At 44.1% G+C, this 57419-nt stretch overlaps 5 non-coding genes across 5 annotated transcripts; all 5 read left to right on the top strand.

Moving 5' to 3' along the window:
• The first annotated feature begins 20519 nt into the window (after positions 1 to 20519).
• On the top strand, positions 20520 to 20592 carry trnaa-agc (transfer RNA alanine (anticodon AGC)). Its single transcript has one exon. It is a non-coding gene; the product is annotated as a tRNA-Ala (tRNA).
• Positions 20593 to 37907: 17315 nt separating this feature from the next.
• trnav-aac (transfer RNA valine (anticodon AAC)) lies at positions 37908 to 37980 on the top strand. The gene has a single exon. It is a non-coding gene; the product is annotated as a tRNA-Val (tRNA).
• Positions 37981 to 44870: 6890 nt separating this feature from the next.
• Positions 44871 to 44943, top strand: trnav-cac (transfer RNA valine (anticodon CAC)). Its single transcript has one exon. It is a non-coding gene; the product is annotated as a tRNA-Val (tRNA).
• Positions 44944 to 48352: 3409 nt separating this feature from the next.
• On the top strand, positions 48353 to 48425 carry trnav-cac (transfer RNA valine (anticodon CAC)). Its single transcript has one exon. It is a non-coding gene; the product is annotated as a tRNA-Val (tRNA).
• Positions 48426 to 51834: 3409 nt separating this feature from the next.
• On the top strand, positions 51835 to 51907 carry trnav-cac (transfer RNA valine (anticodon CAC)). Its single transcript has one exon. It is a non-coding gene; the product is annotated as a tRNA-Val (tRNA).
• Positions 51908 to 57419: the final 5512 nt, after the last annotated feature.

Below are 57419 nucleotides of genomic sequence, written 5' to 3'. Positions count from 1 at the left end.
AAATACAAAGCTTTTTCCTTGGTGACATGCTTGCTTTCCTGAGTAAAACTGTACCAATCGGGCACAGATCGATTGAATAAGTGGTAATCTTGCAAATATTATGTCAAGTCCAGTCTAAGACTTTCGATGGGAGTCAAATCTGTCATTTCCATTTTTACTCCTTTTTGCGGCGAACATCATGGCCATTGTGATCCTGTCCCAGGGAAAGTTTTGTCTCTCCAGATGTATCAGTCGGTATCTGGTATTCAGGGTGGTGATGGATCTCCTGGTCGTCATCACTCAGTACCTGGGGTTCATGGAAGTGACGGATCTCCTGGTCATTATCACTGTTGAGATATTGACTAGAATTGGTGGCATCTATTTTCGGAATAGCTTCCTGTGAACAACGTTGTCTTGTAGTGTCACTATTGTGCATATCTTTTCATCTCGAGACAGTTCCGTCTGGTTAACTGTCGCTTTCACTTTTGATTGATTTGTGGCTGTTTGTTACCAGAAGCGAAGAAAACAGCGGCTGTTCATATTGGAATGGTCTGTATCCTGAGTCGTTTGAAAAACAACCTGTTTTACTTCGCATGTGAGCCTTTGTATCCAATTACTAAAGTGGCCTGGTACTGCAACAGAAAAATTAGCTTTTATGTTTCACCCATATGGGCACGATTTATCTGGTCTGATTGTCTTTTAACCCCATGTCTCCCGTTCCTCATGATGATACTGCTCAATGCTCTGACAGTCAGACACATTCCAGTGACCAGCAGAGCCTGCAGAAGACTTCAGACCTACAGTAATGAAAAATATCAGAGTGACCCAGAGATGGAGAACCAGAGAATGCCCATTATTTTATTCTTCACCATCTCGGGCAGTTCATCCTCCAGAAACATGCTTCTGCTCCTGAGTTGCTGCATGTATGTACGCTGAACAAACACCTTTATGTACACAATAACTCAAAGTAAATTCAGGTAGGAGTTAAAGAAAACTATGAAATATTTACTGGATCTATTTGCCAAATTAGTCCAAAAATGAAACAACCAATTGAACAAGTCAATCTCAAATAGGCTCCACCTTGACGTTTTGTCTTTCCATTCTCCAAAGCCATCTCTCCTTTGTCTACCCATTTATCACCCAATTTAATGTTATAAACTCGTCTGCTTTATTTCCCAGTGAATCGTTATTTCCTGTCCATGGTGTTACAGCCAGGTGAGGAGGGGGTCTCAGGCTCCCTTTCGCTCTTCCTCTCAATTGACCACAATAGGGTTAATTCCTTTTTTAAAACAGTGGTTCCAGTTACCACCTCCGTGCTTGTTAGACCTTGTTCCTCGAACGTAATTGCTAAAGAACCAAACAGACAGGTGTTCTTGAGTTTCAACAAGAAATAGGTAAGTTTGTTACACTTAACACTCTAACTCAATTTAAAATACTAAAAATACGCTACACATTCACGCACACGTTCACACGAGAGTTACACACGAACAAATAGATTACAGAGGAAAAGAGATTTGGTGGTTGGATAAAAATTCAGGATAAATTGAACTTAAATGCAGTCTGTTACTTGTGCAGTCCCTAGCTGAAGCTGGGGTCTGGAAGTCCTTGCTGATCTGAGTGCATTGCGGTGGGCGTGAATGTAAAATTAGTTGTTGATTCTGTTCCCCTGGTTGCTGGCTGTAACGGTCAGTAGGCTTTGAGGGATGGGGGTGGGGATAGGTGGCAGGGGGCCCCTAGTCGAAGTCATTTCTTCCCTTGATATTTTCTGGGGAGAAGGAGAGAAACAGAGAGGGAGAAACAGGGGAGCAGCTTCCTGCTTCAAAGCTTTTGTTTCAGTGACTGCTTGTCTGCTGTCTGTATCACAAAACCTTTGTTACTTCAGAGATGTAGTCGCATAGCTCTATTAATCCCCATTGTTTCTAATGAGCATTTTATGGAATCTTCTAATGAAATTCAGGGTTCTACATGCCCAGGATGACTTTGAATCGCTCGCTAATGAGGATCATCTGGCTTATCTACTCAGTCAGCCAAAGCATTGTTCTGACAGGGCTTCGTTAGACTTTTCATCTCCAGTTCAACATCTTGGGGCTTCAAATGTAAATTGCTGTGGCCATCTTGCTGACTAGTTTTTAAAAGTTAATTTTCAGGATTTTTCCATTGCAAGTCTAATGTGTTCCAATTGCGGAAATTAATATTTCCTATTTAGCATATAGGGTTTTTCAGAGAGTGTGGCTGAAATTTCCACTGGGCCCTTGATCTTGCTGGTGTCTGTATTGAAATTGTTGGGTTTGATTAACTTTGGGTTTGGGCCCTGATCATTGGATTCTTCGGTGGGTATATCAACTTTGACCTCACTTTTAGTTCTCTGATGAGTCATACAAGTGCTGTTCACTTTAGAGCATTTGTGTTTCCCTTTTCTCTTTACTGTGGGGAGGCTTCTTTGCTAATCACCCCATCTTCTCTGTGACATTCCAGCTCTCAGCTATCTGGCCAGCTTCCATTGCTCTCCCCTGCGGCACTTCAAACAAGTGGGGCCTTGCCCTCTCTGCTGGTTTGCCTTTTTGGGAACTTTCTTTGCCCCTGCAGGTTTTTGTAAATGCTGATAGCAGTTTTTGTAGGATGCTTCTTTGGCCTGCATTTATGTAGGAGGGTGTGCGATCGAATCTTTCAAACATTACAGGGTTGATTAACCAGACAGTGGGGGGCTCCATTTGGGGATCCTCCCGACCCTCCTTTAACTTGTCCTCACTGCCCTTTTCGTCCCATTCCTCCCTAACTGTCTGACAGACCTGTGTGAGTATGTCCCTTTTGTTTTTGGCAGGGTGTCCACATCATCGACCAGCACTCTGCTGGAGGGCTCTCTGATAGCTGGTAGGGGAATTAGGGGTGCATGTTTTACTGCAGCTTGCGGCTTCCCCACAACCTGGCACGTGTGGCAAATTTTACAGAACTCAACCACATCTTTGTGCAGTTTTGGCCAATCAAAATGCTGTCTTCGTAGGCTTTTTTTTTTTCAGGCAATGACATGTCCAGCCATTGGAAGCTCTTGGGCCATTCCTAATATTTATTTATGGTACCACGATGGAACCACTATCTGGTGAACCACTGTCCACTCTTTGTTCACAGGTCTGTGAGAAGCTCTCCACTTCCTCATCAGCACCTCATTCTTTAAAATGGTAGCACTCAGGGACTCACTATCATTGCCTCCATTCTTTCCAGTCACTGCACGACAGGATCGGGACTTAGCAATGCTAGAGCAGGAGCGGGGTAACAAGGCTCACTATTCCTGTCAGTTCCACACAAGCCCACCCAAAGACTAATGCAGTGAGTGCAATGGCCCAAGCATTCGCAAATAAAACCATGCACTGGGACATTCCTTCTCAGAACAGGGATTATAGGTGATCCAAATCTCTGGCTCGGCAAGGTTCCTTCAGTGGCTGCTACCTTCGCTTTCACAAGGGTTCAAGGGAGGTTACCATGGACTTCTACCCAGACTGTACCAGCGTAGAGGATCAAATCATCCCAGGTCGAAGTTTTAGTGTTATAAACACGCAACCCACTACGGACTGCAAGAGCTCAGACACAAATTTTCAAATCCTTCTGGCCACAGGTAGGCGATGTGTAGGTGACCTCTTCTGTCCTCAGTCTTCTCGTGGTAACAAAAGTGCAAGGCTGAAGACAACTCGGCCAAAGCCGAGCTTCGGGAAGCTCCCTTTCTGTCCTCAAAAGACTATTTCCCTCCCGAGCACATGTTTAAATAATTAATTTCGAGGGGATGGTAGTTCGCCCTATGTCAATCACTTGCTCAAACCCTTCTAACCAATGAATACCCGAGGTGTCAGGAGTGGTCACCTCCCACTTGTCCATTATTTCAGCTCGAGGTTATATTTCAGTTTCCCTCTTACTGTGGCCAAATGTTCGCTTTCATTCGACCCTTTTGCAGATAAGAGGGTGCACAAGGCGCTTGAAGAATCCTTGGATCAGCTGAAGAACGTCTATGGTGTCTAGTGACTTCTATATAACCCCTCGGGAATTTCATACTTCTTTCCCCTTATCTTGCTTGCACCAGCAATGACCCTGGCTTTAGCAAGTGCATCTCCGTCCCTTTTGAGAGACAGAGGGGAAAACAGCTTCTCTGGAAGTCTGTTTCATGCAAATGCCTACTGGTTCTATGAGGAGATTTTGTATCATTCTAACTATCATTTATTAAAGGGTCGCATTTCTTACAAACTGTAGGATTTTGCTTTTGTTGAACATTGAATTCCTGCTGGATTTTTTCTTTAGTAACTATGTAATTTACCCCAACTTCCATATCTCTCTGTGGAGCAATTGGAGACCACGTTCGGCTGTGAACTGAAATGTTGGTGGTTCAAAACCACCCAGGGACGTCGACCCTCACTGAACGTTTCCCATTGAGCGCTCATTGTCGTGCAGCTGTCGGATCTCCATGCTGACATTGGAGCCAGCATGACCTGATGATTTAACAACACTGCTCTCATCCGTTCGTTGTGTGCGTTTATGAATTCAGGAAAATCTATTTTCAAGGAAATTAGCAAAACACACCAACCTTTGCACCATGTACTTCCATCGAACCCTGCTAAATATATTAAGTTCGGGGCTTCGAATAAAAACAATGCAAATTCATTCCATGGGTGCACAATCTGGGACAGTTCCACCGCTGGGATTGGGGAAAACAAGTTGAATGCGGCAGACCATTTTAATGATGTTTCACCTGCATCAAATAACTTCACATTTATTGATGTACACTAAAAGTCCCTGGCTGTCATTGTTCCAGTCCACTGCTAACAGCTGATCAATGCAGGTGTGGAACTGCCATTGAGAGCTGAGCACCAAGCACTGAATCTTCGTCAGCTAACACATCCAATTCCACACATCGTGTCTCAGAATCACCGCTCTGAGAGTCGAAAACCGTGACAAATACTCAACAGGATGGGCAACTTGTGAAAACTCTTTCCATTTTTGGTGCGCAGACTTTTCTTAAAACTTCAAACAGCACCATGTGACAATATATACTGTGAGTGTTTGTCTGTGGCTGTCATGGTTCTATATGAACTGTGAGTCTTGACGTGATGACGGCGATGCACTGTGAGTGTGTCAGTTGTAAATATACTTTTATTTTGATAATATATATCAGGTTCTAAATATATAAATATTGATAATTGATACAGTGTACTTGAGCATTTCAGGTGTATCGGTGTGCTCATTCTGAATAAATATGTGTGTGTGCGTGTGTTACTTCTCAATGTCTTTGTGTGTATCTGTGTTGTGTATACATTTTTCTATGTGTAAAAGCAAGGTAAGAGAGCAATAAATAAGCAGAAAGTACACATAAACACACTCAGTCCCACAACACGGTTCAGAAACACGCACATAAACTCACACAGTCCGACAACATCGTGCAGAGACACAAACCCACAACACGCTTCAAAGACACACAAAAACATGCACGGTCCCACAGCATGGTTCAGAGACAACGAAAGATGCACACTTCATCCCAAAACACGGTGCAGAGACACACAAACTCACACCATCCTCAAACACGGTTCAGAAACCTACACAAACTTACACAGTACCACAACACAGTTCAGACGCGCACACAAAATCTCACTCAGTCGTGCCACTCATTTAAAATACCTGTCGAGCAAGATACATCTTAAAACAAGAGACGTTCACATGTGACATGGAATGCAACGTTCAGAGGGCTGTGCAGCTAAGGTGAGGAAGACGGGAATGATGTGGTTGATGATTGCGTGGAATGCTTTGCAAACATGGGTTACGTTGCTTGATTTCATTCTGCACCTTGAAATTCAGAAGCAAGTGAGGCACCAGGTGGAAACCAACAGCTGTCTCTGCAGAAGCGGAGACATGGCCTCCGAATCTAACCGTTTAAACTCTGAAAACCTTCTGCTGGATCTGAACTGCCCTGTATACCAAGGCCAATTTGTATACTTTATAAAGCGGAATGCCCAGAACTATGCAGAGTACTCCAGGTGGGGTCTAACCAGGACATTATATAGCTGCAGCGAAGCTTCGCCCCCATTATATAACTGCCTCTGTTACGCATTCTACTGCTAGGGTAATCACATTGCATGTAGCAACTCAGCAAAACAAGGAAGCATTTGATAAAAATAAAGAGTTTAAAAACACAAGTATGTGTCAGTGCAATCAGTAAATAATGAGAAATGAAATCCAGAACTTGGCAAGAATCCCAAGTGGATGTCTTGGTGTGGTTGGGGAAGGGAATCTTTGTCAATGATGGCACACTGTGCATTGACACTGCAGCAGCTGCTCCACCTCTTACAAACTTAGTTTCTGAAGTGAGAGTTTACAAAAAAGGAATTGGATAATTGCATGAAAGGAGAGGCAAACAAAAGCAGAACAAAGGAAGTGGGCCCAACTGGCAAGTCTTTGAAAAAACTGGCAATGGTACGATGGCCTGAATGGCCTGGCAATGTGTTGTGCACTGCTGAGTGTCCATTGCTGGGTCAATACCTCTGCAGCCTTGCGAAATGTCACAGTGGAATTGCATTTCAATGAAACAAGCACCACATGACTGTATATTTTAACAATGCTTGCAGCTTCCTCAGCCCTGCAACTGTGCTGAGTGTCTGTAGTGTAGTGGTGATCACCTTTGTCTAACACCCAAGCGGTCCCCAGTTCGAAACAGGGTAGAAACTTATTCGAAACAAACCGTAACTTCTGACCACGAAAGATGCAATCATTGACATTCCCCATTAACACAACACAATTTCTCAAAGTCCTATTTCTCTTGCACATTGTGGGCACAATGCCTTGCAATCGCTCCTCTTTCTAGTCCTGATGCTGCAGAAAGTTCCTCAAAACCTAGCACTTGCACTTCATTTGGCTCAGATTAGAATAGAAACCTGCAACACTGGCTTGCGAAGTAACAGCTGATCGAAGTCTCATTTCAGACGAGGCAAAAGCACATCAGCAATTCACTTTCGCCAGCTCCACATTCGTTGAGACAGGGGCACGCCGCAATATTTTGACCCGCACTGTCCAATTACTCGCTGCTAGCAGCAAGAGGGGTCTGCTGCCTCAATCAACAGGTTCCTGGCCATCTCGGGGAGGTAAAATAGCACAACCCGGGCCAAATCTCCCCATAAACAAAGCACAGGCTCAGCAAAACGTAGGCACATGATATCCGGGACATTAAACCTCCGAGCAGCTTGAAGAGAACACCCAAGTGACTGAAACTTTATTTGAGTTGCAATGATGAATCTCCGGTGGAAACAAGTTTGGGGAAAATGCTCCTCCTGAACATTTCTTTTTGGGTAAAAGGGGCAAAAATCCTTTTCAATTTAACCACTGCTGCAGCAGATTCTTGGTGTCTTAAGCACCTTGATAACGCAGCTCTTAACATGCAGCCGCAATTATGACAAGGGGTAAAGGTTCATGACACGCAGAGGGGAAAAAGTTATTTAAGTTATGACAGTCGCTCACAGACTTATTAGCGTTTTGTTCAGTCAGTAACAGAGACATACCTGGGTTTATTGATGCAGATTAACATAACTATTCAGCGTCACGCAGAGCCGCTAAGAGTACGTTGCCTCCCTTAAAGACGGACACAGCTGATTCTGTAACTGAAGCTAAGGAAACAGGCAGACGTGCCAAATTATCACTTTGTATTGTTCTTCATTCGGCGAGTAACAGGAAAACTAACAAGGTGGCGTTGAAAATGAGATGCACTGCGGCTCCGCTCAATATCAACCCGCTCCTTCATATTGAACTGAGGAAGACTATACATGAATAAAAGCAAAATACTGTGGATGCTGGAAATCTGAAATAAAAACAAGAAATTTTGGAAATACTCAGCAGGTCTGGCAGCATCTGTGGAGAGAGAAGCAGAGTTAACATTTCGGCTCAGTGACCCTTCTTCAGAACTGGCAAATATTAGAAAAGTCAAAGGTTAGAAGCAAGTAAAGCGGGGGTGGAGCCAGAGATATCAAAGGAGAAGGTGTAGATTGGGCAAGGCCACAGAATAGCTGACCAGAAGGTCATGGAGCAAAGGCAAACAATATGTTAATGGTGTGTTGAAAGACAAAGCATTCGCACAGATAGGACTGTTAACGGACTGAAAATTGAACAGCAGCAAGTACAAACATGAAAACAAAACAGTGGGTAAGTAAACTGAACAAACTAAGATGAAATAAAATAAACATACAAAAAAATGTAAAAAATGTAAAAAAGAAAAATAACAAAAAGTGAAAGTAAAATGGGGGGCCCGTCATGATCTGAAATTATTGAACTCAATATTCAGTCCGGCACGCTCTCGTGTGCAGTGGTTAGCACCGCAGCCTCACAGCTCCAGCGACCCACTTTCAATTCTGGGCACTGCCTGTGTGGTGTTTGCAAGTTCTCCCTGTGTCTGCATGGGATTCCTCCAGGTGCTCCGGTTTCCTCCCACATGCCAAAGACTTGCTGGTTGATAGGTTAATTGGCCATTCCCAATTGCCCCCAGTAAAGGTAGGTGGTAGGGAAATATAGGGAAGGTGGGGATGTGGTAGGAATATGGAATTCGTGTAGGATTAGGATAAATGGGTGGTCGATGGTCGGCACAGACTCGGTGGACCGAAGGGCCTGTTTCAGTGCTGCATCACGAAACTAAACTAATCGGTCAACGAGATGCTGTTTTTCGAGCTTGCGTTGTTGTTCACTGCAACACTGCAGCAAGCCCAGGATAGAGATGTGAGCATGAGAGCAGCGGGGAGTCTTGAAATGGCAAGCAACCAGAAGCTCAGGGTCCTGCTTGCGGACTGAGCGGACGTGTTCCGCAAAGCGGTCACCCAGTCTGCGTTTGGTCTCCCCAATAAACATGAATATACATTAATTGGATTTAGGCGCCAGTATGTTGCAAAACCAGAAGAAAGAAAGGCACAAATGCCATTAACACTGACTTTACAAATGATTCACTGAAAAATTCTTTCATTTGCTGGAAAAGATGAATATTGTGCATCTGAAAATGGGCACCATGGGATTGTGTTGCATACTGACCTGTTTTCCTGTATTTGCCTGTCATCTATACAATTCAATTTGTGTTGGATATCGCTGAGAATCTCATTTCAAGATGCGGGCACAACTATTAATATAATCCTACTGAAAGTTTAATCCTGGAACAAATCCTGTGTGACGTGGATTGCAACGTTTAGAGGGCTGTGCATCTAAGGTGAGGAAGACGGGAATGATGTGGTTGATGATTGCATGGAATGCATTGCAAACTTGGGTTACGTTGCTTGACTTCATTCTACACCTTGAAATTCAGAAGCAAGTGAGGCACCAGGTGGAAACCAACAGCTGTCTCTGTGGAAGCGGGGACATGGCCTCCGAATCTAACCATTTGAACTCTGAAAACATTCTGCTGGATCTGAACTGCCCTGTATACCAAGGCCAATTTGTATACTTTACAAAGTGGAATGCCCAGAACTATGCAGCGTACTCCAGGTGGGGTCGAACCAGGACATTATATAGCTGTAGCGAAGCTTCGCCCCCATTATTTAACTGCCTCTGTTACGCATTCTACTGCTCGGGTAATCACATTGTATGTTGCAAATCAGCAAAATAAGGACGCATTTGATAAAAATAAAGAGTTTAAAAGCACAAATATGTGTCAGTGCAATCAGTAAATAATGAGAAATGAAATCCAGAACTTGGGAAGAATCCCAAGTGGATGTCTTGGAGTGGTTGGGGAAGGGAATCTTTTCAATGATGGCACACTGTGCATTAACACTGCAGCAGCTGCTCCACCTCTTACAAACTTAGTTTCTTCAGTGAAAGTTCACAAAAAAGGGAATTGGATAATTGCATGAAAGGAGAGGCAAACAAAAGCAGAGCGAAGGAAATGGGCCCAACTGGCAAGTCTTTGAAAAAACTGGCAATGGTACGATGGCCTGAATGGCCTGGCAATGTGTTGTGCACTGCTGAGCGTCCATTGCTGGGTCAATACCTCTGCAGCCTTGCGAAATGTCACAGTGGAATTGCATTTCAATGAAACAAGCACCACAAATAGATCATGACTGTATAGTTTAACAATACTTGCAGCTTCCTCAGCCCTGCAGCCGTGCTGAGTTTCTGTAGTGTAGTGGTGATCACGTTTATCTAACACGCAAAAAGTCCCCAGTTCGAAACTGGACAGAAGCATTTTCGAAACAAACCCAAACTTCTGACCACGTAAGATGCAATCATTGACATTCCCCATTAACACAACACAATTTCTCAAAGTCCTATTTCTCTTGCACATTGTGTGCACAATGCCTTGCAATCGCTCCTCTTTCTTGTCCTGATGCTGCAGAAAGTTCCTCAAAACCTAGCACTTGCACTTCATTTGGCTCAGATTGGAATAGAAACCTGCAACACTAGCTTGCCAAGTCACAGCTGATCTAAGTCTCATTTCAGACGAGGCAAAAGCACATCAGCAATTCACTTTCGCCAGCTCCACATTCGTTGAGACAGGGGCACGCCGCATTATTTTGACCCGCACTGTCCAATTACTCACTGCTGGCAGCAAGAGGCGTCTGCTGCCTCAATCAACAGGTTACTGGCCATCTCAGGGAGGTAAAATAGCACAACCCGGGCCAAATCTTCCCATAAACCAAGCACAACTCAGCAAAACGTAGGCACATGATATCCGGGTCACTAAACCTCCGAGCAGCTCTAACAGAACACCCAAGTGACTGAAACTTTCTTTGAGTTGCAATGATGAATCTCCGGTGGAAACAAGTTTGGGGAAAATGCTCCTCCTGAACATTTCTTTTTGGGTAAAAGGGGCAAAAATCCTTTTCAATTTAACCACTGCTTCAGCAGATTCTTGGTGTCTGAAGCACCGTGAAAACGCAGCTCTTAACATGCAGCCGCAATTATGACAAGGGGTAAAGGTTCATGACACGCAGAGGGGAAAAAGTTATTTAAGTTATGACAGTCGCTCACAGACTTATTAGCGTTTTGTTCAGTCAGTAACAGAGACATACCTGGGTTTATTGATGCAGATTAACATAACTATTCAGCGTCACGCAGAGCTCGAAGAGTACTTTGCCTCCCTTAAAGACGGACACAGCTGATTCTGTAACTGAAGCTAAGGAAACAGGCAGACGTGCCAAATTATCACTTTGTATTGTTCTTCATTCGGCGAGTAACAGGAAAACTAACAAGGTGGCGTTGAAAATGAGATGCACTGCGGCTCCGCTCAATATCAACCCGCTCCTTCATATTGAACTGAGGAAGAATATACATGAATAAAAGCAAAATACTGTGGATGCTGGAAATCTGAAATAAAAACAAGAAATTCTGGAAATACTCAGCAGGTCTGGCAGCATCTGTGGAGAGAGAAGCAGAGTTAACATTTCGGCTCAGTGACCCTTCTTCAGAACTGGCAAATATTAGAAAAGTCAAAGGTTAGAAGCAAGTAAAGCGGGGGTGGAGCAAGAGATAACAAAGGAGAAGGTGTAGATTGGGCAAGGCCACAGAATAGCTGACCAGAAGGTCATGGAGCAAAGGCAAACAATATGTTAATGGTGTGTTGAAAGACAAAGCATTAGTACAAATAGGACTGTTAACGGACTGAAAATTGAACAGCAGCAAGTACAAACATGAAAACAAAACTGTGGGTAAGTAAACTGAACAAACTAAGATGAAATAAAATATACATACAAAAACATGTAAAAAATGTAATAAAGAAAAATAACAAAAAGTGAAAGTAAAATGGGGGGCCCGTCATGATCTGAAATTATTGAACTCAATATTCTGTCCGGCACGCTCTCGTGTGCAGTGGTTAGCACCGCAGCCTCACAGCTCCAGCGACCCGGTTTCAATTCTGGGCACTGCCTGTGTGGTGTTTGCAAGTTCTCCCTGTGTCTGCGTGGGATTCCTCCGGGTGCTCCGGTTTCCTCCCACATGCCAAAGACTTGCTGGTTGATAGGTTAATTGGCCATTCCCAATTGCCCCTAGTAAAGGTTGGTGGTAGGGAAATATAGGGAAGGTGGGGATGTGGTAGGAATATGGAATTCGTGTAGGATTAGTATAAATGGGTGGTCGATGGTCGGCACAGACTCGGTGGGCCGAAGGGCCTGTTTCAGTGCTGTATCACGAAACTAAACTAATCGGTCAACGAGATGCTGTTTTTCGAGCTTGCGTTGTTGTTCACTGCAACACTGCAGCAAGCCCAGGATAGAGATGTGAGCATGAGAGCAGCGGGGAGTCTTGAAATGGCAAGCAACCAGAAGCTCAGGGTCCTGCTTGCGGACTGAGCGGACGTGTTCCGCAAAGCGGTCACCCAGTCTGCGTTTGGTCTCCCCAATAAACATGAATATACATTAATTGGATTTAGGCGCCAGTATGTTGAAAAACCAGAAGAAAGAAAGGCACAAATGCCATTAACACTGACTTTACAAATGATTCACTGAAAAATTCTTTCATTTGCTGGAAAAGATGAATATTGTGCATCTGAAAATGGGCACCATGGGATTGTGTTGCATACTGACCTGTTTTCCTGTATTTGCCTGTCATCTATACAATTCAATTTGTGGTGGATATCGCTGAGAATCTCATTTCAAGATGCGGGCACAACTATTAATATAATCCTACTGAAAGTTTAATCCTGGAACAAATCCTGTGTGACGTGGATTGCAACGTTTAGAGGGCTGTGCAGCTAAGGTGAGGAAGACGGGAATGATGTGGTTGATGATTGCATGGAATGCATTGCAAACTTGGGTTACGTTGCTTGACTTCATTCTACACCTTGAAATTCAGAAGCAAGTGAGGCACCAGGTGGAAACCAACAGCTGTCTCTGTGGAAGCGGGGACATGGCCTCCGAATCTAACCATTTGAACTCTGAAAACATTCTGCTGGATCTGAACTGCCCTGTATACCAAGGCCAATTTGTATACTTTACAAAGTGGAATGCCCAGAACTATGCAGCGTACTCCAGGTGGGGTCGAACCAGGACATTATATAGCTGTAGCGAAGCTTCTTCCCCATTATTTAACTGCCTCTGTTACGCATTCTACTGCTCGGGTAATCACATTGTATGTTGCAAATCAGCAAAATAAGGACGCATTTGATAAAAATAAAGAGTTTAAAAGCACAAATATGTGTCAGTGCAATCAGTAAATAATGAGAAATGAAATCCAGAACTTGGGAAGAATCCCAAGTGGATGTCTTGGAGTGGTTGGGGAAGGGAATCTTTTCAATGATGGCACACTGTGCATTAACACTGCAGCAGCTGCTCCACCTCTTACAAACTTAGTTTCTTCAGTGAAAGTTCACAAAAAAGGGAATTGGATAATTGCATGAAAGGAGAGGCAAACAAAAGCAGAGCGAAGGAAATGGGCCCAACTGGCAAGTCTTTGAAAAAACTGGCAATGGTACGATGGCCTGAATGGCCTGGCAATGTGTTGTGCACTGCTGAGCGTCCATTGCTGGGTCAATACCTCTGCAGCCTTGCGAAATGTCACAGTGGAATTGCATTTCAATGAAACAAGCACCACAAATAGATCATGACTGTATAGTTTAACAATACTTGCAGCTTCCTCAGCCCTGCAGCCGTGCTGAGTTTCTGTAGTGTAGTGGTGATCAGGTTTGTCTAACACGCAAAAAGTCCCCAGTTCGAAACTGGACAGAAGCATTTTCGAAACAAACCCAAACTTCTGACCACGTAAGATGCAATCATTGACATTCCCCATTAACACAACACAATTTCTCAAAGTCCTCTTTCTCTTGCACATTGTGTGCACAATGCCTTGCAATCGCTCCTCTTTCTTGTCCTGATGCTGCAGAAAGTTCCTCAAAACCTAGCACTTGCACTTCATTTGGCTCAGATTGGAATAGAAACCTGCAACACTAGCTTGCCAAGTCACAGCTGATCTAAGTCTCATTTCAGACGAGGCAAAAGCACATCAGCAATTCACTTTCGCCAGCTCCACATTCGTTGAGACAGGGGCACGCCGCATTATTTTGACCCGCACTGTCCAATTACTCACTGCTGGCAGCAAGAGGCGTCTGCTGCCTCAATCAACAGGTTACTGGCCATCTCAGGGAGGTAATATAGCACAACCCGGGCCAAATCTCCCCATAAACCAAGCACAACTCAGCAAAACGTAGGCACATGATATCCGGGTCACTAAACCTCCGAGCAGCTCTAACAGAACACCCAAGTGACTGAAACTTTCTTTGAGTTGCAATGATGAATCTCCGGTGGAAACAAGTTTGGGGAAAATGCTCCTCCTGAACATTTCTTTTTGGGTAAAAGGGGCAAAAATCCTTTTCAATTTAACCACTGCTGCAGCAGATTCTTGGTGTCTGAAGCACCGTGAAAACGCAGCTCTTAACATGCAGCCGCAATTATGACAAGGGGTAAAGGTTCATGACACGCAGAGGGGAAAAAGTTATTTAAGTTATGACAGTCGCTCACAGACTTATTAGCGTTTTGTTCAGTCAGTAACAGAGACATACCTGGGTTTATTGATGCAGATTAACATAACTATTCAGCGTCACGCAGAGCTCGAAGAGTACTTTGCCTCCCTTAAAGACGGACACAGCTGATTCTGTAACTGAAGCTAAGGAAACAGGCAGACGTGCCAAATTATCACTTTGTACTGTTCTTCATTCGGCGAGTAACAGGAAAACTAACAAGGTGGCGTTGAAAATGAGATGCACTGCGGCTCCACTCAATATCAACCCGCTCCTTCATATTGAACTGAGGAAGAATATACATGAATAAAAGTAAAATACTGTGGATGCTGGAAATCTGAAATAAAAACAAGAAATTCTGGAAATACTCAGCAGGTCTGGCAGCATCTGTGGAGAGAGAAGCAGAGTTAACATTTCGGCTCAGTGACCCTTCTTCAGAACTGGCAAATATTAGAAAAGTCAAAGGTTAGAAGCAAGTAAAGCGGGGGTGGAGCAAGAGATAACAAAGGAGAAGGTGTAGATTGGGCAAGGCCACAGAATAGCTGACCAGAAGGTCATGGAGCAAAGGCAAACAATATGTTAATGGTGTGTTGAAAGACAAAGCATTAGTACAAATAGGACTGTTAACGGACTGAAAATTGAACAGCAGCAAGTACAAACATGAAAACAAAACTGTGGGTAAGTAAACTGAACAAACTAAGATGAAATAAAATATACATACAAACACATGTAAAAAATGTAATAAAGAAAAATAACAAAAAGTGAAAGTAAAATGGGGGGCCCGTCATGATCTGAAATTATTGAACTCAATATTCTGTCCGGCACGCTCTCGTGTGCAGTGGTTAGCACCGCAGCCTCACAGCTCCAGCGACCCGGTTTCAATTCTGGGCACTGCCTGTGTGGTGTTTGCAAGTTCTCCCTGTGTCTGCGTGGGATTCCTCCGGGTGCTCCGGTTTCCTCCCACATGCCAAAGACTTGCTGGTTGATAGGTTAATTGGCCATTCCCAATTGCCCCTAGTAAAGGTTGGTGGTAGGGAAATATAGGGAAGGTGGGGATGTGGTAGGAATATGGAATTCGTGTAGGATTAGTATAAATGGGTGGTCGATGGTCGGCACAGACTCGGTGGGCCGAAGGGCCTGTTTCAGTGCTGTATCACGAAACTAAACTAATCGGTCAACGAGATGCTGTTTTTCGAGCTTGCGTTGTTGTTCACTGGAACACTGCAGCAAGCCCAGGATAGAGATGTGAGCATGAGAGCAGCGGGGAGTCTTGAAATGGCAAGCAACCAGAAGCTCAGGGTCCTGCTTGCGGACTGAGCGGACGTGTTCCGCAAAGCGGTCACCCAGTCTGCGTTTGGTCTCCCCAATAAACATGAATATACATTAATTGGATTTAGGCGCCAGTATGTTGCAAAACGAGAAGAAAGAAAGGCACAAATGCCATTAACACGGACTTTACAAATGATTCACTGAAAAATTCTTTCATTTGCTGGAAAAGATGAATATTGTGCATCTGAAAATGGGCACCATGGGATGTGTTGCATACTGACCTGTTTTCCTGTATTTGCCTGTCATCTATACAATTCAATTTGTGCTGGATATCGCTGAGAATCTCATTTCAAGATGCGGGCACAGATATTAATATAATCCTACTGAAAGTTTAATCCTGGAACAAATCCTGTGTGACGTGGATTGCAGCGTTTCGAGGGCTGTGCAGCTAAGGTGAGGAAGACGGGAATGATGTGGTTGATGATTGCATGGAATGCATTGCAAACTTGGGTTACATTGCTTGATTTCATTCTGCACCTTGAAATTCAGAAGCAAGTGAGGCACCAGGTGGAAACCAACAGCTGTCTCTGTGGAAGCGGGGACATGGCCTCCGAATCTAACCATTTGAACTCTGAAAACATTCTGCTGGATCTGAACTGCCCTGTATACCAAGGCCAATTTGTATACTTTATAAAGTGGAATGCCCAGAACTATGCAGAATACTCCAGGTGGGGTCTAACCAGGACATTATCTAGCTGTAGCGAAGCTTCGCCCCCATAATTTAACTGCCTCTGTTACGCATTCTACTGCTAGGGTAATCACATTGTATGTTTCAAATCAGCAAAATAAGGACGCATTTGATAAAAAATAAAGAGTTTAAAAGCACAAATATGTGTCAGTGCAATCAGTAAATAATGAGAAATGAAATCCAGAACTTGGCAAGAATCCCAAGTGGATGTCTTGGAGTGGTTGGGGAAGGGAATCTTTGTCAATGATGGCACACTGTGAATTGACACTGCAGCAGCTGCTCCACCTCTTACAAACTTAGTTTCTTAAGTGAGAGTTTACACAAAAGGGAATTGGATAATTGCATGAAAGGAGAGGCAAACAAAAGCAGAGCGAAGGAAATGGGCCCAACTGGCAAGTCTTTGAAAAGACTGGCAATGGGACTATGGCCTGAATGGCCTGGCAATGTGTCGTGCACTGCTGAGCGTCCATTGCTGGGTCAATACCTCTGCAGCCTTGCGAAATGTCACAGTGGAATTGCATTTCAATGAAACAAGCACCACAAATAGATCATGACTGTATAGTTTAACAATACTTGCAGCCTCCTGAGCCTTGCCACCGTGCTGCGTGTCTGTAGTGTAGTGGTGATCACGTTTGTCTCACACACAAAACATCCCCAGTTCGTTACCGGGCAGGAACATTTTCGAAACAAACCCAAACTTCTGACCACGGTCTTTGCTGTCATTGACATTCCCCATGAACACAACACAATTTCTCAAAGTCCGATTTCACTTGCACATTGTGTGCACAATGCCTTGCAATCGCTCCTCTTTCTCGTCCTGATGCTGCAGAAAGTTTCTCAAAACCTAGCACTTGCACTTCATTTGGCTCAGATGAGAACAGAAACCTGCAACACTGGCTTGCTAAGTGACAGCTGATCTCAGTCTCATTTCAGACGAGGCAAAAGCAAATCAGCAATTCACTTTCGCCAGCTCCACATTCGTTGAGACAGGGGCACGCCGCAATATATTGACCCGCACTGTCCAATAACTAGCTGATCGCAGCAAGAGGGGTCTGCTGCCTCAATCAACAGGTTACTGGCATCTCGGGGAGGTAAAATAGCACAACCCGGGCCAAATCTCCCCAGAAACCAAGCACAGGCTCAGCAAAACGTAGGCACATGATATCCGGGTCACTAAACCTCCGAGCAGCTCTAACAGAACACGCAAGTGACTGAAACTTTCTTTGAGTTGCAATGATGAATCTCCGGTGGAAACAAGTTTGGGAAAATGCTCCGCCTGAACATTTCTTTTTGGGTAAAAGGGGCAAAAATCCTTTTCAATTTAACCACTGCTGCAGCAGATTCTTGGTGTCTTAAGCACCTTGATAACGCAGCTCTTAACATGCAGCCGCAATTATGACAAGGGGTAAAGGTTCATGACACGCAGAGGGGAAAAAGTTATTTAAGTTATGACAGTCGCTCACAGACTTATTAGCGTTTTGTTCAGTCAGTAACAGAGACATACCTGGGTTTATTGATGCAGATTAACATAACTATTCAGCGTCACGCAGAGCCGCTAAGAGTACTTTGCCTCCCTTAAAGACGGGCACAGCTGATTCTGTAAGTGAAGCTAAGGAAACAGGCAGACGTGCCAAATTATCACTTTGTATTGTTCTTCATTCGGCGAGTAACAGGAAAACTAACAAGGTGGCGTTGAAAATGAGATGCACTGTGGCTCCGCTCAATATCAACCCGCTCCTTCATATTGAACTGAGGAAGACTATACATGAATAAATGCAAAATACTGTGGATGCTGGAAATCTGAAATAAAAACAAGAAATTCTGGAAATACTCAGCAGGTCTGGCAGCATCTGTGGAGAGAGAAGCAGAGTTAACATTTCGGCTCAGTGACCCTTCTTCAGAACTGGCAATTATTAGCAAAGTCAAAGGTTAGAAGCAAGTAATGCGGGGGTGGAGCAAGAGATAACAAAGGAGAAGGTGTAGATTGGGCAAGGCCATAGAATAGCTGACCAGAAGGTCATGCAGCAAAGGCAAACAATATGTTAATGGTGTGTTGAAAGACAAAGCATTAGTACAGATAGGACTGATAACGGACTGAAAATTGAACAGCAGCAAGTACAAACAAGAAAACAAAACAGTGGGTAAGTAAACTGAACAAACTAAGATGAAATAAAATAAACAAACAAATAAATGTAAAAAATGTAAAAAAAGAAAAATAACAAAAAGTCAAAGTAAAATGGGGTGTCCGTCATGATCTGTAATTATTGATCTCAATATTCAATCCGGCACGCTCTCGTGTGCAGTGGTTAGCACCGCAGCCTCACAGCTCCAGCGACCCGGATTCAATTCTGGGCACTGCCTGTGTGGTGTTTGCAAGTTCTCCCTGTGTCTGCGTGGGATTCCTCCGGGTGCTCTGGTTTCCTCCCACATGCCAAAGACTTGCTGGTTGATAGGTTAATTGGCCATTCCCAATTGCCCCTAGTAAAGGTAGGTGGTAGGGAAATATAGGGAAGGTGGGGATGTGGTGGGAATATGGAATTCGTGTAGGATTAGTATAAATGGGTGGTCGATGGTCGGCACAGACTCGGTGGGCCGAAGGGCCTGTTTCAGTGCTGTATCACAAAACAAAACTAATCGGTCAACGAGACGCTGTTTTTCGAGCTTGCGTTGTTGTTCACTGGAACACTGCAGCAAGCCCAGGATAGAGATGTGAGCATGAGAGCAGCGGGGAGTCTTGAAATGGCAAGCAACCAGAAGCTCAGGGTCCTGCTTGCGGACTGAGCTGACGTGTTCCGCAAAGCGGTCACCCAGTCTGCGTTTGGTCTCCCCAATAAACATGAATATACATTAATTGGATTTAGGCGCCAGTATGTTGCAAAACGAGAAGAAAGAAAGGCACAAATGCCATTAACACTGACTTTACAAATGATTCACTGAAAAATTCTTTCATTTGCTGGAAAAGATGAATATTGTGCATCTGAAAATGGGCACCATGGGATTGTGTTGCATACTGACCTGTTTTCCTGTATTTGCCTGTCATCTACACAATTCAATTTCTGTTGGAGATCGCTGAGAATCTCATTTCAAGATGCGGGCACAGATATTAATATACTGAAAGTTTGATCCTGGAACAAATCCTGTGTGACATGGATTGCAACGTTTAGAGGGCTGTGCAGCTAAGGTGAGGAAGACGGGAATGATGTGGTTGATGATTGCATGGAATGCATTGCAAACTTGGGTTACGTTGCTTGATTTCATTCGACACCTTGAAATTCAGAAGCAAGTGAGGCACCAGGTGGAAACCAACAGCTGTCTCTGTGGAAGCGGGGACATGGCCTCCGAATCTAACCATTTGAACTCTGAAAACATTCTGCTGGATCTGAACTGCCCTGTATACCAAGGCCAATTTGTGTACTTTATAAAGTGGAATGCCCAGAACTATGCAGAGTACTCCAGGTGGGGTCTAACCAGGACATTATATAGCTGTAGCGAAGCTTCGCCCCCATTATTTAACTGCCTTTGTTACGCATTCTACTGCTAGGGTAATCACATTGCATGTTGCAAATCAGCAAAATAAGGACGCATTTGATAAAAATAAAGAGTTTAAAAGCACAAATATGTGTCAGTGCAATCAGTAAATAATGAGAAATGAAATCCAGAACTTGGCAAGTATCCCAAGTGGATGTCTTGGAGTGGTTGGGGAAGGGAATCTTTGTCAATGATGGCACACTGTGCATTGACACTGCAGCAGCTGCTCCACCTCTTACAAACTTAGTTTCTTAAGTGAGAGTTTACAAAAAAGGGAATTGGATAATTGCATGAAAGGAGAGGCAAACAAAAGCAGAGCGAAGGAAATGGGCCCAACTGGCAAGTCTTTGAAAAAACTGGCAATGGTACGATGGCCTGAATGGCCTGGCAATGTGTTGTGCACTGCTGAGCGTCCATTGCTGGGTCAATACCTCTGCAGCCTTGCGAAATGTCACAGTGGAATTGCATTTCAATGAAACAAGCACCACAAATAGATCATGACTGTATACTTTAACAATACTTGCAGCTTCCTCAATCTAGCAACCGTGCTGAGTTTCTGTAGTGTAGTGGTGATCACGTTTGTCTAGCAGACGAAAGGTCCCCAGTTCGAAACTGGGCAGAAACATTTTCGAAACAAACCCAAACTTCTGACCACGAAATATGCAATCATTGACATTCCCCATGAACACAACACAATTTCTCAAAGTCCTATTTCTCTTGCACATTGTGTGCACAATGCCTTGCAATCGCTCCTCTTTCTAGTCCTGATGCTGCAGAAAGTTCTTCAAAACCTAGCACTTGCAGTTCATTTGGCTCAGTTTAGAATAGAAAACTGCAACACGAGCTTGCTAAGTAACAGCTGATCGAAGTCTCATTTCAGACGAGGAAAAAGCACATCAGCAATTCACTTTCGCCAGCTCCACATTCGTTGAGACAGGGGCACGCCGCAATATTTTGATCCGCACTGTCCAGTTACTCGCTGCTCGCAGCAAGAGGCGTCTGCTGCCTCAATCAACAGGTTACTGGCCATCTCAGGGAGGTAAAATAGCACAACCCGGGCCAAATCTCCCCATAAACCAAGCACAGGCTCAGCAAAACGGAGTCACATGATATCCGGGTCACTAAACCTCCGAGCAGCTCGAACAGAACAACCAAGTGACTGAAACTTTCTTTGAGTTGCAATGATGAATCTCCGGTGGAAACAATTTTGGGGAAAATGCTCCTCCTGAACATTTCTTTTTGGGTAAAAGGGGCAAAAATCCTTTTCAATTTAACCACTGCTGCAGCAGATTCTTGGTGACTTAAGCACCTTGATAACGCAGCTCTTAACATGTCGCCGCAATTATGACAAGGGGTAAAGGTTCATGACACGCAGAGGGGAAAAAGTTATTTAAGTTATGACAGTCGCTCACAGACTTATTAGCGTTTTGTTCAGTCAGTAACAGAGACATACCTCGGTTTATTGATGCAGATTAACATAACTATTCAGCGTCACGCAGAGCCACTAAGAGTACTTTGCCTCCCTTAAAGACGGACACAGCTGATTCTGTAACTGAAGCTAAGGAAACAGGCAGACGTGCCAAATTATCACTTTGTATTGTTCTTCATTCGGCGAGTAACAGGAAAACTAACAAGGTGGCGTTGAAAATGAGATGCACTGCGGCTCCACTCAATATCAACCCGCTCCTTCATATTAAACTGAGGAAGACTATACATGAATAAAAGCAAAATACTGTGGATGCTGGAAATCTGAAATAAAAACAAGAAATTCTGGAAATACTCAGCAGGTCTGGCAGCATCTGTGGAGAGAGAAGCAGAGTTAACATTTCGGCTCAGTGACCCTTCTTCAGAACTGGCAAATATTAGAAAAGTCAAAGGTTAGAAGCAAGTAAAGTGGGGGTGGAGCAAGAGATAACAAAGGAGAAGGTGTAGATTGGGCAAGGCCACAGAATAGCTGTCCAGAAGGTCATGGAGCAAAGGCAAACAATATGTTAATGGTGTGTTGAAAGACAAAGCATTAGTACAGATAGGACTGTTAACGGACTGAAAATTGAACAGCAGCAAGGACAAACATGAAAACAAAACACTGGGTAAGTAAACTGAACAAACTAAGATGAAATAAAATAAACATACAAAAAAATGCAAAAAATGTAAAAAAGAAAAATAACAAAAAGTGAAAGTAAAATGGGGGGCCCGTCACGATCTGAAATTATTGAACTCAATATTCAGTCCGGCACGCTCTCATGTGCAGTGGTTAGCACCGCAGCCTCACAGCTCCAGCGACCCGGTTTCAATTCTGGGCACTGCCTGTGTGGTGTTTGCAAGTTCTCCCTGTGTCTGCGTGGGATTCCTCCGGGTGCTCCGGTTTCGTCCCACATGCCAAAGACTTGCTGGTTGATAGGTTAATTGGCCATTCCCAATTGCCCCTAGTAAAGGTAGCTGGTAGGGAAATATAGGGATGGTGGGGATGTGATGGGAATATGGAATTCGTGTAGGATTACTATAAATGGGTGGTCGATGGTCGGCACAGACTCGGTGGGCCGAAGGGCCTGTTTCAGTGCTGTATCACGAAACTAAACGAGATGCTGTTTTTCGAGCTTGCGTTGTTGTTCACTGGAACACTGCAGCAAGCCCAGGATAGAGATGTGAGCATGAGAGCAGCGGGGAGTCTTGAAATGGCAAGCAACCAGAAGCTCAGGGTCCTGCTTGCGAACTGAGCGGACGTGTTCCGCAAAGCGGTCACCCAGTCTGCGTTTGGTCTCCCCAATAAACATGAATATACATGAATTGGATTTAGGCGCCAGTATGTTGCAAAACGGGAAGAAAGAAAGGCACAAATGCCATTAACACTGACTTTACAAATGATTCACTGAAAAATTCTTTCATTTGCTGGAAAAGATGAATATTGTGCATCTGAAAATGGGCACCATGGGATTGTGTTGCATACTGACCTGTTTTCCTGTATTTGCCTGTCATCTATACAATTCAATTTGTGTTGGATATCGCTGAGAATCTCATTTCAAGATGCGGGCACAGATATTAATATAATCCTACTGAAAGTTTAATCCTGGAACAAATCCTGTGTGACGTGGATTGCAACGTTTAGAGGGCTGTGCAGCTAAGGTGAGGAAGACGGGAATGATGTGGTTGATGATTGCATGGAATGCATTGCAAACTTGGGTTACGTTGCTTGATTCCATTCTACACCTTGAAATTCAGAAGCAAGTGAGGCACCAGGTGGAAACCAACAGCTGTCTCTGTAGAAGCGGGGACATGGCCTCCGAATCTAACCATTTGAACTCTGAAAACATTCTGCTGGATCTGAACTGCCCTGTATACCAAGGCCAATTTGGATACTTTATAAAGTGGAATGCCCAGAACTATGCAGAGTACTCCAGGTGGGGTCTAACCAGGACATTATATAGCTGTAGCGAAGCTTCGCCCCCATTATTTAACTGCCTCTGTTACGCATTCTACTGCTAGGGGAATCACATTGTATGTTGCAAGTCAGCAAAATAAGGACGCATTTAATGAAAATAAAGAGTTTAAAAGCACAAATATGTGTCAGTGCAATCAGTAAATAATGAGAAATGAAATCCAGATCTTGGCAAGAATCCCAAGTGAACGTCTTGGAGTGGTTGGGGAAGGGAATGTTTGTCAATGATGGCACACTGTGCATTGACACTGCAGCAGCTGCTCCACCTCCAACAAACTTAGCTTCTTAAGTGAGAGTTTACACAAAAGGGAATTGGATAATTGCATGAAAGGAGAGGCAAACAAAAGCAGACCGAAGGAAATGGGCCCAACTGGCAAGTCTTTGAAAAAACTGGCAATGGTACGATGGCCTGAATGGTCTGGCAATGTGTTGTGCACTGCTGAGCGTCCATTGCTGGGTCAATACCTCTGCAGCCTTGCGAAATGTCACAGTGGAATTGCATTTCAATGAAACAAGCACCACAAATAGATCATGACTGTATAGTTTAGCAATACTTGCAGCTTCCTCAGCCCTGCTACCGTGCTGAGTTTCTGTAGTGTAGTGGTGATCCCGTATGTCCAACACACCATGGGTCCCCAGTTCGAAACCGGGCCGAAACATTTTCGAAACAAACCCCAACTTCTGACCACGATAAATGCAATCATTGACATTCCCCACCAACACAACACAATTTCTCAAAGTCCTATTTCTCTTGCACATTGTGTGCACAATGCCTTGCAATCGCTCCTCTTTCTCGTCCTGATGCTGCAGAAAGTTCCTCAAAACCTCGCACTTGCACTTAATTTGGCTCAGATTAGAATAGAAACCTGCAACACGAGCTTGCTAAGTCACAGCTGATCTAAGTCCCATTTCAGACGAGGCAAAAGCACATCAGCAATTCACTTTCGCCAGCTCCACATTGGTTGAGATAGGGGCACACCGCATTATTTTGACCCGCACTGTCCAATTACTCGCTGCTCGCATCAAGAGGGGTCTGCTGCCTCAATCAACAGGTTACTGGCCATCTCAGGGAGGTAAAATAGCACAACCCGGGCCAAATCTCCCCATAAACCAAGCACAGGCTCAGCAAAACGGAGGCACATGATATCCGGGTCATTAAACCTCCGAGCAGCTCGAACAGAACACCCAAGTGACTGAAACTTTCTTTGAGTTGCAATGATGAATCTCCGGTGGAAACAAGTTTGGGGAAAATGCTCCTCCTGAACATTTCTTTTTGGTTAAAAGGGGCAAAAATCCTTTTCAATTTAACCACAGCTGCAGCAGATTCTTGGTGTCTTAAGCACCTTGATAACGCAGCTCTTAACATGCAGCCGCAAATATGACAAGGGGTAAAGGTTCATGACATGCAGAGGGGAAAAAGTTATTTAAGTTATGACAGTCGCTCACAGACTTATTAGCGTTTTGTTCAGTCAGTAACAGAGACATACCTGGGTTTATTGATGCAGATTAACATAACTATTCAGCGTCACGCAGAGCCGCTAAGAGTACTTTGCCTCCCTTAAAGACGGACACAGCTGATTCTGTAACTGAAGCTAAGGAAACAGGCAGACGTGCCAAATTATCACTTTGTATTGTTCTTCATTCGGCGAGTAACAGGAAAACTAACAAGGTGGCGTTGAAAATGAGATGCACTGCGGCTCCGCTCAATATCAACCCGCTCCTTCATATTGAACTGAGGAAGACTATACATGAATAAAAGCAAAATACTGTGGATGCTGGAAATCTGAAATAAAAACAAGAAATTCTGGAAATACTCAGCAGGTCTGGCAGCATCTGTGGAGAGAGAAGCAGAGTTAACATTTCGGCTCAGTGACCCTTCTTCAGAACTGGCAAATATTAGAAAAGTCAAAGGTTAAAAGCAAGTGAAGCGGGGGTGGAGCAAGAGATAACAAAGGAGAAGGTGTAGATTGGGCAAGGCCACAGAATAGCTGACCAGAAGGTCATGGAGCAAAGGCAAACAATATGTTAATGGTGTGTTGAAAGACAAAGCATTCGTACAGATAGGACTGTTAACGGACTGAAAATTGAACAGCAGCAAGGACAAACATGAAAACAAAACAGTGGGTAAGTAAACTGAACAAACTAAGATGAAATAAAATAAACATACAAAAAAATATAAAAAATGTAAAAAAGAAAAATAACAAAAAGTGAAAGTAAAATGGGGGGCCCGTCATGATCTGAAATTATTGAACTCATTATTCAATCCGGCACGCTCTCGTGTGCAGTGGTTAGCACCGCAGCCTCACAGCTCCAGCGACCCGATTTCAATTCTGGGCACTGCCTGTGTGGTGTTTGCAAGTTCTCCCTGTGTCTGCGTGGGATTCCTCCGGGTGCTGCGGTTTCCTCCCACGTGCCAAAGACTTGCTGGTTGATAGGTTAATTGGCCATTCCCAATTGCCCCTAGTAAAGGTAGGTGGTAGGGAAATATAGGGAAGGTGGGGATGTGGTAGGAATATGGAATTCGTGTAGGATTAGTATAAATGGGTGGTCGATGGTCGGCACAGACTCGGTGGGCCGAAGGGCCTGTTTCAGTGCTGTATCACGAAACTAAACTAATCGGTCAACGAGATGCTGTTTTTCGAGCTTGCGTTGTTGTTCACTGGAACACTGCAGCAAGTCCAGGATAGCGATGTGAGCATGAGAGCAGCGGGGAGTCTTGAAATGGCAAGCAACCAGAAGCTCAGGGTCCTGCTTGCGGACTGAGCGGACGTGTTCCGCAAAGCGGTCACCCAGTCTGCGTTTGGTCTCCCCAATAAACATGAATATACATGAATTGGATTTAGGCGCCAGTATGTTGCAAAACGAGAAGAAAGAAAAGCACAAATGCCATTAACACTGACTTTACAAATGATTCACTGAAAAATTCTTTCATTTGCTGGAAAAGATGAATATTGTGCATCTGAAAATGGGCACCATGGGATTGTGTTGCATACTGACCTGTTTTCCTGTATTTGCCTGTCATCTATACAATTCAATTTGTGTTGGATATCGCTGAGAATCTCATTTCAAGATGCGGGCACAGATATTAATATAATCCTACTGAAAGTTTAATCCTGGAACAAATCCTGTGTGACGTGGATTGCAACGTTTAGAGGGCTGTGCAGCTGAGGTGAGGAAGACGGGAATGATGTGGTTGATGATTGCATGGAATGCATTGCAAACTTGGGTTACGTTACTTGATTTCATTCTACACCTTGAAATTCAGAAGCAAGTGAGGCACCAGGTGGAAGCCAACAGCTGTCTCTGTGGAAGCGGGCACATGGCCTCCGAATCTAACCACTTGAACTCTGAAAACATTCTGCTGGATCTGAACTACCCTGTATACCAAGGCCAATTTGTATACTTTATAAAGTGGAATGCCCAGAACTATGCAGAGTACTCCAGGTGGGGTCTAACAAGGACATTATATAGCTGTAGCGAAGCTTCGCCCCCATTATTTAACTGCCTCTGTTACGCATTCTACTGCTAGGGTAATCACATTGTATGTTGCAAATCAGCAAAATAAGGACGCATTTGATAAAAATAAAGAGTTTAAAAGCACAATTATGTGTCAGTGCAATCAGTAAATAATGAGAAATGAAATCCAGAACTTGGCAAGAATCCCAAGTGGATGTCTTGGAGTGGTTGGGGAAGGGAATCTTTGTCAATGATGGCACACTGTGCATTGACACTGCAGCAGCTGCTCCACCTCTAACAAACTTAGTTTCTTAAGTGAGAGTTTACAAAAAAGGGAATTGGATATTTGCATGAAAGGAGAGGCAAACAACAGCAGAGCGAAGGAAATGGGCCCAACTGGCAAGTCTTTGAAAAAACTGGCAATGGTACGATGGCCTGAATGGCCTGGCAATGTGTTGTGCACTGCTGAGCGTCCATTGCTGGGTCAATACCTCTGCAGCCTTGCGAAATGTCACAGTGGAATTGCATTTCAATGAAACAAGCACCACAAATAGATCATGACTGTATAGTTTAACAATGCTTGCAGCTTCCTCAGCCCTGCAGCCGTGCTGAGTTTCTGTCGTGTAGTGGTGATCACGTTTGTCTCACACACAAAAGGTCCCCAGTTTGAAAATGAGCCGAAACATTTTCGAAACAAACCCAAACTTTTGACCACGGTATATGCAATCATTGACATTCCCCATTAACACAACACAATTTCTCAAAGTCCTATTTCTCTTGCACATTGTGTGCACAATGCCTTGCAATCGCTCCTCTTTCTTGTCCTGATGCTGCAGAAAGTTCCTTCAAACCTAGCACTTGCACTTCATTTGGCTCAGATTAGAATAGAAACCTGCAACACGAGCTTGCTAAGTAACAGCTGATCTAAGTCTCATTTCAGACGAGGCAAAAGCACATCAGCAATTCACGTTCGCCAGCTCCACATTCGTTGAGACAGGGGCACGCCGCAATATTTTGACCCGCACTGTCCAATTACTCGCTGCTCGCAGCAAGAGGGTTCTGCTGCCTCAATCAACAGGATACTGGCCATCTCAGGGAGGTAAAATAGCACAACCCGGGCCAAATTTCCCCATAAACCAAGCTCAGCAAAACGTAGGCACATGATATCCGGGTCACTAAACCTCCGAGCAGCTCGAACAGAACACCCAAGTGACTGAAACTTTCTTTGAGTTGCTATGATGAATCTCCGGTGGAAACAAGTTTGGGGAAAATGCTCCTCCTGAACATTTCTTTTTGGGTAAAAGGGGCAAAAATCCTTTTCAATTTAACCACTGCTGCAGCAGATTCTTGGTGTCTTAAGCACCTTGAAAACGCAGCTCTTAACATGCAGCTGCAATTATGACAAGGGGTAAAGGTTCATGACACGCAGAGGGGAAAAAGTTATTTAAGTTATGACAGTCGCTCACAGACTTATTTGCGTTTTGTTCAGTCAGTAACAGAGACATACCTGGGTTTATTGATGCAGATTAACACAACTATTCAGCGTCACGCAGAGCTCGAAGAGTACTTTGCCTCCCTGAAAGACGGACACAGCTGATTCTGTAACTGAAGCTAAGGAAACAGGCAGACGTGCCAAATTATCACTTTGTATTGTTCTTCATTCGGCGAGTAACAGGAAAACTAACAAGGTGGCGTTGAAAATGAGATGCACTGCGGCTCCGCTCAATATCAACCCGCTCCTTCATATTGAACTGAGGAAGAATATACATGAATAAAAGCAAAATACTGTGGATGCTGGAAATCTGAAATAAAAACAAGAAATTCTGGAAATACTCAGCAGGTCTGGCAGCATCTGTGGAGAGAGAAGCAGAGTTAACATTTCGGCTCAGTGACCCTTCTTCAGAACTGGCAAATATTAGAAAAGTCAAAGGTTAGAAGCAAGTGAAGCGGGGGTGGAGCAAGAGATAACAAAGGAGAAGGTGTAGATTGGGCAAGGCCACAGAATAGCTGACCAGAAGGTCATGGAGCAAAGGCAAACAATATGTTAATGGTGTGTTGAAAGACAAAGCATTCGTACAGATAGGACTGTTAACGGACTGAAAATTGAACAGCAGCAAGGACAAACATGAAAACAAAACAGTGGGTAAGTAAACTGAACAAACTAAGATGAAATAAAATAAACATACAAAAAAATATAAAAAATGTAAAAAAGAAAAATAACAAAAAGTGAAAGTAAAATGGGGGGCCCGTCATGATCTGAAATTATTGAACTCATTATTCAATCCGGCACGCTCTCGTGTGCAGTGGTTAGCACCGCAGCCTCACAGCTCCAGCGACCCGATTTCAATTCTGGGCACTGCCTGTGTGGTGTTTGCAAGTTCTCCCTGTGTCTGCGTGGGATTCCTCCGGGTGCTCCGGTTTCCTCCCACGTGCCAAAGACTTGCTGGTTGATAGGTTAATTGGCCATTCCCAATTGCCCCTAGTAAAGGTAGGTGGTAGGGAAATATAGGGAAGGTGGGGATGTGGTAGGAATATGGAATTCGTGTAGGATTAGTATAAATGGGTGGTCGATGGTCGGCACAGACTCGGTGGGCCGAAGGGCCTGTTTCAGTGCTGTATCACGAAACTAAACTAATCGGTCAACGAGATGCTGTTTTTCGAGCTTGCGTTGTTGTTCACTGGAACACTGCAGCAAGTCCAGGATAGCGATGTGAGCATGAGAGCAGCGGGGAGTCTTGAAATGGCAAGCAACCAGAAGCTCAGGGTCCTGCTTGCGGACTGAGCGGACGTGTTCCGCAAAGCGGTCACCCAGTCTGCGTTTGGTCTCCCCAATAAACATGAATATACATGAATTGGATTTAGGCGCCAGTATGTTGCAAAACGAGAAGAAAGAAAAGCACAAATGCCATTAACACTGACTTTACAAATGATTCACTGAAAAATTCTTTCATTTGCTGGAAAAGATGAATATTGTGCATCTGAAAATGGGCACCATGGGATTGTGTTGCATACTGACCTGTTTTCCTGTATTTGCCTGTCATCTATACAATTCAATTTGTGTTGGATATCGCTGAGAATCTCATTTCAAGATGCGGGCACAGATATTAATATAATCCTACTGAAAGTTTAATACTGGAACAAATCCTGTGTGACGTGGATTGCAACGTTTAGAGGGCTGTGCAGCTGAGGTGAGGAAGACGGGAATGATGTGGTTGATGATTGCATGGAATGCATTGCAAACTTGGGTTACGTTACTTGATTTCATTCTACACCTTGAAATTCAGAAGCAAGTGAGGCACCAGGTGGAAGCCAACAGCTGTCTCTGTGGAAGCGGGCACATGGCCTCCGAATCTAACCACTTGAACTCTGAAAACATTCTGCTGGATCTGAACTACCCTGTATACCAAGGCCAATTTGTATACTTTATAAAGTGGAATGCCCAGAACTATGCAGAGTACTCCAGGTGGGGTCTAACCAGGACATTATATAGCTGTAGCGAAGCTTCGCCCCCATTATTTAACTGCCTCTGTTACGCATTCTACTGCTAGGGTAATCACATTGTATGTTGCAAATCAGCAAAATAAGGACGCATTTGATAAAAATAAAGAGTTTAAAAGCACAATTATGTGTCAGTGCAATCAGTAAATAATGAGAAATGAAATCCAGAACTTGGCAAGAATCCCAAGTGGATGTCTTGGAGTGGTTGGGGAAGGGAATCTTTGTCAATGATGGCACACTGTGCATTGACACTGCAGCAGCTGCTCCACCTCTTACAAACGTAGTTTCTTAAGTGAGAGTTTACAAAAAAGGGAATTGGATATTTGCATGAAAGGAGAGGCAAACAACAGCAGAGCGAAGGAAATGGGCCCAACTGGCAAGTCTTTGAAAAAACTGGCAATGGTACGATGGCCTGAATGGCCTGGCAATGTGTTGTGCACTGCTGAGCGTCCATTGCTGGGTCAATACCTCTGCAGCCTTGCGAAATGTCACAGTGGAATTGCATTTCAATGAAACAAGCACCACAAATAGATCATGACTGCATAGTTTAACAATGCTTGCAGCTTCCTCAGCCCTGCAGCCGTGCTGAGTTTCTGTAGTGTAGTGGTGATCACGTTTGTCTCACACACAAAAGGTTCCCAGTTTGAAAATGAGCCGAAACATTTTCGAAACAAACCCAAACTTTTGACCACGGTATATGCAATCATTGACATTCCCCATTAACACAACACAATTTCTCAAAGTCCTATTTCTCTTGCACATTGTGTGCACAATGCCTTGCAATCGCTCCTCTTTCTTGTCCTGATGCTGCAGAAAGTTCCTTCAAACCTAGCACTTGCACTTCATTTGGCTCAGATTAGAATAGAAACCTGCAACACGAGCTTGCTAAGTAACAGCTGATCTAGGTCTCATTTCAGACGAGGCAAAAGCACATCAGCAATTCACGTTCGCCAGCTCCACATTCGTTGAGACAGGGGCACGCCGCAATATTTTGACCCGCACTGTCCAATGACTCGCTGCTCGCAGCAAGAGGGTTCTGCTGCCTCAATCAACAGGATACTGGCCATCTCAGGGAGGTAAAATAGCACAACCCGGGCCAAATCTCCCCAGAAACCAAGCACAGGCTCAGCAAAACGGAGGCACATGATATCCGGGTCACTAAACCTCCGAGCAGCTCGAACAGAACACCCAAGTGACTGAAACTTTCTTTGAGTTGCAATGATGAATCTCCGGTGGAAACAAGTTTGGGGAAAATGCTCCTCCTGAACATTTCTTTTTGGGTAAAAGGGGCAAAAATCCTTTTCAATTTAACCACTGCTGCAGCAGATTCTTGGTGTCTTAAGCACCTTGAAAACGCAGCTCTTAACAAGCAGCCGCAATTATGACAAGGGGTAAAGGTTCATGACACGCAGAGGGAAAAAAGTTATTTAAGTTATGACAGTCGCTCACAGACTTATTTGCGTTTTGTTCAGTCAGTAACAGAGACATACCTGGGTTTATTGATGCAGATTAACACAACTATTCAGCGTCACACAGAGCTCGAAGAGTACTTTGCCTCCCTGAAAGACGGACACAGCTGATTCTGTAACTGAAGCTAAGGAAACAGGCAGACGTGCCAAATTATCACTTTGTATTGTTCTTCATTCGGCGAGTAACAGGAAAACTAACAAGGTGGCGTTGAAAATGAGATGCACTGCGGCTCCACTCAATATCAACCCGCTGTTTCATATTGAACTGAGGAAGAATATACATGAATAAAAGCAAAATACTGTGGATGCTGGAAATCTGAAATAAAAACAAGAAATTCTGGAAATACTCAGCAGGTCTGGCAGCATCTGTGGAGAGAGAAGCAGAGTTAACATTTCGGCTCAGTGACCCTTCTTCAGAACTGGCAAATATTAGAAAAGTCAAAGGTTAGAAGCAAGTAAAGCGGGGGTGGAGCAAGAGATAACAAAGGAGAAGGTGCAGATTGGGCAAGGCCACAGAATAGCTGACCAGAAGGTCATGGAGCAAAGGCAAACAATATGTTAATGGTGTGTTGAAAGACAAAGCATTAGTACAGATAGGACTGTTAATGGACTGAAAATTGAACAGCAGCAAGTACAAACATGAAAACAAAACAGTGGGTAAGTAAACTGAACAAACTAAGATGAAATAAAATAAACATACAAAAAAATGTAAAAAATGTAAAAAAGAAAAATAACAAAAAGTGAAAGTAAAATGGGGGGCCCGTCATGATCTGAAATTATTGAACTCAATATTCAGTCCGGCACGCTCTCGTGTGCAGTGGTTAGCACCGCAGCCTCACAGCTCCAGCGACCCGGTTTCAATTCTGGGCACTGCCTGTGTGGTGTTTGCAAGTTCTCCCTTTGTCTGCGTGGGATTCCTCCGGGTGCTCCGGTTTCCTCCCACATGCCAAAGACTTGCTGGTTGATAGGTTAATTGGCCATTCCCAATTTCCCCTAGTAAAGGTAGGAGGTAGGGAAATATAGGGAAGGTGGGGATGTGGTAGGAATATGGAATTCGTGTAGGATTAGTATAAATGGGTGGTCGATGGTCGGCACAGACTCGGTGGGCCGAAGGGCCTGTTTCAGTGCTGTATCACGAAACTAAACCAGTCGGTCAACGAGATGCTGTTTTTCGAGCTTGCGTTGTTGTTCACTTGAACACTGCAGCAAGCCCAGGATAGAGATGTGAACATGAGAGCAGCGGGGAGTCTTGAAATGGCAAGCAACCAGAAGCTCAGGGTCCTGCTTGCGGACTGAGCGGACGTGTTCCGCAAAGCGATAACCACTCTGCGTTTGGTCTCCCCAATAAACATGAATATACATGAATTGGATTTAGGCGCCAGTATGTTGCAAAACGAGAAGAAAGAAAGGCACAAATGGCATTAACACTGACTTTACAAATGATTCACTGAAAAATTCTTTCATTTGATGGAAAAGATGAATATTGTGCATCTGAAAATGGGCACCATGGGATTGTGTTGCATACTGACCTGTTTTCCTGTATTTGCCTGTCATCTATACAATTCAATTTGTGTTGGATATCGCTGAGAATCTCATTTCAAAATGCAGGCACAGATATTAATATAATCCGACTGAAAGTTTAATCCTGGAACAAATCCTGTGTGACGTGGATTGCAACGTTTAGAGGGCTGTGCAGCTAAGGTGAGGAAGACGGGAATGATGTGGTTGATGATTGCATGGAATGCATTGCAAACTTGGGTTACGTTGCTTGATTTCATTCTACACCTTGAAATTCAGAAGCAAGTGAGGCACCAGGTGGAAACCAACAGCTGTCTCTGTGGAAGCGGGGACATGGCCTCCGAATCGAACCATTTGAACTCTGAAAACATTCTGCTGGATCTGAACTGCCCAGTATACCAAGGCCAATTTGTATACTTTATAAAGTGGAATGCCCAGAACTATGCAGAGTACTCCAGGTGGGGTCTAACCAGGACATTATGTAGCTGTGGCGAAGCTTCGCCCCCATTATTTAACTGCCTCTGTTACGCATTCTACTGCTAGGGTAATCACATTGTATGTTGGAAATCAGCAAAATAAGGACGCATTTGATAAAAATATAGAGTTTAAAAGCACAAATATGTGTCAGTGCAATCAGTAAATAATGAGAAATGAAATCCAGAAATTGGCAAGAATCCCAAGTGGATGTCTTGGAGTGGTTGGGGAAGGGAATCTTGTCAATGATGGCACACTGTGCATTGACACTGCAGCAGCTGCTGCACGTCTTACAAACGTAGTTTCTTAAGTGAGAGTTTAGAAAAAAGGGAATTGGATAATTGCATGAAAGGAGAGGCAAACAAAAGCAGAGCGAAGGAAGTGGGCCCAACTGGCAAGTCTTTGAAAAAAGTGGCAATGGTACGATGGCCTGAATGGCCTGGCAATGTGTTGTGCACTGCTGAGCGTCCATTGCTGGGTCAATACCTCTGCAGCCTTGCAAAATGTCACAGTGGAATTGCATTTCAATGAAACAAGCACCACAAATAGATCATGACTGTATAGTTTAACAATACTTGCAGCTTCCTCAATCCTGCAGCTGTGCTGAGTTTCTGTAGTGTAGTGGTGATCACGTTTGTATAACACACAAAAGATCCCTAGTTCGAAACTAAGCAGAAACATTTTCGAAACAAACCCGAACTTCTGACCACGGCATCTGCAATCATTGACATTCCCCATGAACACAACACAATTTCTCAAAGCCCTCCTTCTCTTGCACATTGTGTGCACAATGCCTTGCAATCTCTCCTCTTTCTCGCCATGATGCGACAGAAATTTCCTCAAAACCCAGCACTTGCACTTCATTTGGCTCAGATTAGAATAGAAACCTGCAACTCTAGATTGCGAAGTAACAGCTGATCTAAGTCTCATTTCAGACGAGGCAAAAGCACATCAGCAATTCACTTTCGCCAGCTCCACATTCGTTGAGACACGGGCAAGCCGCAATATTTTGACCCGCACTGTCCAATTACTCGCTGCTCGCAGCAAGAGGGGTCTGCTGCCTCAATCAACAGGTTACTGGCCATCTCGGGGAGGTAAAATAGCACAACCCGGGCCAAATCTCCCCATAAACCAAGCACAGGCTCAGCAAAACGTCGGCACATGATATCCGGGTCACTAAACCTCCGAGCAGCTCCAACAGAACACCCAAGTGACTGAAACTTTCTTTGAGTTGGATTGATGAATCTCCGGTGGAAACAAGTTTGGGGAAAATGCTCCTCCTGAACATTTCTTTTTGGGGAAAAGGGGCAAAAATCCCTTTCAATTTAACCACTGCTGAAGCAGATTCCTGGTGTCTTAAGCACCTTGACAACGCAGCTCTCAACATGCAGCCGCAATTATGACAAGGGGTAAAGGTTCATGACACGCAGAGGGGAAAAAGTTATTTAAGTTATGACAGTCGCTCACAGACTCTTTAGTGTTTTGTTCAGTCAGTAACAGAGACATACCTGGGTTTATTGATGCAGATTAACATAACTATTCAGCGTCACGCAGAGCCGCTAAGAGTACTTTGCCTCCCTTAAAGACGGACACAGCTGATTCTGTAACTGAAGCTAAGGAAACAGGCAGACGTGCCAAATTATCACTTTGTATTGTTCTTCATTCGGCGAGTAACAGGAAAACTAACAAGGTGGCGTTGAAGCTGAGATGCACTGCGGCTCCGCTCAATATCAAAGCGCTCCTTCATATTGAAGTGAGGAAGAATATACATGAATAAAAGCAAAATACTGTGGATGCAGGAAATCTGAAATAAAAACAAGAAATTCTGGAAATACTCAGCAGGTCTGGCAGCATCTGTGGAGAGAGAAGCAGAGTTAACATTTCGGCTCAGTGACCCTTCTTCAGAACTGGCAAATATTAGAAAAGTCAAAGGTTAGAAGCAAGTAAAGCGGGGATGGACCAAGAGATAACAAAGGAGAAGGTGTAGATTGGGCAAGGCCACAGAATAGCTGACCAGAAGGTCATGGAGCAAAGGCAAACAATATGTTAATGGTGTGTTGAAAGACAACGCATTAGTACAGATAGGACTGTTAACGGACTGAAAATTGAACAGCAGCAAGTACAAACATGAAAACAAAACAGTGGGTAAGTAAACTGAACAAACTAAGATGAAATAAAATAAACATACAAAAAAATGTAAAAAATGTAAAAAAGAAAAATAACAAAAAGTGAAAGTAAAATGGGGGGTCCGTCATGATCTGAAATTATTGAAATCAATATTCAGTCCGGCACGCTCTCGTGTGCAGTGGTTAGCACCGCAGCCTCACAGCTCCAGCGACCCGGTTTCAATTCTGGGCATTGCCTGTGTGGTGTTTGCAAGTTCTCCCTGTGTCTGCGTGGGATTCCTCCGGGTGCTCCGGTTTCCTCCCACATGCCAAAGACTTGCTGGTTGATAGGTTAATTGGCCATTCCCAATTGCCCCTAGTAAAGGTAGGTGGGAGGGAAATATAGGGAAGGTGGGGATGTGGTGGGAATATGGAATTCGTGTAGGATTAGTATAAATGGGTGGTCGATGGTCGGCACAGACTCGGTGGGCCGAAGGGCCTGTTTCAGTGCTGTGTCACGAAACTAAACCAGTCGGTCAACGAGATGCTGTTTTTCGAGCTTGCGTTGTTGTTCACTGGAACACTGCAGCAAGCCCAGGATAGAGATGTGAGCATGAGAGCAGCGGGGAGTCTTGAAATGGCAAGCAACCAGAAGCTCAGGGTCCTGCTTGCGGACTGAGCGGACGTGTTCCGCAAAGCGGTCACCCAGTCTGCGTTTGGTCTCCCCAATAAACATGAATATACATTAATTGGATTTAGGCGCCAGTATGTTGCAAAACGAGAAGAAAGAAAGGCACAAATGCCATTAACACTGACTTTACAAATGATTCACTGAAAAATTCTTTCATTTGCTGGAAAAGATGAATATTGTGCCTCTGAAAATGGGCACCATGGGATTGTGTTGCATACTGACCTGTTTTCCTGTATTTGCCTGTCATCTATACAATTCAATTTGTGTTGGATATCGCTGAGAATCTCATTTCAAGATGCGGGCACAGATATTAATATAATCCTACTGAAAGTTTAATCCTGGAACAAATCCTGTGTGACGTGGATTGCAACGTTTAGAGGGCTGTGCAGCTAAGGTGAGGAAGACGGGAATGATGTGGTTGATGATTGCATGGAATGCATTGCAAACTTGGGTTACGTTGCTTGATTTCATTCTACACCTTGAAATTCAGAAGCAAGTGAGGCACCAGGTGGAAACCAACAGCTGTCTCTGTGGAAGCGGGGACATGGCTTCCTAATCTAACCATTTGAACTCTGAAAACATTCTGCTGGATCTGAACTGCCCTGTATACCAAGGCCAATTTGTATACTTTATAAAGTGGAATGCCCAGAACTATGCAGAGTACTCCAGGTGGGGTCTAACCAGGACATTATATAGCTGTAGCGAAGCTTCGCCCCCATTATTTAACTGCCTCTGTTACGCATTCTACTGCTAGGGTAATCACATTGTATGTTGCAAATCAGCAAAATAAGGACGCATTTGATAAAAATAAAGAGTTTAAAAGCACAAATATGTGTCAGTGCAATCAGCAAATAATGAGAAATGAAATCCAGAACTTGGCAAGAATCCCAAGTGGATGGCTTGGTGTGGTTGGGGAAGGGAATCTTTGTCAATGATGGCACACTGTGCATTGACACTGCAGCAGCTGCTCCACCACTGACAAACTTAGTTTCTTAAGTGAGAGTTTACACAAAAGGGAATTGGATAATTGCATGAAAGGAGAGGCAAACAAAAGCAGAGCGAAGGAAATGGGCCCAACTGGCAAGTCTTCGAAAAAACTGGCAATGGTACGATGGCCTGAATGGCCTGGCAATGTGTTGTGCACTGCTGAGCGTCCATTGCTGGGTCAATACCTCTGCAGCCTTGCGAAATGTCACAGTGGAATTGCATTTCAATGAAACAAGCACCACAAATACATCATGACTGTATACTTTAACAATACTTGCAGCTTCCTCAGCCCTGCCACCGTGCTGAGTTTCTGTAGTGTAGTGGTGATCACGTTTGCTTAACACACGAAAGGTCCCCAGTTCAAAACTGGGCAGGAACATTTTCGAAACAAACCCAAACTTCTGACCACGGTATTTGAAATCATTGACATTCCCCATTAACACAACACAATTTCTCAAAGTCCTATTTCTCTTGCACATTGTGTGCACAATGCCTTGCAATCGAACCTCTTTCTAGTCCTGATGCTGCAGAAAGTTCCTCAAAACCTAGCACTTGCACTTCATTTGGCTCAGATTAGAATAGAAACCTGCAACACGAGCTTGCTAAGTCACAGCTGATCGAAGTCTCATTTCAGACGAGGCAAAAGCACATCAGCAATTCACTTTCGCCAGCTCCACATTCGTTGAGACAGGGGCACGCCGCAATATTTTGACCCGCACTGTCCAATTACTCGCTGCTAGCAACAAGAGGGGTCTGCTGCCTCAATCAACAGGTTACTGGCCATCTCGGGGAGGTAAAATAGCACAACCCGGGCCAAATCTCCCCATAAACCAAGCACAGGCTCAGCAAAACGTAGGCACATGATATCCGGGTCATTAAACCTCCGAGCAGCTCGAACAGAACACCCAAGTGACTGAAACTTTCTTTGAGTTGCAATGATGAATCTCCGGTGGAAACAAGTTTGGGGAAAATGCTCCTCCTGAACATTTCTTTTTGGGTAAAAGGGGCAAAAATCCTTTTCAATTTAACCACTGCTGCAGCAGATTCTTGGTGTCTGAAGCTCCTTGATAACGCAGCTCTTAACATGCAGCCGCAATTATGACAAGGGGTAAAGGTTCATGATACGCAGAGGGTAAAAAGTTATTTAAGTTATGACAGTCGCTCACAGACTTATTAGCGTTTTGTTCAGTCAGTAACAGAGACATACCTGGGTTTATTGATGCAGATTAACATAACTATTCAGCGTCACGCAGAGCCGCTAAGAGTACTTTGCCTCCCTTAAAGACGGACACAGCTGATTCTGTAACTGAATCTAAGGAACCATCAGACGTGCCAAATTATCACTTTGTATTGTTCTTCATTCGGCGAATAACAGGAAAACTAACAAGGTGGCGTTGAAAATGAGATGCACTGCGGCTCCGCTCAATATCAACCCGCTCCTTCATATTGAACTGAGGAAGACTATACATGAATAAAAGCAAAATACTGTGGATGCTGGAAATCTGAAATAAAAACAAGAAATTCTGGAAATACTCAGCAGGTCTGGCAGCATCTGGGGAGAGAGAAGCAGAGTTAACATTTCGGCTCAGTGACCATTTTTCAGAACTGGTAAATATTAGAAAAGTCAAAGGTTAGAAGCAAGTAAAGCGGGGGTGGAGCAAGAGATAACAAAGGAGAAGGTGTAGATTGGGCAAGGCCAAAGAATAGCTGACCAGAAGGTCATGGAGCAAAGGCAAACAATATGTTAATGGTGTGTTGAAAGACAAAGCATTAGTACAGATAGGACTGTTAACGGACTGAAAATTGAACAGCAGCAAGGACAAACATGAAAACAAAACAGTGGGTAAGTAAACTGAACAAACTAAGATGAAATAAAATAAACATACAAAAAAAATGTAAAAAATGTAAAAAAGAAAAATAACAAAAAGTGAAAGTAAAATGGGGGGTCCGTCATGATCTGAAATTATTGAACTCAATATTCAGTCTGGCACGATCTCGTGTGCAGTGGTCAGCACCGCAGCCTCACAGCTCCAGCGACCCGGTTTCAATTCTGGGCACTGCCTGTGTGGTGTTTGCAAGTTCTCCCTGTGCCTGCGTGGGATTCCTGCGGGTGCTCCGGTTTCCTCCCACATGCCAAAGACTTGCTGGTTGATAGGTTAATTGGCCATTCCCAATTGCCCCTAGTAAAGGTAGGTGGTAGGGTAATATAGGGAAGGTGGGGATGTGGTGGGAATATGGAATTCGTGGAGGATTAGTATAAATGGGTGGTCGATGGTCGGCACAGACTCGGTGGGCCGAAGGGCCTGTTTCAGTGCTGTGTCACGAAACTGAACTAATCGGTCAACGAGATGCTGTTTTTCGAGCTTGCGTTGTTGTTCACTGGAACACTGCAGCAAGCCCAGGATAGAGATGTGAGCATGAGAGCAGCGGGGAGTCTTGAAATGGCAAGCAACCAGAAGCTCAGGGTCCTGCTTGCGGACTGAGCGGACGTGTTCCGCAAAGCGGTCACCCAGTCTGCGTATGGTCTCCCCAATAAACATGAATATACATGAATTGGATTTAGGCGCCAGTATGTTGCAAAACGAGAAGAAAGAAAGGCACAAATGGCATTAACACTGACTTTACAAATGATTCACTGAAAAATTCTTTCATTTGCTGGAAAAGATGAATATTGTGCATCTGAAAATGGGCACCATGGGATTGTGTTGCATACTGACCTGTTTTCCTGTATTTGCCTGTCATCTATACAATTCAATTTGTGTTGGATATCGCTGAGAATCTCATTTCAAGATGCGGGCACAGAAATTAATATAATCCTACTGAAAGTTTAATCCTGGAACAAATCCTGTGTGACGTGGATTGCAACGTTTAGAGGGCTGTGCAGCTAAGGTGAGGAAGACGGGAATGATGTGGTTGATGATTGCATGGAATGCATTGCAAACTTGGGTTACGTTGCTTGATTTCATTCTACACCTTGAAATTCAGAAGCAAGTGAGGCACCAGGTGGAAACCAACAGCTGTCTCTGTGGAAGCGGGGACATGGCCTCCGAATCTAACCATTTGAACTCTGAAAACATTCTGCTGGATCTGAACTGCCCTGTATACCAGGGCCATTTTGTATACTTTATAAAGTGGAATGCCCAGAACTATGCAGAGTACTCCAGGTGGGATCTAACCAGGACATTATATAGCTGCAGCGAAGCTTCGCCCCCATTATTTAACTGCCTCTGTTACGCATTCTACTGCTAGGGTAATCACATTGCATATTGCAAATCAGCAAAATAAGGACGCATTTGATAAAAATAAAGAGTTTAAAAGAACAAATATGTGTCAGTGCAATCAGTAAATAATGAGAAATGAAATCCAGAACTTGGCAAGAATCCCAAGTGGATGTCTTGGTGTGGTTGGGGAAGGGAATCTTGTCAATGATGGCACACTGTGCATTGACACTGCAGCAGCTGCTGCACCTCTTCCAAACTTAGTTTCTTAAGTGAGAGTTTACAAAAAAGGGAATTGGATAATTGCCTGAAAGGAGAGGCAAACAAAAGCAGAGCGAAGGAAATGGGCCCAACTGGCAAGTCTTTGAAAAAACTGGCAATGGTACGATGGCCTGAATGGCCTGGCAATGTGTTGTGCACTGCTGAGCGTCCATTGCTGGGTCAATACCTCTGCAGCCTTGCGAAATGTCACAGTGGAATTGCATTTCAATGAAACAAGCACCACAAATAGATCATGAGTGTATAGTTTAACAATACTTGCAGCTTCCTCAGCCCTGCACCCGTGCTGAGTTTCTGTAGGGTAGTGGTGATCACGTTTGTCTAACACGCAAAAGTTCCCCAGTTTGAAACTGGGCAGAAACATCTTCGAAACAAACCCAAACTTCTGACCACGATTTATGCAATCATTGACATTCCCCATTAACACAACACAATTTCTCAAAGTCCTATTTCTCTTGCACATTGTGTGCACAATGCCTTGCAATCGCTCCTCTTTCTTGTCCTGATGCTGCAGAAAGTTTCTCAAAACCTAGCACTTGCACTTCATTTGGCTCAGATTAGAACAGAAACCTGCAAGACTAGCTTGCTAAGTCACAGCTGATCTAAGTCTCATTTCAGACGAGGCAAAAGCACATCAGCAATTCACTTTCGCCAGCTCCACATTCGTTGAGACAGGGGCACGCCGCAATATTTTAACCCGCACTGTCCAATTACTCGCTGCTAGCAGCAAGAGGGGTCTGCTGCCTCAATCAACAGGTTACTGGCCATCTCAGGGATGTAAAATAGCACAACCCGGGCCAAATCTCCCCAGAAACCAAGCACAGGCTCAGCAAAACGTAGGCACATGATATCCGGGCCACTAAACCTCCGAGCAGCTCGAACAGAACACCCAAGTGACTGAAACTTTCTTTGAGTTGCAATGATGAATCTCCGGTGGAAACAAGTTTGGGGAAAATGCTCCTCCTGAACATTTCTTTTTGGTTAAAAGGGGCAAAAATCCTTTTCAATTTAACCACTGCTGCGGCAGATTCTTGGTGTCTTAAGCACCTTGACAACGCAGCTCTGAACATGCAGCCCCAATTATGACAAGGGGTAAAGGATCATGACACGCAGAGGGCAAAAAGTTATTTAAGTTATGACATTCGCTCACAGACCTATTAGCGTTTTGTTCAGTCAGTAACAGAGACATACCTGGGTTTATTGATGCAGATTAACATAACTATTCAGCGTCACGCAGAGCCGCGAAGAGTACCTTGCCTCCCTTAAAGACGGACACAGCTGATTCTGTAACTGAAGCTAAGGAAACAGGCAGACGTGCCAAATTATCACTTTGTATTGTTCTTCATTTGGTGAGTAACAGGAAAACTAACAAGGTGGCGTTGAAAATGAGATGCACTGCGGCTCCGCTCAATATCAACCCGCTCCTTCATATTGAACTGAGGAAGACTATACATGAATAAAAGCAAAATACTGTGGATGCTGGAAATCTGAAATAAAAGCAAGAAATTCTGGAATTACTCAGCAGGTCTGGCAGCATCTGTGGAGGGAGAAGCAGAGTTAACATTTCGGCTCAGTGACCCTTCTTCAGAACTGGCAAATATTAGAAAAGTCAAAGGTTAGAAGCAAGTAAAGCGGGGGTGGAGCAAGAGATAACAAAGGAGAAGGTGTAGATTGGGCAAGGCCACCGAATAGCTGACCAGAAGGTCATGGAGCAAAGGCAAACAATATGTTAATGGTGTGTTGAAAGACAAAGCATTAGTACAGATAGGACTGTTAACGGACTGAAAATTGAACAGCAGCAAGTACAAACATGAAAACAAAACAGTGGGTAAGTAAACTGAACAAACTAAGATGAAATAAAATAAACATACAAAAAAATGCAAAAAATGTAAAAAAGAAAAATAACAAAAAGTGAAAGTAAAATGGGGGGCCCGTCACGATCTGAAATTATTGAACTCAATATTCAGTCCGGCACGCTCTCGTGTGCAATGGTTAGCACCACAGCCTCACAGCTCCAGCGACCCGGTTTCAATTCTGGGCACTGCCTGTGTGGTGTTTGCAAGTTCTCCCTGTGTCTGCGTGGGATTCCTCCGGGTGCTCCGGTTTCCTCCCACATGCCAAAGACTTGCTGGTTGATAGGTTAATTGGCCATTCCCAATTGCCCCTAGTAAAGGTAGGTGATAGGGAAATATAGGGAAGGTGGGGATGTGGTAGGAATATGGAATTCGTGTAGGATTAGTATAAATGGGTGGTCGATGGTCGGCACAGACTCGGTGGGCCGAAGGGCCTGTTTCAGTGCTGCATCACGAAACTAAACTAATCGGTCAACGAGATGCTGTTTTTCGAGCTTGCGTTGTTGTTCACTTGAACACTACAGCAAGCCCAGGATAGAGATGTGAGCATGAGAGCAGCGGGGAGTCTTGAAATGGCAAGCAACCAGAAGCTCAGGGTCCAGCTTGCGGACTGAGCGGACGTGTTCCGCAAAGCGATCACCCAGTCTGCGTTTGGTCTCCCCAATAAACATGAATATACATTAATTGGATTTAGGCGCCAGTATGTTGCAAAACGAGAAGAAAGAAAGGCACAAATGGCATTAACACTGACTTTACAAATGATTCACTGAAAAATTCTTTCATTTGCTGGAAAAGATGAATATTGTGCATCTGAAAATGGGCACCATGGGATTGTGTTGCATACTGACCTGTTTTCCTGTATTTGCCTGTCATCTATACAATTCAATTTGTGTTGGATATCGCTGAGAATCTCATTTCAAGATGCGGGCACAGATATTAATATAATCCTACTGAAAGTTTAATCCTGGAACAAATCCTGTGTGACGTGGATTGCAACGTTTAGAGGGCTGTGCAGCTAAGGTGAGGAAGACGGGAATGATGTGGTTGATGATTGCATGGAATGCATTGCAAACTTGGGTTACGTTGCTTGATTTCATTCTACACCTTGAAATTCAGAAGCAAGTGAGGCACCAGGTGTAAACCAACAGCTGTCTCTGTGGAAGCGGGGACATGGCTTCCTAATCTAACCATTTGAACTCTGAAAACATTCTGCTGGATCTGAACTGCCCTGTATACCAAGGCCAATTTGTATACTTTATAAAGTGGAATGCCCAGAACTATGCAGAGTACTCCAGGTGGGGTCTAACCAGGACATTATATAGCTGTAGCGAAGCTTCGCCCCCATTATTTAACTGCCTCTGTTACGCATTCTACTGCTCGGGTAATCACATTGTATGTTGCAAATCAGCAAAATAAGGACGCATTTGATAAAAATAAAGAGTTTAAAAGCACAAATATGTGTCAGTGCAATCAGTAAATAATGAGAAATGAAATCCAGAACTTGGCAAGAATCCCAAGTGGATGTCTTGGAGTGGTTGGGGAAGGGAATCTTTGTCAATGATGGCACACTGTGCATTGACACTGCAGCAGCTGCTCCATCTCTTACAAACTTAGTTTCTTCAGTGAGAGTTGACAAAAAAGGGAATTGGATAATTGCATGAAAGGAGAGGCAAACAAAAGCAGAGCGAAGGAAATGGGCCCAACTGGCAAGTCTTTGAAAAAACTGGCAATGGTACGATGGCCTCAATGGCCTGGCAATGTGTTGTGCACTGCTGAGCGTCCATTGCTGGGTCAATACCTCTGCAGCCTTGCAAAATGTCACAGTGGAATTGCATTTCAATGAAACAAGCACCACAAATAGATCATGACTGTATAGTTTAACAATACTTGCAGCTTCCTCAGCCCTGCAATCGTGCTGAGTTTCTGTAGTGTAGTGGTGATCACGTTTGTCTCACACGCAAAAGGTCCCCAGTTCGAAACTGGGCAGAAACATTTTCGAAACAAACCCAAACGTCTGACCACCATGGATGCAATCATTGACATTCCCCATTAACACAACACAATTTCTCAAAGTCCTATTTCTCTTGCACATTGTGTGCACAATGCCTTGCAATCGCTACTCTTTCTTGTCCTGATGCTGCAGAAAGTTCCTCAAAACCTAGCACTTGCACTTCATTTGGCTCAGATAAGAATAGAAACCTGCAACACGAGCTTGCTAAGTCACAGCTGATCTAAGTCTCATTTCAGACGAGGCAAAAGCACATCAGCAATTCACTTTCGCCAGCTCCACATTCGTTGAGACAGGGGCACGCCGCAATATTTTAACCCGCACTGTCCAATTACTCGCTGCTAGCAGCAAGAGGGGTCTGCTGCCTCAATCAACAGGTTACTGGCCATCTCACGGAGGTAAAATAGCACAACCCGGGCCAAATCTCCCCAGAAACCAAGCACAGGCTCAGCAAAACGTAGGCACATGATATCCGGGCCACTAAACCTCCGAGCAGCTCGAACAGAACACCCAAGTGACTGAAACTTTCTTTGAGTTGCAATGATGAATCTCCGGTGGAAACAAATTTGGGGAAAATGCTCCTCCTGAACATTTCTTTTTGGGTAAAAGGGGCAAAAATCCTTTTCAATTTAACCACTGCTGCGGCAGATTCTTGGTGTCTTAAGCACCTTGACAACGCAGCTCTGAACATGCAGCCGCAATTATGACAAGGGGTAAAGGATCATGACACGCAGAGGGCAAAAAGTTATTTAAGTTATGACATTCGCTCACAGACCTATTAGCGTTTTGTTCAGTCAGTAACAGAGACATACCTGGGTTTATTGATGCAGATTAACATAACTATTCAGCGTCACGCAGAGCCGCGAAGAGTACCTTGCCTCCCTTAAAGACGGACACAGCTGATTCTGTAACTGAAGCTAAGGAAACAGGCAGACGTGCCAAATTATCACTTTGTATTGTTCTTCATTTGGTGAGTAACAGGAAAACTAACAAGGTGGCGTTGAAAATGAGATGCACTGCGGCTCCGCTCAATATCAACCCGCTCCTTCATATTGAACTGAGGAAGACTATACATGAATAAAAGCAAAATACTGTGGATGCTGGAAATCTGAAATAAAAGCAAGAAATTCTGGAATTACTCAGCAGGTCTGGCAGCATCTGTGGAGAGAGAAGCAGAGTTAACATTTCGGCTCAGTGACCCTTCTTCAGAACTGGCAAATATTAGAAAAGTCAAAGGTTAGAAGCAAGTAAAGCGGGGGTGGAGCAAGAGATAACAAAGGAGAAGGTGTAGATTGGGCAAGGCCACAGAATAGCTGACCAGAAGGTCATGGAGCAAAGGCAAACAATATGTTAATGGTGTGTTGAAAGACAAAGCATTAGTACAGATAGGACTGTTAACGGACTGAAAATTGAACAGCAGCAAGTACAAACATGAAAACAAAACAGTGGGTAAGTAAACTGAACAAACTAAGATGAAATAAAATAAACATGCAAAAAAATGCAAAAAATGTAAAAAAGAAAAATAACAAAAAGTGAAAGTAAAATGGGGGGCCCATCACGATCTGAAATTATTGAACTCAATATTCAGTCCGGCACGCTCTCGTGTGCAATGGTTAGCACCGCAGCCTCACAGCTCCAGCGACCCGGTTTCAATTCTGGGCACTGCCTGTGTGGTGTTTGCAAGTTCTCCCTGTGTCTGCGTGGGATTCCTCCGGGTGCTCCGGTTTCCTCCCACATGCCAAAGACTTGCTGGTTGATAGGTTAATTGGCCATTCCCAATTGCCCCTAGTAAAGGTAGGTGATAGGGAAATATAGGGAAGGTGGGGATGTGGTAGGAATATGGAAATCGTGTAGGATTAGTATAAATGGGTGGTCGATGGTCGGCACAGACTCGGTGGGCCGAAGGGCCTGTTTCAGTGCTGCATCACGAAACTAAACTAATCGGTCAACGAGATGCTGTTTTTCGAGCTTGCGTTGTTGTTCACTTGAACACTACAGCAAGCCCAGGATAGAGATGTGAGCATGAGAGCAGCGGGGAGTCTTGAAATGGCAAGCAACCAGAAGCTCAGGGTCCAGCTTGCGGACTGAGCGGACGTGTTCCGCAAAGCGATCACCCAGTCTGCGTTTGGTCTCCCCAATAAACATGAATATACATTAATTGGATTTAGGCGCCAGTATGTTGCAAAACGAGAAGAAAGAAAGGCACAAATGGCATTAACACTGACTTTACAAATGATTCACTGAAAAATTCTTTCATTTGCTGGAAAAGATGAATATTGTGCATCTGAAAATGGGCACCATGGGATTGTGTTGCATACTGACCTGTTTTCCTGTATTTGCCTGTCATCTATACAATTCAATTTGTGTTGGATATCGCTGAGAATCTCATTTCAAGATGCGGGCACAGATATTAATATAATCCTACTGAAAGTTTAATCCTGGAACAAATCCTGTGTGACGTGGATTGCAACGTTTAGAGGGCTGTGCAGCTAAGGTGAGGAAGACGGGAATGATGTGGTTGATGATTGCATGGAATGCATTGCAAACTTGGGTTACGTTGCTTGATTTCATTCTACACCTTGAAATTCAGAAGCAAGTGAGGCACCAGGTGGAAACCAACAGCTGTCTCTGTGGAAGCGGGGACATGGCTTCCTAATCTAACCATTTGAACTCTGAAAACATTCTGCTGGATCTGAACTGCCCTGTATACCAAGGCCAATTTGTATACTTTATAAAGTGGAATGCCCAGAACTATGCAGAGTACTCCAGGTGGGGTCTAACCAGGACATTATATAGCTGTAGCGAAGCTTCGCCCCCATTATTTAACTGCCTCTGTTACGCATTCTACTGCTCGGGTAATCACATTGTATGTTGCAAATCAGCAAAATAAGGACGCATTTGATAAAAATAAAGAGTTTAAAAGCACAAATATGCGTCAGTGCAATCAGTAAATAATGAGAAATGAAATCCAGAACTTGGCAAGAATCCCAAGTGGATGTCTTGGAGTGGTTGGGGAAGGGAATCTTTGTCAATGATGGCACACTGTGCATTGACACTGCAGCAGCTGCTCCACCTCTTACAAACTTAGTTTCTTAAGTGAGAGTTGACAAAAAAGGGAATTGGATAATTGCATGAAAGGAGAGGCAAACAAAAGCAGAGCGAAGGAAATGGTCCCAACTGGCAAGTCTTTGAAAAAACTGGCAATGGTACGATGGCCTCAATGGCCTGGCAATGTGTTGTGCACTGCTGAGCGTCCATTGCTGGGTCAATACCTCTTCAGCCTTGCAAAATGTCACAGTGGAATTGCATTTCAATGAAACAAGCACCACAAATAGATCATGACTGTATAGTTTAACAATACTTGCAGCTTCCTCAGCCCTGCAATCGTGCTGAGTTTCTGTAGTGTAGTGGTGATCACGTTTGTCTCACACGCAAAAGGTCCCCAGTTCGAAACTGGGCAGAAACATTTTCGAAACAAACCCAAACGTCTGACCACGATGGATGCAATCATTGACATTCCCCATTAACACAACACAATTTCTCAAAGTCCTATTTCTCTTGCACATTGTGTGCACAATGCCTTGCAATCGCTCCTCTTTCTTGTCCTGATGCTGCAGAAAGTTCCTCAAAACCTAGCACTTGCACTTCATTTGGCTCAGATTAGAATAGAAACCTGCAACACTAGCTTGCTAAGTCACAGCTGATCTAAGTCTCATTTCAGACGAGGCAAAAGCACATCAGCAATTCACTTTCGCCAGCTCCACATTCGTTGAGACAGGGGCACGCCGCAATATTTTAACCCGCACTGTCCAATTACTCACTGCTAGCAGCAAGAGGGGTCTGCTGCCTCAATCAACAGGTTACTGGCCATCTCAGGGAGGTAAAATAGCACAACCCGGGCCAAATCTCCCCAGAAACCAAGCACAGGCTCAGCAAAACGTAGGCACATATTATCCGGGCCACTAAACCTCCGAGCAGCTCGAACAGAACACCCAAGTGACTGAAACTTTCTTTGAGTTGCAATGATGAATCTCCGGTGGAAACAAGTTTGGGGAAAATGCTCCTCCTGAACATTTCTTTTTGGGTAAAAGGGGCAAAAATCCTTTTCAATTTAACCACTGCTGCGGCAGATTCTTGGTGTCTTAAGCACCTTGACAACGCAGCTCTGAACATGCAGCCACAATTATGACAAGGGGTAAAGGTTCATGACACGCAGAGGGCAAAAAGTTATTTAAGTTATGACATTCGCTCACAGACCTATTAGCGTTTTGTTCAGTCAGTAACAGAGACATACCTGGGTTTATTGATGCAGATTAACATAACTATTCAGCGTCACGCAGAGCCGCGAAGAGTACTTTGCCTCCCTTAAAGACGGACACAGCTGATTCTGTAACTGAAGCTAAGGAAACAGGCAGACGTGCCAAATTATCACTTTGTATTGTTCTTCATTTGGCGAGTAACAGGAAAACTAACAAGGTGGCGTTGAAAATGAGATGCACTGCGGCTCCGCTCAATATCAACCCGCTCCTTCATATTGAACTGAGGAAGACTATACATGAATAAAAGCAAAATACTGTGGATGCTGGAAATCTGAAATAAAAGCAAGAAATTCTGGAATTACTCAGCAGGTCTGGCAGCATCTGTGGAGAGAGAAGCAGAGTTAACATTTCGGCTCAGTGACCCTTCTTCAGAACTGGCAAATATTAGAAAAGTCAAAGGTTAGAAGCAAGTAAAGCGGGGGTGGAGCAAGAGATAACAAAGGAGAAGGTGTAGATTGGGCAAGGCCACAGAATAGCTGACCAGAAGGTCATGGAGCAAAGGCAAACAATATGTTAATGGTGTGTTGAAAGACAAAGCATTAGTACAGATAGGACTGTTAACGGACTGAAAATTGAACAGCAGCAAGTACAAACATGAAAACAAAACAGTGGGTAAGTAAACTGAACAAACTAAGATGAAATAAAATAAACATACAAAAAAATGCAAAAAATGTAAAAAAGAAAAATAACAAAAAGTGAAAGTAAAATGGGGGGCCCGTCACGATCTGAAATTATTGAACTCAATATTCAGTCCGGCACGCTCTCGTGTGCAATGGTTAGCACCACAGCCTCACAGCTCCAGCGACCCGGTTTCAATTCTGGGCACTGCCTGTGTGGTGTTTGCAAGTTCTCCCTGTGTCTGCGTGGGATTCCTCCGGGTGCTCCGGTTTCCTCCCACATGCCAAAGACTTGCTGGTTGATAGGTTAATTGGCCATTCCCAATTGCCCCTAGTAAAGGTAGGTGGGAGGGAAATATAGGGAAGGTGGGGATGTGGTAGGAATATGGAATTCGTGTAGGATTAGTATAAATGGGTGGTCGATGGTCGGCACAGACTCGGTGGGCCGAAGGGCCTGTTTCAGTGCTGCATCACGAAACTAAACTAATCGGTCAACGAGATGCTGTTTTTCGAGCTTGCGTTGTTGTTCACTTGAACACTACAGCAAGCCCAGGATAGAGATGTGAGCATGAGAGCAGCGGGGAGTCTTGAAATGGCAAGCAACCAGAAGCTCAGGGTCCAGCTTGCGGACTGAGCGGACGTGTTCCGCAAAGCGATCACCCAGTCTGCGTTTGGTCTCCCCAATAAACATGAATATACATTAATTGGATTTAGGCGCCAGTATGTTGCAAAACGAGAAGAAAGAAAGGCACAAATGGCATTAACACTGACTTTACAAATGATTCACTGAAAAATTCTTTCATTTGCTGGAAAAGATGAATATTGTGCATCTGAAAATGGGCACCATGGGATTGTGTTGCATACTGACCTGTTTTCCTGTATTTGCCTGGCATCTATACAATTCAATTTGTGTTGGATATCGCTGAGAATCTCATTTCAAGATGCGGGCACAGATATTAATATAATCCTACTGAAAGTTTAATCCTGGAACAAATCCTGTGTGAAGTGGATTGCAACGTTTAGAGGGCTGTGCAGCTAAGGTGAGGAAGACGGGAATGATGTGGTTGATGATTGCATGGAATGCATTGCAAACTTGGGTTACGTTGCTTGATTTCATTCTACACCTTGAAATTCAGAAGCAAGTGAGGCACCAGGTGGAAACCAACAGCTGTCTCTGTGGAAGCGGGGACATGGCTTCCTAATCTAACCATTTGAACTCTGAAAACATTCTGCTGGATCTGAACTGCCCTGTATACCAAGGCCAATTTGTATACTTTATAAAGTGGAATGCCCAGAACTATGCAGAGTACTCCAGGTGGGGTCTAACCAGGACATTATATAGCTGTAGCGAAGCTTCGCCCCCATTATTTAACTGCCTCTGTTACGCATTCTACTGCTCGGGTAATCACATTGTATGTTGCAAATCAGCAAAATAAGGACGCATTTGATAAAAATAAAGAGTTTAAAAGCACAAATATGTGTCAGTGCAATCAGTAAATAATGAGAAATGAAATCCAGAACTTGGCAAGAATCCCAAGTGGATGTCTTGGAGTGGTTGGGGAAGGGAATCTTTGTCAATGATGGCACACTGTGCATTGACACTGCAGCAGCTGCTCCACCTCTTACAAACTTAGTTTCTTAAGTGAGAGTTGACAAAAAAGGGAATTGGATAATTGCATGAAAGGAGAGGCAAACAAAAGCAGAGCGAAGGAAATGGGCCCAACTGGCAAGTCTTTGAAAAAACTGGCAATGGTACGATGGCCTGAATGGCCTGGCAATGTGTTGTGCACTGCTGAGCGTCCATTGCTGGGTCAATACCTCTGCAGCCTTGCAAAATGTCACAGTGGAATTGCATTTCAATGAAACAAGCACCACAAATAGATCATGACTGTATAGTTTAACAATACTGGCAGCTTCCTCAACCCTGCAATCGTGTTGAGTTTCTGTAGTGTAGTGGTGATCACGTTTGTCTCACACGCAAAAGGTCCGCAGTTCGAAACTGGGCAGAAACATTTTCGAAACAAACCCAAACGTCTGACCACGATGGATGCAATCATTGACATTCCCCATTAACACAACACAATTTCTCAAAGTCCTATTTCTCTTGCACATTGTGTGCACAATGCCTTGCAATCGCTCCTCTTTCTTGTCCTGATGCTGCAGAAAGTTCCTCAAAACCTAGCACTTGCACTTCATTTGGCTTAGATTAGAATAGAAACCTGCAACACTAGCTTGCTAAGTCACAGCTGATCTAAGTCTCATTTCAGACGAGGCAAAAGCACATCAGCAATTCACTTTCGCCAGCTCCACATTCGTTGAGACAGGGGCACGCCGCAATATTTTAACCCGCACTGTCCAATTACTCGCTGCTAGCAGCAAGAGGGGTCTGCTGCCTCAATCAACAGGTTACTGGCCATCTCAGGGAGGTAAAATAGCACAACCCGGGCCAAATCTCCCCAGAAACCAAGCACAGGCTCAGCAAAACGTTGGCACATGATATCCGGGCCACTAAACCTCCGAGCACCTCGAACAGAACACCCAAGTGACTGAAACTTTCTTTGAGTTGCAATGATGAATCTCCGGTGGAAACAAGTTTGGGGAAAATGCTCCTCCTGAACATTTCTTTTTGGGTAAAAGGGGCAAAAATCCTTTTCAATTTAACCACTGCTGCAGCAGATTCTTGGTGTCTTGAGCACCTTGACAACGCAGCTCTGAACATGCAGCCGCAATTATGACAAGGGGTAAAGGTTCATGACACGCAGAGGGGAAAAAGTTATTTAAGTTATGACATTCGCTCACAGACCTATTAGCGTTTTGTTCAGTCAGTAACAGAGACATACCTGGGTTTATTGATGCAGATTAACATAATTATTCAGCGTCACGCAGAGCCGCGAAGAGTACTTTGCCTCCCTTAAAGACGGACACAGCTGATTCTGTAACTGAAGCTAAGGAAACAGGCAGACGTGCCAAATTATCACTTTGTATTGTTCTTCATTTGGCGAGTAACAGGAAAACTAACAAGGTGGCGTTGAAAATGAGATGCACTGCGGCTCCGCTCAATATCAACCCGCTCCTTCATATTGAACTGAGGAAGACTATACATGAATAAAAGCAAAATACTGTGGATGCTGGAAATCTGAAATAAAAGCAAGAAATTCTGGAATTACTCAGCAGGTCTGGCAGCATCTGTGGAGAGAGAAGCAGAGTTAACATTTCGGCTCAGTGACCCTTCTTCAGAACTGGCAAATATTAGAAAAGTCAAAGGTTAGAAGCAAGTAAAGCGGGGGTGGAGCAAGAGATAACAAAGGAGAAGGTGTAGATTGGGCAAGGCCACAGAATAGCTGACCAGAAGGTCATGGAGCAAAGGCAAACAATATGTTAATGGTGTGTTGAAAGACAAAGCATTCGTACAGATAGGACTGTTAACGGACTGAAAATTGAACAGCAGCAAGTACAAACATGAAAACAAAACAGTGGGTAAGTAAACTGAACAAACTAAGATGAAATAAAATAAACATACAAAAAAATGCAAAAAATGTAAAAAAGAAAAATAACAAAAAGTGAAAGTAAAATGGGGGGCCCGTCACGATCTGAAATTATTGAACTCAATATTCAGTCCGGCACGCTCTCGTGTGCAATGGTTAGCACCGCAGCCTCACAGCTCCAGCGACCCGGTTTCAATTCTGGGCACTGCCTGTGTGGTGTTTGCAAGTTCTCCCTGTGTCTGCGTGGGATTCCTCCGGGTGCTCCGGTTTCCTCCCACATGCCAAAGACTTGCTGGTTGATAGGTTAATTGGCCATTCCCAATTGCCCCTAGTAAAGGTAGGTGATAGGGAAATATAGGGAAGGTGGGGATGTGGTAGGAATATGGAATTCGTGTAGGATTAGTATAAATGGGTGGTCGATGGTCGGCACAGACTCGGTGGGCCGAAGGGCCTGTTTCAGTGCTGCATCACGAAACTAAACTAATCGGTCAACGAGATGCTGTTTTTCGAGCTTGCGTTGTTGTTCACTTGAACACTACAGCAAGCCCAGGATAGAGATGTGAGCATGAGAGCAGCGGGGAGTCTTGAAATGGCAAGCAACCAGAAGCTCAGGGTCCAGCTTGCGGACTGAGCGGACGTGTTCCGCAAAGCGATCACCCAGTCTGCGTTTGGTCTCCCCAATAAACATGAATATACATTAATTGGATTTAGGCGCCAGTATGTTGCAAAACGAGAAGAAAGAAAGGCACAAATGGCATTAACACTGACTTTACAAATGATTCACTGAAAAATTCTTTCATTTGCTGGAAAAGATGAATATTGTGCATCTGAAAATGGGCACCATGGGATTGTGTTGCATACTGACCTGTTTTCCTGTATTTGCCTGTCATCTATACAATTCAATTTGTGTTGGATATCGCTGAGAATCTCATTTCAAGATGCGGGCACAGATATTAATATAATCCTACTGAAAGTTTAATCCTGGAACAAATCCTGTGTGACGTGGATTGCAACGTTTAGAGGGCTGTGCAGCTAAGGTGAGGAAGACGGGAATGATGTGGTTGATGATTGCATGGAATGCATTGCAAACTTGGGTTACGTTGCTTGATTTCATTCTACACCTTGAAATTCAGAAGCAAGTGAGGCACCAGGTGGAAACCAACAGCTGTCTCTGTGGAAGCGGGGACATGGCTTCCTAATCTAACCATTTGAACTCTGAAAACATTCTGCTGGATCTGAACTGCCCTGTATACCAAGGCCAATTTGTATACTTTATAAAGTGGAATGCCCAGAACTATGCAGAGTACTCCAGGTGGGGTCTAACCAGGACATTATATAGCTGTAGCGAAGCTTCGCCCCCATTATTTAACTGCCTCTGTTACGCATTCTACTGCTCGGGTAATCACATTGTATGTTGCAAATCAGCAAAATAAGGACGCATTTGATAAAAATAAAGAGTTTAAAAGCACAAATATGTGTCAGTGCAATCAGTAAATAATGAGAAATGAAATCCAGAACTTGGCAAGAATCCCAAGTGGATGTCTTGGAGTGGTTGGGGAAGGGAATCTTTGTCAATGATGGCACACTGTGCATTGACACTGCAGCAGCTGCTCCACCTCTTACAAACTTAGTTTCTTAAGTGAGAGTTGACAAAAAAGGAAATTGGATAATTGCATGAAAGGAGAGGCAAACAAAAGCAGAGCGAAGGAAATGGGCCCAACTGGCAAGTCTTTGAAAAAAGTGGCAATGGTACGATGGCCTCAATGGCCTGGCAATGTGTTGTGCACTGCTGAGCGTCCATTGCTGGGTCAATACCTCTGCAGCCTTGCAAAATGTCACAGTGGAATTGCATTTCAATGAAACAAGCACCAGAAATAGATCTTGACTATATAGTTTAACAATACTTGCAGCTTCCTCAGCACTGCGACCGTGCTGAGTTTCTGTAGTGTCGTGGTGATCACGTTTGTCTAACACGCAAAAGGTCCCCAGTTCCAAACTGGGCAGAAACATTTTCGAAACAAACCCAAACTTCTGACCACGATATATGCAATCATTGACATTCCCCATTAACACAACACAATTTCTCAACGTCCTATTTCTCTTGCACATTGTGTGCACAATGCCTTGCAATCGCTCCTCTTTCTAGTCCTGATGCTGCAGAAAGTTCCTCAAAACCTAGCACTTGCACTTCATTTGGCTCAGATTAGAATAGAAACCTGCAACACTAGCTTGCTGAGTAACAGCTGATCTAAGTCTCATTTCAGACGAGGCAAAAGCACATCAGCAATTCACTTTCGCCAGCTCCACATTCGTTGAGATAGGGGCACGCCGCAATATTTTGTCCCGCACTGTCCAATTACTCGCTGCGAGCAGCAAGAGGGGTCTGCTGCCTCAATCAACAGGTTACTGGCCATCTCAGGGAGGTAAAATAGCACAACCCGGGCCAAATCTCCCCAGAAACCAAGCACAGGCTCAGAAAAACGTAGGCACATGATATCCGGGCCACTAAACCTCCGAGCAGCTCGAACAGAACACCCAAGTGACTGAAACTTTCTTTGAGTTGCAATGATGAATCTCCGGTGGAAACAAGTTTGGGGAAAATGCTCCTCCTGAACATTTCTTTTTGGGTAAAAGGGGCAAAAATCCTTTTCAATTTAACCACTGCTGCGGCAGATTCTTGGTGTCTTAAGCACCTTGAAAACGCAGCTCTTAACATGCAGCCGCAATTATGACAAGGGGTAAAGGTTCATGACACGCAGAGGGGAAAAAGTTATTTAAGTTATGACAGTCGCTCACAGACCTATTAGCGTTTTGTTCAGTCAGTAACAGAGACATACCTGGGTTTATTTATGCAGATTAACATAACTATTCAGCGTCAAGCAGAGCTCGAAGAGTACTTTGCCTCCCTTAAAGACGGACACAGCTGATTCTGTAACTGAAGCTAAGGAAACAGGCAGACGTGCCAAATTATCACTTTGTATTGTTCTTCATTCGGCGAGTAACAGGAAAACTAACAAGGTGGCGTTGAAAATGAGATGCACTGCGGCACCGCTCAATATCAAACCGCTCCTTCATATTGAACTGAGGAAGAATATACATGAATAAAAGCAAAATACTGTGGATGCTGGAAATCTGAAATAAAAACAAGAAATTCTGGAAATACTCAGCAGGTCTGGCAGCATCTGTGGAGAGAGAAGCAGAGTTAACATTTCGGCTCAGTGACCCTTCTTCAGAACTGGCAAATATTAGAAAAGTCAAAGGTTAGAAGCAAGTAAAGCGGGGGTGGAGCAAGAGATAACAAAGGAGAAGGTGCAGATTGGGCAAGGCCACAGAATAGCTGACCAGAAGGTCATGGAGCAAAGGCAAACAATATGTTAATGGTGTGTTGAAAGACAAAGCATTCGTACAGATAGGACTGTTAACGGACTGAAAATTGAACAGCAGCAAGTACAAACATGAAAACAAAACAGTGGGTAAGTAAACTGAACAAACTAAGATGAAATAAAATAAACATGCAAAAAATGCAAAAAATGTAAAAAAGAAAAATAACAAAAAGTGAAAGTAAAATGGGGGGCCCGTCACGATCTGAAATTATTGAACTCAATATTCAGTCCGGCACGCTCTCGTGTGCAATGGTTAGCACCGCAGCCTCACAGCTCCAGCGACCCGGTTTCAATTCTGGGCACTGCCTGTGTGGTGTTTGCAAGTTCTCCCTGTGTCTGCGTGGGATTCCTCCGGGTGCTCCGGTTTCCTCCCACATGCCAAAGACTTGCTGGTTGATAGGTTAATTGGCCATTCCCAATTGCCCCTAGTAAAGGTAGGTGGTAGGGAAATATAGGGAAGGTGGGGATGTGGTAGGAATATGGAATTCGTGTAGGATTAGTATAAATGGGTGGTCGATGGTCGGCACAGACACGGTGGGCCGAAGGGCCTGTTTCAGTGCTGCATCACGAAACTAAACTAATCGGTCAACGAGATGCTGTTTTTCGAGCTTGCGTTGTTGTTCACTGGAACACTGCAGCAAGCCCAGGATAGAGAT

The sequence above is a fragment of the Heterodontus francisci genome, chromosome 22 (assembly GCF_036365525.1).
Source record: "Heterodontus francisci isolate sHetFra1 chromosome 22, sHetFra1.hap1, whole genome shotgun sequence".
NCBI classification, from domain to species: Eukaryota; Metazoa; Chordata; class Chondrichthyes; order Heterodontiformes; family Heterodontidae; genus Heterodontus; species Heterodontus francisci.
This window is presented reverse-complemented; position numbering and strand designations above follow the sequence as displayed.